Source organism: Strongylocentrotus purpuratus, unplaced genomic scaffold (genome assembly GCF_000002235.5).
Source record: "Strongylocentrotus purpuratus isolate Spur 01 unplaced genomic scaffold, Spur_5.0 spur5_scaffold_7, whole genome shotgun sequence".
NCBI classification, from domain to species: domain Eukaryota; kingdom Metazoa; phylum Echinodermata; class Echinoidea; order Camarodonta; family Strongylocentrotidae; genus Strongylocentrotus; species Strongylocentrotus purpuratus.
Window position 1 is genome coordinate 23,073,864 of NW_022145613.1, and position 72,089 is coordinate 23,145,952.

Sequence of the window (72,089 nt, forward strand, 5' to 3'; positions counted from 1 at the left end):
ATTGTTTTCAGCTTAAGATTTCACCTATAGGAATCAACAACAAAAAGTTGAACACCATTTCCGTGGATGAGCCGTCTATGTACCTATTAAAATATTAGATTGAAAACCACCTTGAGATGCCAGGAAATAAATGAATCCCTTGAAAACTACGGGAGAGAGCTCTTGACTTGGTCTATTTTTAGTTGTTTTGATAGCGCGCCCACGTGACATGCGCGCGCAACGCGGTTTTTGTGAAATCACAATAACCATTATGACGTAACGTACTGTCATACAAAATATGCTTTCGCCTAGGAACCGACCGCTTGCGCATAAATTGTTTCTCGAAACTTTAACTTATTTTAATAATACAGATAAATCATTTGAGAAAATACCTGTACTTATAAACATAAATCCGAATGTTTACGCCGGAATTAAGATGACGTACTAATAATTTAAGTGCTGAAAACGTCCTTAAGATGTAAGTTAATTGATCCTGTATCTTGAAGGGTTTCGTTTATTTGTGAGATGCACACAGACATGATTGTTATGGATGCGTTTACACACGGAATGCATAAATTGTATGTATTTTGGAAGTTGTAGTGACTAAAGAAGATGGGGACCGCGGCATCCAAAAATCAAAGATCTACGGTCGTTTCAAATTGTCAGCAGCCGACCAGATTATTAAACCACCGAGCACAAGTTCGTCGAGCCAGTCGGCGGGAATCGGAAGAACCAGAATACGTTCTTCTGCCGGGAATAAAGAACGAGAAATTTTATGCCAATCTCCATACTCCGCTAAACTTGGAACTCCTCGGGGATGTGCCAACGTCGTCTTCAACCGCGCCTGGGTTAAATTCAAATGCTATCCTCGATGGCATACCGGCTAAAGATCGAGCAGGGATTGATACTTCCTCTTCCGAGTCAACATCGTCCATTTCGAGTACGAAGAGCGTCACGGAGGAACTGGACGCTCTCCGGACCGAACTAGATCAGGTGTTGGTGGGGCACTACTACGCGAACAACAAACCTGCAGGTGGTGTGCTCCGTACTGCAGAGATCGCTTCCCTTGAGAGGCATAACCAGCTGCAGCCTCTACCGCAAGACTACAAGCCTGTTATCAGGGACACGACCAAAGATGGCCATAGTGATAGCGACTGGGTACGGCCTGTTGACCTGGTGAGACAGGAGAGAGATCTCGCGGACAGGAAGCTGGAGAGAGAAGTGAGGTCCTTCGAACAGGATACAAAGGAAGAGGAGAAGAAAGAAGAAACACAATCGTCGGTAATTGTGTTTGACATGGAAGACGATCAGGTATCACTTTTGTTCCTCACTTTCCCCCTTTCATTTTCTTATTGTTCGTGCTTGTCTTAGCCTTTTTTTTAGCACTATGGGTAATTAGACAAAAGCGCTCATTGATCGTAATATCTAAACCCTTGGCCCCGGTGCATAAAAGTTACCATTTATGGTAACTACCATGGTAACAGGGCTCAACAGCCAATCAAAATCAAGGTTGGAAATTAGAGCAAGAGCGAGTCTAAGGTATTTTGTCCCAAACGTTAATGATATCACCAGAATAATAATTATAGTACACCCGATGGTTTTAGTTGATAGCGCTACTAGAGTTTCAATCACATCAAATAGAAAGGGAAAAGACACTTGCGAAGTTAATTTCCTATAGATTTCTTTATTTTTGATAACGTATATGGGACCACATTTCACCCAAATACCTTCGACATGTTTGAAATAACGAGTGTGATATATCAAGGGGCCATTTACATAGACCAAACAAAAAATCCTCTTTCGTATGCGTGAATGATGATTAAAATGATATATTAAATGTCTTGATAATTGTTTTAAGTGCAGTGGGCGCTTCATATTGCTTAACTGGAATATAAAAGATGAGGGTGAGAGAAGCAAGTTTATCATTATAGACATTTCACTCTCGAGATCTAAACAATGTTGATCTTCGTGACCATTATCATTTGGCAAGTAAATGAGAGAATATTGTTTGTATCATTATGATTTCAACGATAACATTGCTAGGAGCTAAACACTTTTAAATACATTATGTGGCAGTGTACTGAATTGGCGTGACACAAAATAATGCATGATTATGCCAATACATATGTTGGTAATATTCGATTTCAATTAAAAGTATACATGTACATGTAGAAAGAGTTCTGACTATTCGTGATATAGTAGCATGCTTTTGTAAGATTTCTTACATTGATTCAAGGTAGTCGAAGAGACAGCAGCATTATGGTGTATAAATGAAACTGTAGGCATAACTTATACGCAAATATAACTATTTTCAATCACTCAACGAATATCACAATGAATAACAAATATATTTTCTTTTTAATGATCATGTATTTATGAAATAATCATCCGTTTTCGTCTTGTCTTGAATAATGAGATAAAGACATTAAGGATACATAATATTGTGTTTTATTATTATCATTAGAAGAGATATTAGTAGTAGTATTAGTTGCAGTAGTAGAAGTAATGGTAAAAGTAACAGCATCAGCAGCCGCAGTAGTAGGAGTAGTAGTAATAGTAGTAGCAGCAGCAGCAGTAATAGTAGTAGTAGTAGTAGTATTAGTAGTAGTAGTAGTAGTAGTAGTATAGTAGTAGTAGTAATAGTAGTAGTAGTAGTAGTAGTAGTAGTAGTAGTAGTAGTAATAATAGTAGTAGTTATTGTTGTTGTGGTGATGGTGGTGGTTGTTGTTGTTGTATCTTTTTTTCTTTATTTTGAGGGGCTTTCGCTTTTGACACCGCCATTTAAAATATTGTTGATCTTAAGAATCACATTTATGATGGATAACTGTATTTTCCTTTGTTTTCACTTTCATTTAGGATCGGGGAGACTTTGACGTTCAAAAATTTCAAGCAGTCAACGTCCCGAAGCAAGAACCTATTACAGAAGGGGTAGACATCTTCAGTCAGACAACCTATAAGAACTATTCATCAACTAAGAAGAAACAGGTCATATCGGATGCCAGTAGTGTCAACCCAAGGTATGAAAATAATTGTTTTCATAAGAGTTAAACTAAATTGTTATACACTGCTGTTTATTAATTTCTGAAAAATTACTCTAGGTCGCATTTTGGGGTTAAAATTAATAAGGGCTACTTCTCTTTTCCTCCGATGATCTTTTCATTTTCTACCCCAAGTCTATATTTTTGCTATAAGAAGTGTAATATTTCAACAATTTCTTGCATTTAATGTAAATGTAAAGTTTACTAATTTCTTTTTATATTCCGTTGTTTGTATAACTTCTGATTTAGATATTTAAGACTGAATATAAATGTATGACAACGCCTTAAGCCTTGTACGTGCTTATGATTTATTGCGTCATCAGAATAAATACTGTCCTCTCTGAGGGCCCTGCAATTATATTATTACCCCGGCTTTAGCCGAGCTACCAAGAAAATGCGGCGCTGAATCATTAAAAAAAATTATACCTACGGGGTACCCATTTATTTCACCTTGGGGGGGGGGGGGTTTATTAAGTTGTGCGTACAGTTACGAATGACTTTACACAATGATTTGAATACGAAGAGCCAAATGGGAGGCCAAAAGTTTTTCTTGACATTTTAACACAGACTGTATTTCCAATAATCTTGATCAAGATCTAGCCAAAAATACACTTTGCATTTATATGTTTTGTTAATAATTATAAGGTTAATGTACATCTGCATATTTCAACTTAACCTTATGCAATTAAAAGGATTTGAGAATCCCATTTAGCTCTTCATATTCAAGTCATTCGTAAAGGCATGCGTAACCTACGCACAGCTTTATGTCATACCCCCCCCCCCCTCCCCCTGGGTGGAAAGTGGCACATGTAGATGTAGATGAATATCTTGCCTAATATAGATATCTTGCCGCAGCGGGACTCGAACCCTTACGCGAATGTTTGGTAACAGTTAAACTTAATATCTTGGCTAACGATGTCATCATTTTTTCCACAGGATCTCGGAAATTGCGGAGACATCAACAAAACAAATTTACGACCCATCGGAAGAGGAACTACTCAGGAGTATAGAGCAGGATTTAATCTGAACATCAGAATGCCGAGACGGCGCATTATTCACACCATCCCAAGCACAGATAATGTTTATTCTAGCCATAGAAATGGAAGAACTGAAATTATTTTATTATGTTACATTGTTGTTTTAAAATTTGTAACAGTGATAGGTGATGCTGACCTTTATCATTAAAGAAATTTATTTTTCCTAAATTCAGTCACAAATTCAAGCATAAAGAATGTGTGTAATATATTTGAGGTGTAAATACAGGCTCGTGAAAGAAAAATAAGTATTGAAAAAAAACATTGTTCTGTTACCTTGTTATTTATTCTGCCTGTCATGAAAATTGTAGACTACAATACGAATGATTCAACGTCGATCGGCCACATGGGCTCTAACCCGAACCAGACTGTACTCAGCAAAAAGTTTGGTCCAAAAAGTTTCATTTTTGAACGATCTCTTCACTCATGCGTAACATTTAGAAATTATTCTACATGATTTTGATATTACTTTCAGTTCAATTTAAGAGTCCTTGTATTTATAGAAAAAGGTACATGGACGTCCGTTTAAAAACAAAACAGTAACAAACCAAAATACAATAGAGGAGGTCTCAATTTCTCTCAAATTAGACCATAGTACAGTCACCATCTAACTCGAATAGAAATGTTGCGTAATAATTGGCAGGTGGCGTTCAATGGATGGATTCTAACTTTTCAATACACGGACTCCGGTATACAAGACTTAGTCCGAAAAATCATACACTCACATACATGTAGCAAACACTAGAATGTTAATTTACCATTCCAAGAATCTAGAATCAAACTTAAAATATTATCTCATTCTTTTTTTTCTTCTTTCCAAATCTGTGCATATTTCTGAAATGAAAATTTGCTATTGATTTCCCGAATATTTGCCACATGCTCGACCGACACAGCAACATTAAATGTATGCAAGATGGTTTCGGTCATAACCATCAAGTGCATGGATGTACTTTTCTCCACGGTTTTTTGTTATTGTTAAGAAATCGCCACATTTATCTATTCGATGCACCAATCTTGAACTAATTCGATGTTTTATAAAATGAAAGGTAAGAACGATGAAGACGCGAAAAAAGGGGGGGATTTGGGCAAAAACTTACAGTTAATTTTTACCATTCAAAGACCCGTTTCTCATGACAACTAGATGCAGTTCTCCTTGACTGCTTGACTGGGCTTACGATTTTCTTCAAAATGTTTTTATGGTCTAGCCTCTTCCACATATGATAATGACAAATACAAAAATAAAACAAATAGTACACACTTCGGATATAATAAATATGATCATAATCATTTATTTACATTTAATACACGATATATTCCCACTTACTATCGGGAAACCAAAATACAAATACATGATAAAATATTATCAGTTATTACAATCGCTTCAGGATATCAAAATATCTAACCTAGATACCATGGTATTCCGAAGTTACCAAATGTATCAACAGTTTTCTACAATATTTGTAATCAAAGTATTAAACTATTTATTTCCCAATGACAAATACACCTGTATAATTAAATGAATATATATAAAAAAAAAATAATAATACAAAATACATGAACAAAAGTAGCAAGAAGATAATATAAGTAGCGTATGTAAGGAATTCAGCGTCAGGAGCAAATACTGAATCTTTGATTTTTTAATTTTTTTTTTAAATTGCGCCCCCTTCGAGTACTGCCTATGATACGTAACCCATTGAACTATGACCTAGTTATCCAACTGAATATTATAGACCTATTTCTGATAAAGATTAGCAACGGAAACGAGTTTCAATTCAGGGTTCTCTTTACAGTGAGTGAAACATTCGTAAACGCTTTAAAACAGAGAAAAGCAGACACGGACAAACCTTGGTTTTCGTACGTCATAACTATGACGCGTTTTTACGCGTTTTTTTTAAAAACCTGGTTTGTAAAAACGCGTCGAAACGCGTCTTATGACGAACATATACCTCGGTTTGTCGACAAACCTCCTTTGTGAATTCGGGCCAAAGACTTTCGAAAAATCAACCTAGGTCAATTTCGGTAGGTCTTGTACATCACAATTTGAAATGTGCGAACATTTCGATAACATAATCAAGACATGATTTTGTAAGTAAGTTACAAAAAAAAAGGTTTAGGCCTAGCTAATGCCCTCCATTTGGTTTTTTGAAAGTCTTCGAGATCGCGTCAGACGTACAAATATGTGACTGTGAAGGACTATCGCCATTTTACAAATTCCTATTCCTTATTCTAACAATTTTTAATAAAATAATGAGTATTCTTTAATGGGTGTACGGTGGTCACATTCGGAAAGGGCAGAAAATTATACGTCTGATACATCTAATTATCTTTACGAATGGATCACACTCATGCTTGAATCAACCTGTTAGACAATAATTGATTAAAATAGACACAGGAAGACGTATCCTTGAATTTCACTGTATCATGATTAGTGGTAACGTCATTTCCAAGAAACAGGAGAAACTTTTCCTATTGGCCGTTACTTGACATTCGAACACTTCAACATTTTTCCCTCACAATTTATTCCAGAACTCATGAAAACTTAACTAGTAAATGGTTATTTTCACCCTAATCTTTAACACATCCCATGACAATCTCAGCCAATACTATACCGTGTGAGTCAAAAAAAGTTTACACCTATAGAAAATTGCTAATTATTTTAAAATTCATCTATGAACAGTAAATTCCCATAAATCTTATGAAAGAATGATTTTAAAATTCATCTATGAACAGTAAATTTTCATACATCTTATGAAAGAATGTTTTGTCCCAAATCCTTTGGTATCATTTTTGTGTGGTATGTGTTCACGCTTGGATGAACAGGAGGCATTGTTTGCAAAAATGCAAACATCGACTTGCGCCAAAGTGATGCCTACAACATGTATTATGTTGGGATTAGCGGAGTGAGAGAATAATAATAATAACAATAATAATAATAATAGTGGCTACTTGTATAGCGCACAGGTCCACCTTTCGGTGCTCATGGCGCTTAGAGAAAAGGACATGTAACAGACATAAGAAAGAAAAAACACAATAAACCGAAAAACGAATTTCGAAATTCTCCTAGACATGGTAAATTAAAATATTACAATATTTACAACGAAATGAACAAATAAGTTTTCAGTTGTAATTTGAATGTATCAAATGAAATGCATGGCATTTATGCTTTTTGCAGAAGCAAAGTCACACACGTACACACACACGCGCACAAATGTTCGTTGATATTTGACATCGATATTTGATATGTGTGGCATGATTAATTTTGTTAGGGATGTTATTTGGATCTGCAAAGACCAAATTAATTACCAAATTCCAACAGTGTTATTCAAGCATCACATAAGCAACTTTGGCGCAAGTCGATTTTTGCTCTCTCGCAAAAAGTGCCTCTTGTTTATCCAAGCGCGAACACATACCACACAAAAATGACACCAAAGGATTTGGGACAAAATACTCTTTCATAAGATGTATAAATAATTTACTGTTCATAGATGATTTTTAAAATAATTATCAATTTTATAGGTGTAAACTTTTTTTTGACTCATACTGTACAGAGTTCAATCAGAGCACATAGAGTTTTTCCACTGTTAGCAAAAGCACCATCACTTCCATCATCACCACCATCATGCACCATCACTTCCATTATCGTCACCGTCGTGCACCGAACACTACCATCACGATCATGCACCATCATCACAATCATGCCATGCACCGTCGTCATCATCATGCACCAAACATTACCACCATCATCACCATTATGCACCGAAAATTACCATTATCATCACAATCATGCACTAAACATTACCACCATCATCACCATTATGCACCGCATATTACCATTATCATCACCATCATAGACCAAAAACTACCATACTTCTCACCATCATTCACCCAAAACTACCGTATTCATCACCATCATGCACCAAACACTACCATCATCATCACCATCATTCACCCAAAACTACCGTATTCATCACCATCATGCACCAAACACTACCATCATCATCACCATCATTCACCCAAAACTACCGTATTTATCACCATCATACACCAAACACTATCATCACCATCATGCATCGAACATTACCATCATCACCACCATCATGCACCAAACACTACCATTATCCTCACCATCATGCCCCCAAAACTACCATCATCATTATCATCATACACCGGACACTACCATTATCATCACCATCATACACTGAACACTACCATAATCATTACGAACATACACCGAACATTACCATTATCAAGGTCAATAGGTCATCGTGTATCAAACACTACCATTATCATTACCATCATGTGCCGGACACTGCCATCATCATCACCATCATGCACAATACACTACCGTCATCGTCACCATCATACACCAAACACTACCATTATCATCATCATCATACACCTAACATTGCCATTATCATCATCATCGTGCATCAAACACTACCATTATCATTACCATCATGTGCCGGACACTACCATCATCATCACCATCATACACCGAACACTACCATTATCATCATCATCATACACCTAACATTGCCATTATCATCATCATCGTGCATCAAACACTACCATTATCATTACCATCATGTGCCGGACACTACCATCATCATCACCATCATACACCGAACACTACCATTATCATCATCATCATACACCTAACATTGCCATTATCATCATCATCGTGCATCAAACACTACCATTATCATCATCATCATACACCTAACATTGCCATTATTATCATCATCGTGCATCAAACACTACCATTATCATTACCATCATGTGCCGGACACTGCCATCATCATCACCATCATGCACAATACACTACCATCACCATCACCATCATGCACCGAACATTACCATTATCATCATCATGCACCATCATTGTCCCCGTTACCACCATCACTATCGCCGTTACCATTATCTTCTCCACTATCAACACAACTACCAGGAGCACAACACCATTACCACCAACACGGTCACACCAACACCATCACCATAATTATCATCACCATCACCATCATCGTAATCATTAACACCATAATCATCATCAACATCATCATCGTCCCCTTCATCGTCACCTGTCAGTATCATCATTAGGCATACGAATCTTGGGTGGGGAGGAAGGAGGGGTGAGAGGGCTTTTTGTTTAAAGAGGTATATACCAATGGGTGACTGATGCTTTCTTCTCGAACACTTGCGTCTTTTTTAACCATGCATTGTTCAATTAGTATCGAATGCTTTGTGGCAAAAGGGGTAGGGAAAATTTATATTTATATCTTCATTATTATCCTCATCGTCATCATCATCACAATCATCATCATCATCATCATCATCATCACGATCATATTATCAAGTCTTTATCGCTATAATCATATTCTCGGAACATTTGGCACCACTGCCACCGTCACCACGCAGTAAGATTGTATGTATCAACGCATCAATCATCAACATAATCATTGACATCATCAAAATTAACTACATCAACACCATCACTGTCATCAGCATATTATCATCAATTTCATCATAACCATCATCATCATCATCATTACCATCATCATCGTCATCATCGTCGTCGTCGCCATCATCATTAACACCATCACCACATCACCACCTGAATCATCAACATCATCAATTGTATAACCGACATCCATATCATACAGCCATAATAACCAGACTCAGCATCATTTTGACATTATATTGTGTTCAATATCCTTTTATCTCTTCCACTATCATTATCATTATCATCACCGTTTTAACACAAACCAACATTCATCATCATCACCCCATCACGATGAAAGTACATGAAGTTGTCAACAATCCTGTAACCAAGCAGTTCCATAATCACCATGACCATCATAATAATTACCTTCACCATCATCAGCTGCAATAGGAGAAGCATCTCATTCTTTCCAGATTTAATTTGTTTTTCATCTTCATCATCATAATAATCATCATTGTATCATAATCATCGTTATATCATCATCATGTCATTATCTTTATCATCATCGTCATCATTGTCATCATCATCATCATCCTCATCTTCATCATCAACAACAACAACAGCATTATCGTCACTACGTTTTCATCATCATCAGAAACAGCAGCATTATCGCTATTGTATCATTACTATCATCTTTACCGCCACCATTATGCATCAGCATCACTCCTAATTCGTGTCGTAAACTATCGCTGAAACTTCATGTTATTAATTCCCAACATTTATCATTACCTTTCTTTTTTTTTACTAAATATTATTTTACCATCGCCTTTTGAGAGTTTTTATGCCATTTCTAGTTCATCGATTTTGTTGTTAGCTAATATGTGTACAGAAATCGCAGTCAGTGGCGGATTATGGGAGGGGGTGTAGGCACCGGAGGATTTTCATTTTGAACAGAATTGTACCCCCAATGCCAGGGAATCCTGGATCCTTCACTGAACAAAGATCCAAAATATATTTAGACAGGAGAAGAAGTTTTATATTATAAAAAAAAATTACATTCATTCACAGATCTGCCTAAATAAGATTATCTTCTTGAATTCGGTAAAGCTAAAAAAAAAACTGTTATATCCCGTTTATACACTCAGCCAGAATGTTGAAAGTAAAACATTTTGTAATGTACATACAATGCCCACTGCTTACTGATCGGTGTATATATATTGAGCAGTTACCCTGCTGCTCTCGAGGTAGATGGATAGCGTTTAGCATAGTAAGACTAAACTAATCATCAACAAATATGACATTCATCACAAATACATTTGCAATACAATTCAGTGTCGTCTGCCAAAATGACAGCAATAAATGTTCGACAAACAAACAAACATCCATAATCGTTGACGGTGACGTAGCATGGGCTCAATCATGGGGGTGGGGGCACCAGTCTTTCGTATATTTCGACCTTTTTCTTTTATATAGTCACAGCACCCTTTTAATAACTATCTTCATTGGTTTTTCTTCTCTGTACACTACACATCAAGGACGCAGATCGGCGGATCACCCCAAAGCATTTCCCGATCATCGTTTGATGCACCTCTTACAACATATTTCATTCCAAACTTATCATGTTATCCCCACATTACTGATCCACATAGTATAACCTTTGAAGAGCGTTTTCGAGCTATCGACCTTCCTCATATTATTATCTCACGTTCTTTTCCCATTTGCTTCATCTCTCCTCTTGTTGTCACCTCTTTTTTGCGTCTCCATTCGACTGAGGAGGGGCGCGTGCCCTCCGTGCCCCCCTCATCTACGCCACTGATGGTTGGTGTAATGATGATGTCCATACTGTGTTGGAGTAATCCTCATCTGTGGTGAGATGGACCGGCTTGTTCTCGCGCTTCTTCGCATCTTTCCGTGCTGAGGTCGCTGCTACACTCTCCTTTGGTTGCATCGGATGAGGGTATGACGCAGCTCTCCAACTCCTTGATTCGATTATTCTTCTGCACGAGATAAATAGATAGAGAGAGAGAGAGAGGGGAGAGAGAGAGAGGGAGATAGTGAGTGTGTGTGTGTGTGTGTGCGTGTGTGTGTGTGTGTGTGTGTGTGTGTTTGTGTGTTTGCGTGTTTGTTTGTGTGTTTGTAAAGAGATTGAAAGAGGAGGATGAGGGATTCTGGCTCGGCATCGCTGTGTTGAATATGACCGCAGGATGGCCCATATTTCCTCCCTCCTTCTTTCTTTCTTCTCATTTTCCCCTCACATTCTCTATTTCCACTCAAATCCTTTTACTCTTCTCCCCCAACATTTTCTATTTCTCCATTAAATCAATCTATTCTACTGGATTTGTAAATTTTCGATCAAGTCACGAAACATCGAACTTTACCCGATTCGGGCTCTTAATGTTTACTCATCTTTCTTCGCATTCATCATTTTCTCTCTTCCAAATTCATTTTTTTTAAATCCCAACCTTCACAATCTTTATTTCTCTCTCTTTCTCTCTCTCTCTCTCTCTCTCCCTCTTTCTCTCTCTTTCTCTCTCTCTCTTTCTCTCTCTCTGAAACCCACATTATTTAGTCGATCTTGTACGTTTTCTATCCGTCATATCCGTATCCTGTCATGAACTTCATCTGTCTTGTTTACATCCAATTTTTTCCTTTCTCGTCCCTTTCTAAATTTCTCCACTTCGTCCCTCTTCTCCCTCTTTCTCGTTCTCTTTTTCCTTCTTAAACCTACCTTATCTGCTCAGTCTTGAACGTTTTCTACCCAGTCACTTCCTACGAACATCCGATTTTTCACATCTGCTTCGACTCTTAGCATTATTATTGTTTTTTGTTCTACTTCCTTCACACCCGTTCTCTTCTTCTCTCTTCCTCCTCAAAATTCCATTTTAATTCCTCAATTTCTCTCTTTCCCTCTAACTCTCTCTTTCTCTCTCTCTCTCTCTCTTCCTTATCTCTGGAACTAATATCTAGCCGATCCCGTCTTTAAAGACTGTATTTTCCTGTCTGATTCCAGCTTGTCATGTTTTTCATCTTTTTTTTTACATTCAGTCTCTTCCATTTCCACTCTCTCGTCCTATAACCCCCCCCCCCCCGTCCCCTTCTTTCTTCCTACATCCCGCATAGCACACTCCTCCTTTGTCCTTCTCTATTTCTCTCTCTTTCTCTCTCTTTCTCTCTCTCTCTCTCTCTCTCTCTCTCTTCTAAAACCTACCTTATCCAGTCGGTCTTGTAGGTTTTCTATCCGGTCACTTAACATCCGTATTTTCTTATCCGGTGCAGGCTCTGTAATACTTTGTTGATTATGACTGTTACCCATCGTTGAAAACATAGTTCCTTTAGGTTCCACTTCATTACGAACCCGAAGCTTTGCGAAAAGAAAGAAAGGAAGAAAACGAGAAGACGATTAAGTCAGACGCATTTATTTTGACAGCGATCGACCTGTAAATTAACTGATTACAAACAATGCTGTTCAATAATTGAAAAAGATACTCAATTTGGACGCTTTTACGATCGCACTACACAAATTACATGACAAACTTTTACCACTGGTTGAAACTCATGACTTGATGAGTAGTGAATACGATGCCATAGATTTCCGAAAATCAACTGAAAACAATATCAATATCCTCGTCCATCAACTTTGTAAAATAGGCAAACATTACAATGCCGTACTATTAAATCAAACATGATTTTTATTCTACAGCCAAGGTATTTCGATACCACTGAGTCGCTTCGGTGGTATTCTTCTTTCACTGTGCTATGCAATAATAGCAAACCTCAACAATGAACACGGTTATATGTGAGTATTGTATTTCTACCGCATAAGTGAGTGTCATAATTTATTCCAGAATATCATTCCTGATTCTTTAAACTTAGCAAAAATAAGAGAAAATATTGAAATATTTGATTAGTATTATGTTACTTAATCACTAGCTTACGACGGGATGCAACATACACAACTTGAGGTGCCTCTACGATTTTTAAAGCAATTTTGATAAGTTGTCCCTGGACATGAAAATGACAAAATTTATTAATTTTAAGAACATAAAAAGGAAATTTACTTTAGGCACAAAGACCATGCACAGTGTGAGCGTGGTGGCGAAGAAGACAAAGTTTGCAATGATTGCGTAGTGGGCGTTGACATCGTCTAATACCAGGGAGACCGGTACTCCAACGAAAGACAGGACCACCACATTATAGACACTCATACCTGAAAAATGTATACGATAGAAGAATAAGTCGGCAAATTACTACACGTTTTATACCATCCACCAGGGGTGTACGAGGCACTGGGTGTGTGTGGGGGTGGGGGGGGGGGGGTGGCTAGGTTTACAGTGTATATATTTGGGATAACGTTGTGATTTTGTCTTTACAAATTCGGACCGGAGACGTCAGTTCCCCCCTCCCCCTCCCCCCCCCCCACCAGAAAATAATTGTGCCGGTACTCTCAGATTGTTACCAAAAGAAAAGACTTGTATAAATTTGTGATTACCTTCCCAATCATCTTTTCATATTAAAAAAAAGGCTTTAAGCACTGTCTTCATGGTTGTATATTATACTTCAGTTGAAACAGAACTGCAAAATAATATCTTTTATTCCTTCTCCTAAAAAAAGAAAAAAATGCAGGGGCAATGATCCAGATGTTAGCAAAAGGGTAGTCACCACCCCCAATAATCACCCGAATTATGTTCCAATTGGATACTTGGATAACTATAATTTGCAGATTTTTTGCGGGGGTTGGGAGGAATTAGAACCCCCTATACAACAACTGACTGTGCCCCATATTTGGTGACTAGTCCCCTAATACTCCTTGGTTTATCGACCTATTCTGAATCCTAGAACTTACCGATATACTTGGAATCGTTGAGAGCTGGTACAGTGACCTTCCTAGTCTCCCAGGCTAAGAAAGCCCCGAAGACCAGTAGAAGCCCGTTGAGTACGAGTAGACTACCATTCCAATATACCACGTAGTGTGACGTACATGTCCGCCGAAGCAACACTAACACTACATCCTCATCTTGGTTCTAAAAGGAAGGAAAAATGTATTTAAAAGACAGTGAGGACATGAATTCAATACTGTTTATTATTTGTAGAACCTTAGGATAGTTTGTAGTCCAGAATCTGGCTGGTTGTTCATATATTCCCTACAATTAATATAAGCCGCCGAAGATAGCGTTATGAACAATGATACGATCACCAGCTCATTGTCAAGCGTCCTGGTTTAATAATTACGCCATCTTCGGCTGATAGGAAGTAAGTAGGGGGTTGTAGCCATGGTGTGGTGAAGAGATCAAAATTACATACCCCTGATTCTGAACAAGAAAGTAATGTTGAATACGAATTGAAAATAAACGTACATGTATGTCTAGCAAAACACAGTTATTCGAATATTTTGTGTTCAATGTTGATAGGTTAATGTGAATAACGAATGTGGGAGAAAGAACAAAAAACGAAGGAGATAGAAGCTAGGAAGAGGGGGTAGTGAGAGATAGGAAGAGGGGGAAGTGAGAGATAGGAAGATGACTATTGCCAGAGAAAAGGGGAAGGGTGTATTAAGGTGGGAGAGGGATTGAGGATGGAATTAAAAGAGAGATGGAAAGAGAGGGTACAAAGAAGCAAGGGATAGAGTATAAACAGCACGAGAGAAATTTGGAAAGAGAGAGAGAGAAAGAGAGAGAGAGAGAGAATCAGAGAGACAGAGACAGAGAGAAAGATAAAGGAGAAGGGATAAGGACATAACAAGAGAGAGGAGGAGAGACAGAAATATTATTAGGGTATAAAGGAAGAGAAAGAGAGAAAGAGATGGAAGAGGGGATAAGGAAATAACAACAGACAGGAGGAAAGACAGAAATTTGATTGGGGATAAAGAGAGAGAGAGGGAGAGATGGAGAAAGATAGAGAGAGAAAGAGAAAGAGTGAAAGGTAGAGAGAGAGAGAATGAGAGAGAGAGAGAGATAGAGAGAGAGAGAGAGAGAGAGAGAGAGAGAGAAATAGTTTAACTCACCTGTCTACTGGTCTGAACGTCTAGGAAGATCGGATCGAAGATTTCTCGAAAACCGAAGACGATGATATCGAGTATGATGAGGACCATGACCACGCCGTATAACTGATAGTCTTTGATCATCTTATAATGAGAACAACAAACACATTTTTCTTAAATAAAAATCCACTTATATATTTTCCTACATCAAATGAAATGCAAAGCTATTTCTTATCATACGATCTTCCAACTGCAGAAAAAACTCTCCAAATCTGCACAATGTTAAAATGAAACTTATATCGCAGCAAGTTTAAAAACCGCGGCAGTCAAAGAAAAATAGGAGTTCAGTTAAGCTTTTCCATTCTTTGAAACACCAATTTGCTGGGATTTTTTAGGAGGTGGTTTGTTTTATATAGCGTTTCACTATTAAAGAAATGAAATGCCTTAAAAGGTTTAAGTCGATACATTTCTTAACATTATTAATAACACTAACATGTAAAGGAAAGTTGTAAAGTTCATTTATCTGACTCCAAATGAATATACCTTCCCTGAGCAGCACCTCGTGTGACCCCATCTGACAAGGTCAATGTCACGCTTAATGGAATATAAGCTTGATAGACAATGTTTTTTCTTTTGACATTAATTTCATGGCCGAATTTGAAAACAATAACTCTAGACCGTATTACGACCTATTCTTGTCTTCGTTTGTACCAAGGAGATACCTCCCTCATTCTACTCACCGTTCTCATCGCAGTTTTGGTGGTAAAGATGCGATGAACCCGCCATGTTTTTGTAAACATTGCACCAAAGGCCATTGAGAATCCGATAGCTAGACTCCATAAGTTAGACTGTCAGAAAGAAAGAATAAAATATGATGAATGGAATGACAACATCAAAACACACAAACAAATAAGCTTTCAATGGGTCCGTGGAATGAAATATTACTACAAAAAGATATATGTGGGCTAATTTGTATTACATTAACTTCATACTAATAGCCAAGGATCTAGGAGGAACAGTTTCAAAATACACCTCCACCACCGATACATCTCGATTGAATTATTATCCTTTGTTGTTCAACTAGTGTGATGTAATAATCAATACTTTTTTTCATCGTATGCTAACAGATAGTAGTGATGGACCAAGTGACCACAAAAAATGAGACATTAAATGTTTGTTTGTAATAGTCATTCATGGTAAACCTGTAAGCTGGAAAATGGTTTTGTTTGATAGCTTTGATTTTACTCGATATTCTTCTGCGCATCCACCAATGTACCGATAGTTGTCAGTCGTCTCCAAGGGACTTGGCAATGAGGATTACTGCCTTAGCAAATGGCAATAATGCATCGACTTGGGTTCGAATCCGTGACCTCCCGGTTACAAGACCACTGCTCTACCACTTTTAGGAGACGAAATACAGTCAAACCTGTCTTAGTAGCCACCTCTCTATAAAGATCACCTGTCTAAAGTGGTCACCCATATTGCTTCCCTCGAGAAAGAAATGTGTGTTGAAAAACCGATCTAGAAGGCCACCTGTCTACAGTGACCACTTTTTGTGTTTCCTTCAGGTGGCCTCCATTCACTGGTTTAACTATATCATATAAAGTAGCTACTCACCCTACACATCCATACGAATGTGACGTCATCGATATCGATGGAGTCTACCCCAGGGAAGATGATGGAGAGGTATGCAAGTATCCCTCCTCCGAGGATCAGATTATTCATCTTAGGGCTAGACATCTTGATGTACCTGCATGGGAGAAACAAAAACTTCATGATGGTTTTCTTGTGTACTTTATACCAGACAAATATTATTGGGATCCAATTTACCAGTGTTTTTTTTACCCGGGGTAGCCACATTATATTGGGAATCTCGCCCAAAACAAGCCTAGCTTTTCTGATATTCCCCTTTTGCCCCTCTCAGTTAAATCAAGCAATATAACATATTTTGTCTTATTCCCAAACTTAAACGTACTCTCAGTGTAAACTTATTTCGATTCGTACATACTTATCAGTATTTTGTTACTTGTATAATTCATTTGTTTTATTATATATTGTAATACTGTATGGTTTATATTTGTCATTTTAATTTGTGGGTATTTGAGGGGAAAATAAATCAAATCAAATCAAATCAAATTAATAGTATTATTGCTCTTTATTTGGTCAAGAGTAATTATGGTTAAAATCGTAATTCTAATTTGGTTAACCTTTTTAATGTTAGGGTTAATTGGGACTGGGTAAACTGTTGGGGTTAAGAAGTCCGAACTAAGAACTAGATGTAATACTAGTAGTGCAAAAATGATAGTTAAATGACAGCTGATTCGAAAAACGTGGAACAATACTCCCCTTTCCATTAAAGAAATAACTTATAATGATAAGTCTCGCCACTTACAAAAGTTTCTTATAACACTCTTCTTCCCTCATAATTATATGTATAATATTGAGGGTCCTCTTGCATAAAAAAGTTGCGTTTAAACGCGGCTACTTGGTTAGCTAAACGCAAGTCCAATTTACACAATCGTGATTGATTGAAAACCAATTTACGTTTATGCAAGAGACCCAAGGGAGGGGTCGTACTCAAACTCTCACCTCTTTGCTCTGTATTTGATATTGAAGGCAAGGAAAGCGACGGCCATGATGATCCCAGCCAAGGCCAGAGCCGTCATCACGATGAAGATCGCGAAGGAGATGTTCACACGAGTTTCTCGCTCGATGATTGAGTCGAGTGGTGGTCGTCCACCTGTTCATTCACGGAGAGAGAGAAAGAGAGAGAGAGATAGGTAAGACAACATATAAACTGATAGATAATGATGATCAAAAACAATTTATTGGAGAGGCGTACTGATGTATAAATGGTTCATACACTTGACTATCAATCGAAGGGTTGAGGGTTCGAATCCCAGCCTGGCACAAACGTACTTCGGCAAGACACTAATCTTCGTTTGCCACTCTCCACCCAGGTGTAAGTGGGTACCTGGCAATTGTTGGTGTAATAATAATTGCAGGGCTCTCAAGAGGAAAATGACTGATGATGATGGGGCTTCCCTGGGTAACAGAATTACTGCTATTATATATCTATTTTTAAAATAATAATAATAATAATACAGGTGTAATTATGTGTATTATTATTATTATTATAAAATGAAAAAGAGGTTGATTGCCTAGTTAAACCGACGAGACCGACTCAAGACCGACTCAAGACCGACATTAATAATGGGGTGAGACAAGATTGGGAAGGAGACAATAACAAGAGAGCGGGAACAATATTTTAAAGGGAAAACATACAAAATATGAAAAGGGATTTTGAGAGAAATTTATTAAGATAAAGATGTCATAAAAGATGAAAAAAGAGAATGACATATACAGACATATGTAGTTATTCCACATAGAGAGAAAGAGAGAGAGAGAGAGAGAGAGAGAGAGAGGTGAGATAAAGACAGAGATATAAAGAGAGGGAATTTAGAGATGGGAAGTATAAAGAAAAAGAGACGGAGATCGAGAGAGGGGAGGGGGATCGGCGAGATCGGCAATCCATCTAACATTAATCAGATTTAATAGTTATTGACTGTAAAGTAATATATACAGAATACCTCATTTCCTGGTGCATATCAATTCATTGTGGCCTACCGAGATTGATTATTCACAAATTTGAACGACTATGCCTGGCAGTGGTTTGTATGTCTGAAAACAAATGGTGCTCATCAGGACAAACTGCTACATAACATACACCATTCTCGCGAACCTAGGGGGATAATTTACCTTCTACCAAGAGCGGGTCAAAATTTGTTTCAAAAGGTTGGAGGGGGGGGGGGGGCAACATTTATTCTTATTCTCATTATTCTCTTATTATTTTTTAGAAGGAACATGATCATGGTTGTTTTCAAAACTAATAGAAAAAGAAAAAAAGAAACGACCCCATGGGGCAGGGGGGGGGGGGAGAGGCTGACGACCTTCCTTTTATGTTACAGTATGCTATATTTCATGATATTCTTACGTTTGAAGGGCCACCCTTAATCTGCCATAGCCCTTTATTATGCCCTTCTTTGTCCAGTGTCTCTTTCTCCCATCCCTGATTCCCCCTTAAAGAAGGATATGCAGTTTTTAAATCTTTTGATCAGGAGAAACACAAGGGATACATTTTTGTGGTAACAAAATAGACAACGATCATTAATAGGAAAGATCTTTAAGATGGATAACTTTGGTTTTCCTCTTCTTCGAGAAAATGTAAGTCGCCAAACTTGCTTGCAGAAAATCATGGTAATATCCCATGTTTAAACTATTAAAAAAAGGATATTAACAACTCCATGCAGGCTATATATATTAAGCATATGTTACCTTGCTTTTATGTTAAAAATGATGTTTTAATGGTATTATTGCAAGATGTATGGGTTGAAGTATATGTATGTACAAACCATGTTTATATGCTTTCTTTTTCTTGCATTACTTTATAGATGTATGCCCACACTTTTTACAGACATCATAAGTGTTTACTATTATTATAAAGGTGAAGGCGTGGTTGACCTACAGTATCCATCCTTTTGTAACCATGGCAACCTCTTACCTTGCCAGATGATGGGGTTTTCTTGACTCCATGTCAACTCATCTCCAGGGTTTCTGGATGGATCGTAGATACCAACACGTACTTCGGTATTTCCTGTTTAAAATAGCACAATATTTATTTCATTACCATGGCAACCAAACAAGGTTATGAATACAAGTAAATAGTAATGCTTGACTCTTTTCCTGTCTTACATGAAAGAAGAGTTAGCGTGGTACTCTTCTGACAGACGCATACACAACACAAACAAACCCACTGAAAACGTGAGAATTGAGTGGCTTGTATATGATATCTAGCTTTTAGAGACTGACATGTACATACAATGTCCCTTGCACAGCAAATTAATGTGGGTTTTAAGGGGCATCGCTGGAGGGATTTGGGGGTATTGAAAGTTGTATCATCCCAGGTAAAAAAAAATTATACATTTTGGCAGAAATTCCATCAAGAATCGTTTTGATTTTGTTTAATGGGTAAAAAGAATGTGAATTCAATTTAGGGATGGGGATGGATGAGTTGGCAAAACAAGCGCACATGCATAATTATAGTGTCAATCACCTTGAAATAATTCGACAAACAATAACTTGATACTTGTACTCGGCTGAAATTGCAAATAATAATTCATATGTTAATCACACATTAATTTGCAAAGCCGATTTCTGAAATGCCATAACTTTCGTTTTACTACATAATTATAAGCCATGTTGCCGTTCTGAACACAGGGGATGATTTAGCTCACCTATCTGCCTCTCAACCTGCATCAGACCTTTTCTGTCACCAGCGGCAGTGAATTGGACTGGCCCAGACACCCCTTCGAAGTTGGTTTTGTTCATGATGTTGTAGAATATGTCCGCTATTTCGTCATCATCATAGCTGAAGTCGGCGATCGATTTCGGCGGATCTTTGATATAAAAGGTATCAGGAAAGGATATTCAATGTAAAGGAGGTTAAGTTCTGTTTTAAGTGAACAAATAATGTGAGCATTTTTTATTATTTTTGTTCAAGTCTGGAAGAGTAATCATAGCAGTAATGTCACGTGGAAATGAGTGCTCTTCATAATGAAATGCCTTCATATCTCAAATTTGAACTTTTAATGCCACAACTGTGTGCGGCCCCATATACATATACTTTGTGCAGTGCTTTTTACTGTTTGTAATTTTCAGAAAAATTGATTCATTTAATTGATACTAAAATCTTACATTAAATAATGATTCTTCTTCATTGCATCAATCAACAATTAGACTCATGCATGATTATAGAGTCTTTTTAAGACTTTTGTATTGCTTATATTGGGGACCGTACCATAGGGGTAGGTTTTGATAGGGTAAGGGTGAGAGCCTAAATTACTATTGAACAAATTCTTCCCTCAATTTTAGAAATGCCTTTTTAATTACATTTTCAAGATCCTTCCGGAGCTTTTCTAACTAACAAAATAAAAAGGATGATTTGTTCCCTTTTATTGTAATTTTCTGCCCCTCTTACAAAACTATATTGTTCGATTTGGGCTGTCTATTCATTCCTGCGGTTTACTCCGATGAGCGCAAGACGAAAGCATCAGTATGTCTCTTGTCAATACTATCATATCGAGGGTTCAGTGACACAAAGACGTAACTCCATATTTTGCCAAAATGAGTATTTGATATCAAAATGCCCAGAAAAATGTGGGCTTTCCAGGAAATACAAAGACTTAACTTCACCCAACACCCTAGTGAAGTCAATGGCTAGTGAAACATTGACTTGTTTCCATAATGCCCAAGTGCTCAGTGACACATAAATCAATTTTTCTGAAAATGGCCAAAATGGAGTTACGTCTTTGTGTCACTGACCCCTCGATATGGTGGATTTGTTTTCTTACCCATTCTCTGAAGCATCTCTTCAGCTTCCTGTAGCATGAGAGCTATGGTCCAGACACTGTCATACCCATAAGGAGCCTCCTGGTAACCTGAGAGACTTTCAGGGTTACCTCCGACATACTCGTTATACTCCTCCCAAAACTGCTCCGTGGTCTAAGAGATGATAGGAAATGATATGATATTCATATTGATGATGGTTAATAATGATACTCCTGTTAATGATATTGCTAATGTTACTAATACCTATACATCTAATTTAACTACTACTATACTACTACTACTACTATACTACTACTACTACTACATCTTCTTTTTCTGCTATTCTTTCTTTCTCTTACTCTCCTCTTCTTCCTCCTTGTCCTCACTCTCAGGAGAGTGTCTACAACTCCTTTCTCCGTCTTACTCCTACCCTTCCTTCTCATTCTTTCTCCTCTTTCTCTCTAGACCCCCTTTTTCTGATCTTCCTCTTCCTCGAAATTCTTCCAGCTATTGCACCTCCTCCTTATCCCTCACCCCTCTCATCGCGTATGCCTCCATCCCATCTTTCCTATCCATCTCCTCCTCCCCTCTTCTCTTATACTCACTGGCGTAGACAAGTGGTTGTCTATTGTTCCCGGGAGATAACCTATTCATCTATTGTTCCCGGGAGATAACCTATTCATCACCCTTCACTTATCATAAATAATTCCTTGAATGTTTACGTCACTACCTTACCTTTACTCTTCCCCTCATCCACCTCCCCTCCTCCTCCTCCCCTCCTCCTCCTCCTCCCCTCCTCCTTCTCCCCCTCCTCCTTCTCCCCCTCCCCTCCTCCTCCCCTCCTCCTCCCCCTGCTCCTCCTCCTCCCCTTCCTCCTCCTCCCCTTTCAACCCCTTCACTTCCTCCTACCTTTCCCGACACGCCTGGATGTTGCGCTAGACTGAGAGGTAACGCATCTGTGGTGAAGTACCCTCGTACAGCCTCATCCATCTGCTCCGAGGTGCAATCGTGAGGATGAGCTGGATCCCTTACCCTCCACCACTCATTGCTATACCAACCTAAATATAGTATGTAAAGCGAGAAACTCATGAATACAAGTAAATAAAATACTAGAATGAGGTAATTATCTCTCTTTTGTCTCCCTCGTTTTATCTATTGTATAATTTAGTGCTGATCAATACTATCTTACACAAACAACTGTTTTCACCTTTTAAAGACCTTTAATAGCTATTTCCATCTTCTTTGTCTTGTGTTTTATCCCTTTTCATCTCTCTCCTACCTTTAATAATGACCGCTGACTCTTACCTGTGATGATCCACACGTATTTTTCTCCGTACAATCCATCTTTGTAAGCCTGGCAGAATACCTGTCGCGCTCGGTTCTCATAAAAGTTACCGATGATGATACGTGCTCCTTGTTTCTGTGCAAGGTAATGAAAGAAAACAAATCTTCGGAATCTTAGAGTCGCACCTTTCGGGGTAACACATGTTCTGGGAAATACTCAGTCTACATGGGGAATATTATTATCCAATGTATGGTTCAAATTTAAAGTCATACACTATTGTGCTAATTGTTGGTGAGGGCCCATCGATTTTATTCTTACTCTGACTTGTGTGTGCGTTATAAGCTATTGTTAACCACTACGACTAGCTGCACGACCATCATTATAACCGCCATCATCACTATCAACGTGCCCTCAACCGCCATCACCATCACTACCACTATCACACCACGACCGCCATCAATGCCATCAATCCACATCGCCACGCTCATCCAGCAACCCCCCCCCCCCCATGAGGTTGGTAACTAGCATAAAAGCTTTCGAATGCGATGATCACCACCCCCACCATCATTCTCACCACTTTCATAGTCCCCACCACATTCACCACGACTACCACTCCATCCTCATCATCATCGCTACCACAAACATCATTACAGCAATCACCATTATCACCACCTTCGTCACTATCTCAATCACCATCACCATTATCACCACCACCACCACCATCACCATCACCATCACCATCATCATTATCATCATCACCACCATCATCATCATCATCACCACCATCATCACCATCACCATCATCATCATCATCATCACCATCATCATCACCATCACCATCACCATCACCATCACCATCACCATCACCATCACCATCACCATCACCATCACCCTCACCATCACCATCATCATCATCATCATCACCATCATCACCATCATCATCATCATCACCATCACCATCACCATCACCACCATTACCACCACCATTACCATCACCATCACCACCACCATCACCACCACCACCACCACCACCACTACCACACCTTCATCACTATCACCACCACCACCACCACCACCATCACCAACAGCATCACCACCACCACCACCACCACAACAACAACCACAAACACCACCATCATCCAGCAAACTCACCTTAAGGTTTGTGACTTGAAGGGAGGGGTCTTCAGAGAAGCTTTCTGATGCGATGATCTCAATTCCTTGCAAGCGAGCACCAGTCAGGAAATCCGCGGTCGGCTAGAAACATACAAAAACAAATACACATTGAAAATACTATGTCCCATTTGCAGCCAACATCAAATACTGTAGAACTTTGCAGGAATTATGAATATGTCACGTATGTCCTTATAATAATGTTAACATTATGCAAGGAAACCCGTTTACTTTCTTTACTTCACTGTCAGACACTTTTGCGTGAGAAAATTGCTTCTTTTTGTCTTCTTTGGTAATAGCAATAAAAAGAGTTGTAAAGGGTACATAAGCATTTGTCTACCTCAATAACCTAATTCTTGTAATGTGCAAAATTAATCTGATTGAATCTTTGCGCAGCACAAAACGTGCGACCATTCTGTACAAGGGTCATAAAATCAGACTATTACTTTAATAATTGCAATCACTAAAGACGATTCGATAACTAATGCTCGTTATTTTCCCACGTAAAGACATTTTCAAGACCTATCGTTTTGAATGAAGTTCTTAATTACGAAAAATTTTCAAACGCCATTGGAATTTATAACCTTTTCATTTTTTGGCATGCAAATGGGATGGTACCTTCAACTACCATTCTATTTGTTCATGTTCAATGAAGCCAAAACGCCTCTTCAAGCTATCACGCATTACCGAGCCAATGTTGGATAAAACTAATGTTCTTGTTACTCCCCCCCCCCCCAACAAAAAGCGAACAGCTTTCGCATGGTGATAGACTCCAAGAATTACGAAATTTGATTTATAAAAAAGAGTTGTCGACTCGAGAGAGAACAACACTTTAAAGTGCTCACACGTGCCGATGGGAATGTAAAAAATAGGGCAAACTACAATAACATATCCGTTTGGAGGTACGAGTCCATGTACGTGAAGAGAGCAAGCATTCCACGAGTAATTCAAGTAGATATGAAATGATGCTCTGAGTAAATATGGAGCGCATAAAGTTTATGAAATGATTTTGATGACTCGGCATTATTGTTTTTAACATGATTAAATAAATGTTGTGAAAAGACCACTTTGGCCCCATTTGGGCCTTTCTAATTTTCCCCAAAGAGCAGACAGTACGATGATCTATATATTCCTGCTCATTGTATAACAATAAACAACAGACAAACAAGGACCTTCTATTTTCTAAAACCCAGCAGATATGCAGTGATGATTCTATCTGCATTTAATGAAGCATACTTGATCATCTCTGGCCAGTATATCGAATATGCATGTCGGTGATATTTGGTTAACTCGTTGGATAGACGCTCTGCTGGCCCGAGTAATATAATAATGGAATTTGTAAGGACTCAGTAAGTAAGTTGGATGTAGCCGTTATGAAATGTTTCTTGTACGATATTCCATCCATTATACTTAAAGGTGCATCACTAATGTCGTAATGACAGAAAAAAGGATGAATATGAATTGAATTTTAGCAAATAAGTTATACTAATAATAATTTAGGGCCAACAGGGGGCAGGGCCGTCGACGAACCAAATTGAATGGGGAAGGTGATGTTGGACCAAGTCGACTAACAATTTTCAAATTTGTCGACAAGGAAAAAACAGTTGTCGGATTTTCACATTTCAAACATATGTTCAACTTTTTTCCTTAAGACATTCTTGATGAAAAGAACACATGTGCCGACAGCATTTCTTTTAGGGGGAGAGGGGTGGTGTCCATGGGTGTCGATACTTACGTAATACCTATTGTTCAGGGGGGATGAATGAATAGATCATCCCCCCTGATGAATAGGTATCAGTGACAGATCGACACCCATGGTGGTGTCGCCCCGACCGGGAAATTAGATAACACCATGGTGTACAAAGTTACACACATGGAAATGCAAGCTCTTGTATTTACTTTTTGTTGAACACAAGACACATATTTCCTGCTCACTAATTACCCTTACTTGAGTTTACACTTATGGTTCATTACGGTTAGGTGGAGGGGGGGGGGGGGTCTTTTCATGTACCGGTAACCAAACCTCGTCGTGTATGTAGGTAAGTGCATCGAAAGAAGAAACTGCACAAAATGTATTGTCTTTGGACTAGCAAATTACACTACGGAATTGAATTGTTAACATTTAAGTATAGGAAACAAAGTATACGTGTGCATTCCGGCAATACTTCGCCAACATTAAAAATGTTTATTCTCTTCGTTGTGACTTTTTTCATCTAAGAATCAATTACGAAAGACGACCCGTGTGTCAACGAACCTCGTTGTCATGATTATCTTTACTAGTCGAGGATGGAGTAGGCCTCGGAAGTCGTGTATCAATAATGAACAAGTTTAATAATGTTTCGTTTACAAGTAATCATTGTATACAAAAGTCGGAATAGAAGGGGAAACAAATCGTCATATGCAATTGCCTGCCGGAAGGAGAACCTAATATTTTGAGAGCTTTCGAATCCGTATACAAATCAAACTTCATTTGTCATGATGATACAGTGATATACAGCGAATTTATATTCAATATTTACATCTGGATTTACAAAAGGGGCGGATTTGATTATTTATGGGCTTGGTAAAATGATATCGGAATGCGACTTAAACTCATCTAACTAAGCTGAACCTGGCTTAACCCTAAAAGATTTTTTTTTTTTTTTTTTTTTTTTTGGGGGGGGGGGGGGGAGGGTGACATCCGCCGGAAACTTTCTGATCACTTCGCAATTGCGTTAACCCTTTGCCATGCATGTTAATGATACTTTTCTTTCAAGTTATATTTTTGGGAGGGGGCACCACGATCACCTGGCACATCTTGCCCCAGTCACAATGACAATTGTTTTTAACCTTGATCTAGTAAATTAAATCACAACAGCGCTACTTAATGTGCGGAAGCTGTGATAGAGAAATGGTATCGACTTTTAAGATCGATGAATAATTAGTGCAACGATATGACATCATTGATTTTCCTTCAAAAGAGACCTTTCACCGTAGATAATAGCTATAGACAGAGAGAGCGAGCAATGCGAGATGACCATGACTAGGCAAATAAACAAGTTCAAATGGATGGTATATCGATGATATGTATTGGCGTTTTGCGAGTAAGAACAAAAAGAAGTAGGTACATGTACATTTTAATTGATGATCAAATTAATAACTGATGAATGAGTACATGACATTTTGAAAGCCCTCTATCATTTGTTCACATGATCGTCGTAAAAGTGAAAACATGTGATTTGTTTCGTATTTCAATTCGTGTATCTAGGCAACTCAGATAGTGTTGGGCGTATGCGAGGGAAAGCGTAAGGCTATGGGCCTGCAGCCTCAAAAAAATTCTATAAAAATAACGCTGTAAATCAATGCACAACTGATTACTAAAAAATAAAAGGTCCCCAAAATTCTCATTAGCTCGCTAAAGCAATCTGAAGAAACAAGAAAGGTAGTTTCTTATCTGCTAAGAAACGACAGCTTACTCCATTACTCCCCGGGGGAACCATGTCCATACGATAAGCACATGCCAAATAAATAGTATCAAAATGTGTTTTGAAATTTTTTCTTTCCAAGATTGATCGGACTCTGAAAATTGAAGCGACACTCAATTGTATATCAAGATATTGTATTTCAAACATGCCTAAAAGAATACCCACTTCAACAGACTTTTAATAACTGACTTAATGGGGAAATGAAAAATGACGCCATATAAATGCAGTGAATCATAAGCATTATCGCCCTTTTAAAGTAGACGCCGTAGAACATTAATGATTCGCATCCTCCATGTTATTTTATACCTTTTTCAAGTTTTAAGCTTCATCATTTATCAGAAGACCGTTTAAAAGACCTAGAATGAGTGACATTATGGGCTCGTAATCCTGAACAGAATGTCAAAAACACCACAGAAAATTAATGATTATCTTATAGATGGGAAGGGGGGGGGGGTAATGTTATGTTTGTCCTGATATAACCTCAAACTCGTAAAGGAAAGAAGATGTGGCATGCCTGAAAAATTATTTGGGTAAGGTGAATTCAAGGAACCAAACTCATGTTCAATAATATTAACAAACAAAGAATAATGATTTGTCTATCTACCATCAAGGGACATATCACGTTATGTTTTCCATTCAAATGATGGACAGTATCGGAAATTGAACCACAACTCAATTAATTTTCTCTTTCTTAAGATACACATGATGGTAGATCACAAAGTTCGCACTTACATTTTTTTTTTGAGAGAGAGGGAGAAAGATAGAGATAGAGAGAAAGAGAGAGAAAGAGAGAGAAAGAGAGAGAGAGACAGAGAGAAAGAGCGAGAGAGAGAGAGAAAGAGCGAGAGAGAGAGAAAGAGAGAGAGAGAGAGAGAGAGAGAGAAAGAGAGAGGGATGTGTCTTGAATATTTCTCTTGTAAGGCCAAATAAAACAAAAACATTATTAGCGTCCCGATTTTTTGAAAAATAGGAAGGAGGCGGCCCCTTTTTTTAAATCTTTTTTTCAAAATGGCCGCTCAAAATAGCCGCTTGGTACATTTTCCCTGACAGTCGGGCTATTTTTCGAGATTAATTTGTATATCAAGATATATTACTTTAAACATGTCTTAAAGATTTATCCATTTCAAGATACACAATATGGGGAAAATGAGAAATGACGCATTAATTGCTGTGAATCATGACCATCAATAGTCTCTTAATGAAGACACCGTAGAACATTACTCATTCACATCATACATGTCGTTGTATATCTTTTTCAAGTTTGACTTCAATAATTTCAGAAGACGGTTTAATGAACTACAATGAGTGACATTATGGGCTCGTAGATCCTGAAAAGAAATGTCATAACACTACCACAAGTAATGATTAGCTTATCGATGGGAAGGGGGGGGGGCGCAATAATGTTATATTTATCATAATATAACCTCAAACTCGTGAAGGGGGAATATATGCATGTCTAAAACATTAGTATGGGCAAGGTAACATCAAGCAACGAAATTCATATTCAATAAAAAAAAAAAAAAGAATAGGAATATGTCTACTGTGGATATGAAGGTTATAGAAGGAGGAATCAAAGAATAACTTAAGAAAAGGTTAAAGAAGGAAGAAACAAAGAATATCAGGATAAAAGGTTATAGAAGGAAGTAAAACAGGATAAAATAAGAAAAGGTTTGAAGAAAGAAACAACGAATATCATAAGAAAAGGTTATATAATGAAATAAAACAGGATAACATAAGAAAAGGTTATAGAAGGAAGAAACGAAGAAAAACATCAGAAAAGGTTATTTAGAAGAAACAAAGGATAACATAAGAGAAGGTTATAGAAGTAAGAAACAAAGAAAATCATAAGAAAAGGTTATAGAAGTAAGAAACAAAGAAAAACATAAGACAAGGTTGTCGAAGGAAGTGAATCTACTGTGTTTGAAAGATGACCCTGATCTATTTTGTCCTCTTAAAGCTTTGAAGCTTATCAATAAAAAACGATTATCGATTAGGTTTTAATAGACCAACTAGATGCACCGAGAAAAATACATTTCTATCAAAGTCGTGCCTTTGAATAACGTCGTGTATTGTCTGCATGGCCGTGAACAAGATTGATTGGGAAATAATTATGTATCGCAATAAACCATAAAATGTGATATTGATCATGTTGTTTAGGTGCAAGGTAAGTAGATGGGTAAGCGAATGAGAGAGAGTGAGAGAGAGAGAAAGAGAGAGAGAGAGAGGGAGAGACAGAGAGAGACAGAGAGACATAGACAGAGAGAGACAGAGAGAGAGACAAACAGAGAGAGAGAGAGAGAGAGAGAGAGAGGCAGACAGACAGACATATTAATGACTTTAAAATATATCAATGTCAATCAAATGAAAGTATTGATATTTCTGAATGAAAGATTCTCAACGGGATAAAGATTCCAAATGCCGATTAATAAAATTGATTACTGACTAGGTTTTAATAGATCAACAAAATACCGAGAAAAAAAATACATTTCACCCAAATTCACGTCCTCGATTAATCCTATTTATTACCTGGAAAGAGATTGGTTTGATATCATGTAACACCTCAAACCATTAAATGCGATATTGATTATGTGCACACTGAGTAGATGGGTAAGATAGCGAGAAATATTGATGTCTTTGAAATCGACAAACGTCAATAATCTGACAGTATTGGAGTTTCTGGGCCCCGTCTTATACAAGTTGCGATTGATCCAAATCAATCGCAAGTCCTCCAATCAATCGCGAGTTGGGCAGTCTCCTATCTTCCATGTACAAAGTTGCGATTGATATCAATCGTAAATAAATTGCGATTAATATCAAATCTTAATGAGATAGGGCCCTGAATTGAATATCCTCAATTGGATAGCATAAGGTAAAACAAAGGAAAGATAGATACCCGACCATTAAGAAGAAAAGTACTTAAAAATAGGCTAGTAAAACAGGCTTGTGCTTATGCGATCGTCCTGTTGCAATATATCTCAATAAATTAATGAAAGAATGATTAGATAAGTAATAAAGTAAGTAAGTAAGTAAGTAAGCCTGCAAGTAAGTAAGTGAGTGATTGAGTGATTGAGTGAGTATTTGAACAAGTAAGTAAGTAAGTAAACAAGTAAGTCAGTTATAAAGTGAATGAGTGAGTGAGTAAGTAAATATGTAATAATAATAATAATAATAGTTCGTCCTTATACAGTGCGTCCCAGAAAAAAAGAAACCGAGAAGTATCGATGTTCTATCATAACTTTATCACAACTATAATTAATAAATGATACATATTTGGAAAGCTTAGAGTCTCCTCTTTCATGTGATGCTACTCAGATAATGTGATTAAGTTATGGTAAATCATCGATACTTCTCGGTTTCGTTTTTTCTGGGACGCACTGTATAGCGCATTTCAGGACCGCAGGCCCTCTCAATGCGCTTTACAGATATATATTATTACCCGGGTCATCGGATTCATGCTTACTCGCACACAAATGTATGCACATTCTCCACTCCCTGGGGAGCATTCCAGCACGTCGCCATTTTACAAGCGCCACTTGCTTATCTAACCACATTAACTTTCGCATCCTACCGGGTACCCATTTAACACCTGGGTGGAGAGTGGCAAATGTAGATCAATGTCTTGCCAAAGGACATTAGTAAGTAAGAGAGTAAGTGGTTGAGTAAGTAAACAAGTGGGCAATTAAGTAAGAAAATAAAGTAAGTTACTAACTAACTTGATATATAATTTTTGTATAAGCTTACTTGAAATATTTGTAAAACAAGAGACAGGTGTTTAATCCCCATGAAGTAAAACAAAAGAAAAAGCAAAACTCCCCTTTTTGCAGTTTCGATATGTAATTTGAGGTCAACTATGCCTTTTCACTCTGGTTTGCTAACCATCACACACATTCTAAGCTCTAAGCACAACTTACACTTTACTATATTTCATATGAATTATAGATACATCTCATGATTTTTGATACGCCACTATCTCTGTTGAAGAGAGAGAGAGAGAGAGAGAGAGAGAGAAGGGGGAGAGAGAGAGAGAGAGGGGGAGGGGGAAGGGAGAGAGTGAGAGAGAGAGAAAAAAAAGGGGGGGGGGTGTGATCTAGATTTCGCAACGGAAAGATATACTCAATTAAATTGCATTGGTCTGGTTATCGCATTAGATTAGAACTGTGACCTTCATGATCTTCCCAGCATACACAAGGATTTTACTACGATGGAAGTATCAATTGTGGAGCAAGCAGGGCAATGAAAAATGAAGGGGGATATAAACAATTTTTTGAAAAAACTATTGCAATACAAAATAACGATTATTGTGACTATTTGTATAGCGTCAATTAGATTGCGGAAATTCTCAAGGAAAATACATTTAGATACGTGTTCAATATGACCTGAGTAGTGTTTTTATGTAAAATTGGACAAATCCACGTAGTGGAAAATACCCTTCTTGCTCAGACCCCTGTATAATAAATTGTCACTGATCGGGGCATATTAATAGTTGGTAGAGCTCTGCAGGTTTAGACATGATGAAAAGTATTATATAAAATCAAATCAAATTAAATCGGATAAAATTGAATTATTGGAAAACCTTAAGATCATCCACACACAATAAACATGTAGGCTAGCAGGTCAATGCCACTCGTGTCGAAGAGATAATAATATTGGTTGCCGTTTAAATTAATAAAAGAAATCCGGCTAATACTCTCTGTGGGTTTCTACGTTAGAGAGTATTGCGTATCGTCATGTGTTAGCCTCTGAGTTAAAAACACAACCAAAACAACAACGAAATACTGATAATAATGTACTTTGATGTCGAGTGGCGACCTATGGCAATTAAAGTGAGGTAACACGAACTTGACAACAAAAAGCCACATAAATAATTTTGATTACATGGATATTCAATACGTCACTTACCAGTGAGAACAGTTCGATGGTTTGGTGCAAAGTGGCGACCTTACGCCAGTTGAAATGATGTAACATGGCGAACTTGACGACATTGAAGACCGTCTCAGGAGGGAACATCCTGAAGAACTTTGGAAAGAGGTCCCGTTCTGATAACTTGGGAGAGGCTGATGAGTACGACAACTGGACGGCAAAGAGGGAACCGCAAAATAGTTTTGTTAACAAAAAATACTTGGTATAAATGTTTAACAATAGGGGCGTTCACAACTGAGATTTAAAAATCGATCTTAATTGCATCGCGATCCAAATCGCACTATTTATAATGTGTGAACGGGACTATAATTTTTTTTCATCGTTTTAAATATTATTTGGAAAACTGCTAGGCAACTATTGCTTTGTAATATAAGGGTAATTGTTCAATTCACACTCTAAACAAAAAACATTATTTCTGATAACTCACAAGGTGCCTAATGTGGTTTTGCTTATTCAGTATGCAATTTCTAACAAGTTCAACATTTTGCTGGTCTTTGAGCAGGCCAAGCAACAAACAACAAAATATTTTGTTCTTCTTAAATGTGATGCAATGCCTGTATCAGTAACTAGAAGACATTGCACCATTTGCTGCTTCCTCTTACTGAAGTTTAATTTACTCAAACCGGATTGTTAAAAATATAACTAAAAAGATGTTACATTATGAAATGGTGACAACAACAAACAAAAACAATTACAGGGTTATATACAACATGAAAAGTAGAAATTAGGAAATTAATAGGGAGATTCTATTAATGGAAAAGAATAATAAAAATATATATACCCACATGTAATGGGTAAATAGTTGGTTCACGTCTAAAGAAGTTGATACAAATGTAAATATGATACATACATGTACAGTTGAAATTATCATAGCATATCAATTCTATTGTTCCATCATTTTAAATGTATTTAGTCCCTGTGTTTATTGCACCAAATCCCCTGAACATCTAATATCAAGACGCAATTCATTCCAAGTGTGCGCGCGCGCGCGCGCGCGTGTGTGTGTGTGTGTGTGTAATTGTTTTTTTGTTTTTTTACAGACGTGTATCAATTAGATATGATTATTTACGTCTGGGGATCGACCTTTAACGTCACCAGCCGAAAGACAGCAAGTATTAATTGCCGCATTTATAACCGTATTTCTATAAAATTCAGACTTACATAAGTCCTTTCTTGTGTGTGGGTGTTAATACTTCGCCTGGTTAACCTTTTCCCCTTTTGTTATAGGCTAGATGAGCGCGTGCCCTCGAAACTCAACATAATGTACAAACGAGAGAGAAATAAAGGAAAAGCTGGAACGAACATGAAAATAACATGAAAGACCCTCCTTCCAATACCTTCACCTAATCGGTGACATATTAAATTCATCTTTCATGCACCGAGAAAAACCGGTGCCGCCCCGATTATGGTAGCGCCCCCTCCCCCTCACAATCAGATCCCACGCTTCGCCACTGTACTAGAAAGCAATCAGTTAGATTTTCAATCACTAAATCAAAGGTCTACCTTTCATAAACTGAACTATATAGGCTCAAGAAATATCGACATGTTAATATCTCTTCTCGAAAACATGTAATAATGACGAGCGGTCCTTCATGTATATCAATTTCGTAACCAGGTCAGCCAAACGTTTTTTTGACAAATCTGGAACAGGTTTATTGTGAGTATATAAAGGAATATAAAAACAAGGTTTGACGTAAAAAGAAAATTATTTAAAAAATAGAAATAGAACAAAAATAAAAAATGCGGGGTGGGGAAGGGGGTTGATGTAGCGCACTTACGCTTGAATGTCGTTATTATTTATTTGTTTAATGTATACAAACCTTTAAAGGGCATGCTTTTCATACCCTATTTGGAGCAGGTAAGTTACCCTGTGTATATCTCTAGTGTATTTATTTACTTATTCATTTTCTTTTGTAGGTGTGTTTGTGTGGATTTGTGTTGTGTTTGTGGGAGGGGGTGGGGTGACGGTAGCGCGCTTCTGCATAGTTCTGCTCGAATGAAGCAGTATAATAAAAGGTGTTATTAGATAATCCTTGCCCCCTCTGGTCTGTGGTATATATACTGTCATGTATATACTTCATCGATCTCTTAGATCTAGATATACAAATTATGACTGATAGATCTGTGTCAGTTTATTGATAATCTAATAAGGGTTTGATACCCTCAACGCATTGGAGCGCGAGTAGTCATGGTCATCAATGCGACTGGGCAAGGCTATAACGAACCATGCATTGCCTTTCAATCTACTTTCAAAGATAGGAAGATACAGGGGACAAGGAGACGTGTACCCCCCACCCTACCCCCACAGAAAACATAAACAAAATAACAATTATGAACTCGTAAGGAAAGATTGATGATGCCTCCCTATCAGACAGTTGGAAGGGCCGTCAGAATTTTTTTAGCAGGTTTGCGGTAAAAATGAGTTTGCGAAAAATGTGAGAATCCGGTTTTGGGGGTCAGCGATTTTAAGAAAAAAACGTACGCTCCTGAAAGTGTGATACAATTTTTGTTCCGCTTGTCAGAAGAATTTCTGAATCTCAAGGAAACCTTGGACCCCCCCCCCCCCCCTTCGTTAAAATAAACCTGGATCCGCCCGACATATCCGCTCCACTTTAGAGAGCATGTCGTCTATGTGATGGTTTTCTGCAAATTGTTTTATAGACGAGGGGGAAAAATAAGTATATTTCCCCAGGGAAATGAAATGGCAATGATTAACTTTACACCATCTATTGGAAGAGCTCATTACCCTCGAATATAGGGCCTATTGCTTGTATTGTTACTGTATATGAAGACAAAGCACACACCCACATTTCGTCATCCCTTTTCATGCATTGACCTGAAAGGTTTTAATAATTGAATGGCCGAGAATGTCATATTGTGTATAAACAATTCCCCCCCCCCTACGAGCTAAAATGGCATTTTCGTGCACCTTCCTTGCTGTTTCGATCTACATAACAACAATAATAATTAAATGAACGAGAATGTGATACTGTGTATAAGCAATTTTTCTCCCTCCATTAATAATTTTTTACGAGCTAAAATGGCATGTTCATGGCCCTTCCTTGCTATTTTAATCTACATAAGAGCACCATTCATCATTCCCAAACATAAAGAAGAAAAAGAAAAATAAGAGAGACAATATGGTAAGAGGTCGCAAAATTCATATAATTGAAACCAAGCTACTGATTTCATTATAAAACAAGAGTAACCATAATCATAACAATCATTTCAGCTTGAAGTTGATACAGTACTTATTATTACTCCGGTGTTACTTCTCAATGTGTGAGCTATCGTTTTCATCAATTTTGCGTTCGTATTGCAATATTCTGGAGAAAACCTATCAACATGTCTGTTTTGAATGTAATATAATAAAAGGATTCTGGGAAAAATGTGCTGATAAATTCAATTTACCAATTCTTAAGAAACTGCCTTGGAAAGAAATTCATATAGGAAGAAATGGGACTAATATGAAAAAAGAGCACTTACTAAACCACATTCTGATTTTTATTAAATCGATGATTTTTAGTAGCAGAGAGGACGGAGAGCCTCTAAATGTAAATGAAGTAAAAGATAAATTTAGGAAATAAAATAGGAAATAGGAAAAAAACTTGCAATAAAAAGGGATAATCTTTCCATTCACTTAAAAATGGGAGGCCTTTGAAGGTTCTGTGTGATATAAATACACTTGAAAGCAGCAATTTCCCAGCCCTATATCCGAGCAGTCTTCTTTGCATTGTATTTGTGTTTGTTTGTTTGATTGATTGTTTTGTTTTGTTTTGTTTTTTATATTTTTTATTCTATCTTTCTCTCTCTCTCTGGGGGAGTTATTCTTTTTTCAAAAGTAGCACTTAAAAAAATATATTGACAGATTATATTATTTCATGTACAAGCATTAACTTATTTTTTTAATTTTTTTTGTTTTGTAAGAAGAAATAATGAACCTGAAATGACTTTATCATTATCATTATTACTATTATTGTTTTAAACGAATAAGGATATGTATGAACGAGTTGTTTTGTTTAGCAAATGATGTTAATTAAGAATTATACTTTTGTATTGTATTCTGATTATTCTGAATGTGATGTAAAGTCAGAATGGTGTAAATTGCATGATGTTGATTATATGCACTGCTTCTGGTATTGAGGAAATAAAAAAACATCTTATACAAAACTGTTTAAAAAATGAAAGAAATCTTGAAGAATTTGTGTGTGGTAAATAGAACAATTTATTTCTCGTTCTAGATTTACTTTAAATCATACCATCTGAAAAAAGAGAAAATTAGGAAAGTAAAAGGAAGATGTTTAAACTTAAATGTAGTTGCATATCCTTATCACTCAAACAACATACCTTCTTTTTTCTTTTGCTAAAGAATAGGTGAACTCCACATTGATGCTACGGTAGCTGACGACATTGTTTGTTTTATTTTAATTTTTAATTTTTTAATATGTTTTATTTGGGGGTGGGTGGGGTGGGGTGGGGTGGGGGGATGAACATCACAAGCACAAAAGGAATTAATATGCAACAATAAAAGCCGCATTTTAAAAGTAGGGACAATCATCAGTCCAGCTAAGTCTTCAACCATCTTGTATTAAATTCCGGTCATTCAGTATTTTCCTATTTTACATTGAAATGTTGGGGAAATAAACCTTATCATATCATATCATATCATCAAATCACAGACACATTAGTAGAAAATAAGGTTCCTATTTTTCTCAAATCAAGGAAAGTTAGAACCTGTAAAACTTTCGTTTTAAAAATGCAAGCAAGAATTCAAAACTTATCTTCCTTATAAACACAACTTAATGCCTACCTTTTTGCTGAACGAGAGCTGCATTTCCGAGAATCTGATTTCCTTCTCGAACACAGCGAATTTCTCAATTTATCCTTCCGTCAAATTATTCATTACACTGCCATTTTCGAAACGCAAACCCATTACCCTATGGATTATATTCTAATAGTTTTATCTGTGAATCCTAACATCTAATTTTCAAGTGAAGCCTTGCAAAAATTCACAGCTCAACTATTGCTGTTTTCGAATTCAAACTCGTTGTCTTTTTGTATTATTATTATTGTACCAGTTGAAGGCCCTTTTTCTGATAAATGAAATTTTATTCAACACAGATACAACTGAATAAAAAAAGGTGATGGAAAATACCTAATCCTCACTAATAACTATCTGCCATGATGAAACAGGAATCATCAGTAGATTATAGCTGATATTGTAAACACGAACCAGCACTCAGTTGAAGGATCAAACCGGAGAATGTCACACGCAATCGAAATGTATGTCATTGATGTCTTTTGAATTGTCATTTTCTCTATCCCGATGTTTTCACGACGATGGAAAATTAATTTCGTTTATCCCCATAGTTACTCATCACAATGAATTGCATCGAAATACTCGCTCCTTTTAATGAAAATCTAATCATGCCTTTCCATTTCAAACCTAAAAAACCCTCAGAGATTGTGTCGGCCTTATTCATATTTATCAATCTAGGTCAAAATCGGAAGAGGAGTCGCCACACTGCGCAAAACATCCGATATCCGGCTTATTTGATTAGTTACTGTATAGGTTAAGATCTCAAATGCTGGAATCTTCACTTACATTCTAATCTAATATAGACTCTTCCCATTTCCTCACTGTCCTTTTGTACCACTTGAAATATAAAAATTGCCAAAGTATCAGAGTTATACTTTGAATTGATTTCAACGCCGTGTCGTGCCCTTCTTGTATATACAATATATATTACTGTCAACTTGTCCAGTGTTATCCTACATACAGGCGGGTTTAGGGGGCGAAGCGAAACCGGCCCATACCCCCCTCCCATGCCCCCGCCCTCCTTTGAAACCCAACTGGTATACTTTTAGTACCTAAGTCCAAAATGTGCCCCCTCCCTTTGAGGTGATAATGTTTTATTCTTTTCAGCAAATTTTTAGGAATGTTGTGCCCCCGCTTGTGAAACATCCTGGATCCGCCCCAGAAACTACAGCTTTATATTAAAAAGTGGGTTGTTGTTTCCGTACATCGGCATCTTAACAAAATGATCAAACATCTTACAAATCGAATTTGAGCAGTGTGTCATTCTTTGTCCATGCTACGTGAAATCTACGACCGTTGTTGTTCATTTCTTCTCAACTAGCATGTCTTCTAGCTGATGATTTAAAAGATGTCAGGTGTTACCCTTTCCTTTCTAAAATGAGTTGTTATAAACACCAGATTCCATGATTTCACACGACCTGATTTTGTCAAAATCCCATATTGCCTCTATAAAAAGCTATATCCACAAGCATTCAAAGAACACTACCTACCTGAAGCAGGTTTCATAGGTATGATGCGTGAGCTGTTGGTTGGGTAACGATAGATATTGCCTCTGTAACAAACTTTATCCACAAGCACTCAAAAAACACTACTTACCTGAAGCAGGTTCTATAAGTGTGATGCTTGAGCTGTTGGTTGGGTAACGATAGATATTGCCTCTATAACAAACTTTATCCACAAGCACTCAAAAAACACTACTTACCTGAAGCAGGTTCTATAAGTGTGATGCTTGAGCTGTTGGTTGGGTAACGATAGATATTGCCTCTATAACAAACTATATCAACAAGCATTCAAAGAACACTACCTACCTGAAGCAGGTTCCATAGCTTGATCTTTTGGTTGGGTATTACGATAGATATTGCCTCTATAATAAACTATATCCACAAGCATTCGAAGAACACTACTTACCTGAAGCAGGTTCCATAGATGTGATGCTTGTGCCGTTGGCTGGGTAACGATGGAACATCCTGCACCTAGGACCATGATCTTTGTCGTAGACGTGTTGTAGAGTTCTTTATACATTACATCCGTTCCTTTCCCGCCGTTACACTGCATAGAGAGAAACAAAAAAAAATAGACAATTTTTTATACAAGTCATACAAGTGTTGGTCGAATAAGATTGGGCTTTGAATGCTCTAATGCATAATCCACTTATAATTAGAAACAACTCAAAATGTTGGGTAAACTATTGTTTGTGTAGCCGCATATACCCATTCTTGAGTTTTTTTGCGTTTCACTTTGAACGTGTGGTTTCCAGCAGCAACCACATTTTAGTGGTATACATGTACTATTAAACAACCAATATATATATATATTTTTGTTTGCCTAATAGATTAATAATCATTTAAATAAAGATGGTAACAAACATGGATACATGTTGGTAGGAAAATTAATAAAAATAATTAGGATGATTCTAAAAAATGATTGTGATGCTAGTAAATGAAAATAGGAAGAAATGGTATAGACGTGTTGTGGTCTAGTGGATAAGCCACCAGACTGTATATCGTCATGGTTCGCCGTGGCACTAATTTACTTTGGAAAGACATTAATCTGCATTTTGCCACACTCGACCCTGGTGAGGTAAAAGAAGACCTGGTAGGAATTAATTACTTTAAATGCTAGAGCGCCATACTGGCAGCCATGCTAAAGCCGGAGTATTGTGTAGCACCAGCAGTGTAAAGTTTGACAGATACTATGAGCGCTAAAGAACCCACTATTATTATTGAGGAGGGGAATACTGGGAAAATGTTTAGCTCTTGCAGATTAATAGCTCCGGAAGACGCTGTATAAATTATTTAAATACAGATGATAACAAACATGGAATATAAGAGAAAAGAATGTCATCCGCAGATTAAATACAAACAATATGATAGAAATGTCCTCAAAATAATATTAATAATGTTCGGTAGGTACGATGGACTAGAGTTAAAAAAATAAATAAAAACAGTTTGCGATAAAGCGCTAGATCGCTTTTCCCCTTCTACAACCTTCCTTGTAATCCAATGAAGGCACTAAATCAAGCCAAATGAGCCACGAGAGAAGTGTGATTTTTTTTCATTCGATTCATGTTCATACACAATAAATGCAAGATCAAAACCCCATAACAGTCGCAATTCATTGAATTATAATCCTTCACTGACTCATACCCATCAATGAACAAAGATCCAACCAACCACCACCAAACACAATTTAGAATGCAATGAATAGCTACACATTTTTTGCCACGTTCCAAATGTCATGGTTCTTGTAGAGTGATTACAGGTATAATCACAGGAGAATGCGGTTTAATGGGTAAAATACCAAGGGAGAGAGCAGACGTGACAAGACTACTGCAAATAGGAAATGAATCCTTTGTCACTGCCCAAGGTCGTCGAGAACTTATCAATAAGATACAAGAAATTTATTTTACCTCGACCATTTGAATCTAAAAACTGATTTTCGAGAGGGAGGGGGGTTTACATCATTCTAAAATAAAATTACCATTTTTCGTCTCTTTCGGATGTACTCCAAATGAGACCTTCTTGATTTCTCAGGATCTTCTTCATTTTTTTTCTCCATGTTCTTTTTACTTGTCTTTTTACATCTTCGACGCCCTCCCATTTTCATCTTTGTAGGCAACGAGTTCATGCAGTTCCATCGTGTTCCAAACCGTTACAGATGTACTTGAGAGGTAAACTAGACAACCAAGCTAATGTTGAAATCAAGATACTTCCTCGAGTGGGTGTGAGATGAGGGGCAACTCTAGAAGGGCAGACCTCTTGTCCTCTGGAGTCTGCAACTGTATCTTTGTGAAAGATGGCAAGCAGTTCAAGAAGGATGCAATCTAAGATTCAAGTATTGCTTGCTTTCTCGGGGGGAACAACCGTTTGTTTCGGCCTTTTAAAGGTTTGAAATGGATGTGCATCGATCGTCTTTTCAAACCTAATTTCTGACATTTGGGTTTTGTACCATTGTTTTAAACGCTATGGAAATTCATGGGCATTTGAACATGGTAAATCAAGATAAGAAAGAAGTGCACCCTGACACTAGTGGATGGGGTTGCGGGTTGGGGGGAGGTCGCATGCCCAAGTCCCCCAAATCTCACATATCTTAAGTAAACATCATGTGAAAAGAAAAAATGAAAAAATATGTGCCCCTGGTACTTTGAAAAGGAATCATAATGTAAGTGGGGAGTGGGGATTTCTTCATGGGGTTATGTGTTATACTCGACCGTTCTTGAGTTCGCGGAGTGACCTTGGATGGTGCGAAAGAGCCTCATAGAGACGTGGAAGGGTGATCACTCAATACAGAGCTTTGCTCAAGCTGATCTGAGAAACGTTAGAGTGTTTGGAATATAACCTTCTTTTCAATCCAATCGTGCAGAACCGATGATGAAATGGGATCCTTTTGTGAATACTTGTATTATTATCCTGTCATTCCATCCATTCTGTGAACGATGTATCAAGTAGTTTCAAAGTGGGATCCACCAACAAAAAGAGCAACGTATGGAAAAAAAGGGGGGCGCCTACAAAGAGTAACCAAAGCAGAAATTACAATTTGTGGACATTGGTATATACCCTTACCATGTAGTACATTATTAGGGATGATTTTCATTTTTTTTCTTGACGTTGTCCAAGAAACATCCTTCAGCACACTCTTTGCAGTCGTGGGTGATTATCTGAAGATTAATTTGCGAGCGGCTACTCCCTGTTATCGTGATGGTAGAAATAGGGTACCTGTTGCTACACAAAGCTGCTCCGATTCTTTACAACTAGATATTGCGCTCCATAATATGACAGCAAAAGGAATAAAGAAAATGAGGCACTTATCAGAAGAGAAAAGGGCAATTATTAGAAAGGAAAATGGCACTTGTCAAAACAAAAGGGGGGAATGATCATACCTACAAGTACAACGGGCACTAATTAGAGATACAAGTACAATCGGGGCAAGAGGAGTTATGCAATTATTACAAAGAAAAGGGGCACTTATCGTATTTTACTAGGGGCACTTACATGTATGAAAAGTGAAAAGGGGCACGATTAAAATCATAAGGGTCATTTATCAGAGATGAAAATTTGGCTTTTATTGGAAAGGGAAAGGGGCACTTCTTACAAAAAAATGGGACACTGGTTAGAAGGGAAAAGGGGTATTTATGACAAAGGAAAAGGGGCTCTTTTGAAAGTAAACACGGACCTCACACATTAGAAGTGGGGGCACTTATGACTTTTGGGTAACTTGATTCTCCTTTCCACCTCCCAACTAATTCATATGATAAAGAGGCAGCGAAGATTATTCATTCCTTCGTATTCCTTTCAACATTTACAATAGGGCCGTTACCTGTAATGTAATCGATCAAGATGCTCTTTGATAATGCAATGTTAGGCTGATTAATGTGCTGACATGGATGGTCAGGGTTACGTGTCATCTCTTAACCATGCATTGAATACTCTGCTAGGCTGTCACTCTGCGTCCACTTTGGTTTAATTATCATTCCGTTTCTACTCATTCTCGTGGGTGTTTACTTGGTGCATGTCTGTATGTGTACCTTCATCAAATTGATTGGAGAGTGATGATGTCCCGGTGATTACCGTATTTCGCTCAGTTCCAGATCAGGGAGTGGGCGGGGATAGCGGCACTGCCCTCTTGCTTATTAAAAGTACACAGTAAGTAAACGATGACAATGTGCCTTCAAACTGTGCCCCGGCAGTAAGCTGAGACCCTAAAAACCACTAAGAAAAGAGATGTGATAACACACCCCTTTCCCTCCCTCACCGCCACCGCACATAGAATCCTTGCTCTGTCAGTGATCCTTTTGAAAGGTTACTTGACTTGCCTTGAATGTTTGAAACGCAGTCGAAAGCGCAACAGTTTAACGATTTATTAGGCCTATTTTAGAATATTTTAGTAGGATCGATGGCAGAAACAGTGCCCCTGGCGTGCTTGTTTCTTTGCCATTATGTATACAATCCCCTAACTACATAACACATGTAGTTAAAATTCTTTCATCCTGATTGACTGAGAACTCACTCGTGCAGCTGAGTCGAGTTACGCTATAAAAAAAAAATAGTATATCATAATTAATAATATATGAACTTAGAGGAAATCGAGGATTTGCTGAAGGAGTTTGGGGTTCTCCCTCAAAAGGCTTGTATATATATTTTAAGGGGGAGGGGATGGGGATGGATTCCACCGATAAACTTTAATATTTGTCCCGCCCCAAGTTTCATCGACTCCAATATCTAACGTATCTTCTGCTACTTTAATGAAAGAATTATCAAGCGAACATCGTCGAATCATTTTCCCACAATGTAGCGAGGCTGAAATAGATGTCATATCATTTATCACTACAATAATTATTCGCCACATTGCAGTTGAGATTTTCGAGGGTGTAATACCATACCTTGCCGGCGTTGAGATGGCCCGAAACCGATTCTTTATAGACTTCAAACAACATGTCGACATGATAACTTATGTATCAGTAATAACTCCATATTCTTCTTAGTATTGAGTCTTTGACTAATTTCTTAATATCCTTGTGATGTCGGCTACATACGAAGCGTCTTTATTTTGTCTGGCGTGGAACTGTTTTAGCGACTGGGCCTCGTCATTATTGGAAGGGGGGGGGTGACATTATAGAAAAGTAATAATGTCAATATGAACAATGAGCATATTGCGTTGAATTCATGACGTATGGGAAAACTGCACTGAAATGATTGATTGGATTGATAAGACCAGGTAATAGGGACTTTTAGATTTGCGTGGACTGATACGTGTGACGTCCATTCAAGGCAGTGCATAAAAAGGACGTCGATCGTAGCAATCCACGTTGTCGTTGTGCAAATCTAAAAGTCCCTACTAACGCGATCGAACAAGACGCCGCGTGTGTAACGGGAATAGAATACAAAACTATTACAAAGGAAAGTGTCTTCATTTGTTCCTGATTCGTGCCGTTTAGATCTCTCAAGTGATTTTCTGATATTCTATAGAAGGGTCGCATATATACATGTGAGTTCTGGCCTTCATGATTACCAAGCAAGCCAGTTTAGTCCTCTTTCGGTCAAACTCTGAACCATATGATGGTCACGTTCACATACATGCCTACTAATAAAATGGTCAAATCTGCATCTACACGTCGATATACTTCTCGTGACATTGATGACTACACCAGTAATTACAAATACAATAAAACGGATGATAGAGAAATAACAAAAAAGGAAAACAACTTCCCAAGGGGCAACAACGAGGTGTTTCCCACAATCAAATACGTTACTCATGCCATTGCTCTTTCAGAGTCATTCATTCAAAAATGTTTTGACATTTATATGTTTACCCATTAGTTGTTAGCAAATGGCTTTGATCAGATAGTTATAAGCAAACCAGACCACCACATTTAAAAGCCTTTGTCTGCTTTCCCTTTGCAAGCACCCAAACACATCGAGATAACATCAAAGATGGAGATCAATCAAGTGAAAAAATTCCCCACTCACTTGATTGAAGATCATTATAACCAACTTACATTTTAATTTGAAGGCAGACATCGCTTGATGGTACTTTGAGGCATTTTCAGTATCGTAGTAAACAAGTCAAAAGTACAGTGTTTGATTTTTACCCAGTACTGAATTGATATTCAATATTATTTACAGATTCCTATAAAACATCCATCACTATATTTTATAACTCCCGTATACTTTGATAAGTTTTCTGTGTCGGACATATTTACATCAGCATATTTTCATTTTTATTTTCACCGTTATCACCATCATCAACATCTTCACCATAATTATTTTTTGTATTCATTTTTGTTATCATTAACACCCCCCTTCCCTTCCTTTCCCCGGGTTATCACGCTATCAAGCAATCGCTTTTTGTATTGAATAGCCATTGTTTTTCTGCAACTTTCTTAATGAATAATTCTTGGTATTGCGTTATCAGTTAAATTTGGTTTTAATGTCGTCATTTATTATTATTATTTTGTAAATGTTGTATCGCTGAAATGTAATTTGATTTGTATGTTGCAGAAGAAAGAAAATTCAATACATTTCAATTAAATTGACGTAATAATCCTGACTCATTCGATGCATGAGCGCAGGTTGTTGCGAAGAATTGAAACTGGGGACCAGAGAGAGCGAACAACAAAATATGATATAACGAAATTATAAATGTTGCAACATGTGTAACTGTTGTAAAATCATTACGTGAAAAAAGGAAAGAAATCGAATCGAGTCATCGAGATGGACATTGCAGGATTGACTCCGACTGGCCACCGACTTGATATCAGAATGATGAATTCGATCTCTCAGCTCATCAAAAGTTCAATAACAAAACAATCAAATGGACTGGCCTACTTCGATTCTCATCTCCATTCCAAGATACAATCTTAGCCAAGAATCAATCTAAGTCATTCTGAAAATGAGACACATTTTCTGCTTGTTTCATATCTTCCGTAGATCTTTATGTAATTGGAAGTTCGGCCTTCAGAGCTCGTTATTAATTTCGGCCGCTATGCGCTGATTGTTAAAAAAAAAAATCTTGTCCATCATAATAATTGGCTACCTTTCCGCTACCTAATAATTATTTTGAATACGTGTATCTATGCCGCGATTACGCAATCAGGCCTCTCGCACTTCTTAATATACCCTTCAAATATCTCATTCTTATTTCTCTCTGTTTTTGTTTATGTTTGTTTGTTTCTTTCTTTCCTCTTTTCTCAAAATGACCTCTACGTTTTTTTTTGACGATGTTTGATAGTTTGTATCTATTAAAAAAAGGAGATTATGTTCTTCATTGACGTGTTCTACTTTTTTAAACAGGGGCTTATAACGTAACGTTAGCTTTTGAATCCCCCTAGATATTTCATTTTCGACATATACTAACTTAAAGAGAGGGTTGATGACTGCCAAAGTGAAAAACAATCTGTAAGCTTCCTCATTGGTTACTTTGAAAGAACGTCATAGTGGGAAGGCCTTTGGGAAAGGATTACCCATCAAATGCCCTCATATTTCAAATTACGAGAAAATAGCTGCATTGTTTTGACCAAACATTCATGCCACATGATAGTCCTCCTATACGGCCCGAATTCTTACCCGTATTCAAAGTTTCCCTATCTTCTACAGATAATACAGACCTACAACAACAAGAAGGCACGAATTTAAACGCTGAACTTTGTATAGTTCACACCAAGTTGAATCTCGACTACTCTTTTTTCAAGACATTTACATTAAACGTTTGTAGATCATTTAAATCTCTTCATAAGTCCCAATCACCCATTTCAGTGTGGGGTGTATGTGCTTTCGAAGTGAGAGTATTAGTAAAACTCTTATCCTTTTGATGATTTCAAAACTTCACATATTGTACCTATGGTACACAATCAGCCTTTCTTAATTGCTCTCAGGCGGTTTCTATTTCATTGCAACGTCACTTAACTGACAAAAACCCAACTTCATCTTTAAACATTTATAACCAGAGGCAGTATTTTCCGAATAAAAAAAAACGTGAACATCGACATAATTACATTCTGAACAGCACATCATAACACGCCAGACATTGGTTAATATTTTGGGAGGTCATTGGAACAATAGAACAATAAATAGCTCATGCCTTGTGATAAATCTTCTCTAATGCCGTGATTTCACTTTATGTAATGACGAATATTGGACAAAGGATAATGCTGACTGAAGTATAGCATCTATGCATCTATATCAATCTAGGAACGATCCCACTATTAACTAGCCTTGACTTTGTGGACGTTGTGTTCATGTGACATTTTTCCCAACTTTTATTTTGGAAAAGTTTATGTTTCACAATCAAATACAAATCTGTACCTAATCTTTTTGGGCGCGCCCCAACAATGATTCAGTCAAAAAATGCCTTTTATTATATTTGTAAGTTTTTTTCATTTTTATGTTTTTTAAATATTTGTTTATATATCCGTAATGACATTATTCATCTATTTTAACCAAGAATTCATCCATCAACTGTTGATTCACAAAACATGAAAAGAAAGTATTACAAATCGGAATCTACATGTTTCACTCGGATCACTTTTTATAGCAAATACAAACAAGTTTGCGATTTGAACAGCGCAAACAAGTGATTTGGAAGGACAACCATGGCGTCAAAATAAGTCCACTGAAAAAAAGAAATCAAGCTACCCTTAATTTGGAGAAGAAATAAAACAAAAAACAATCAAACGAACAAAACAGGAATTGGGAATAGCTCTCAATTATGATTAACAACCATATTACTCTCATTGGAAATTACATTTATGGGATCGTATGAACGCCCTCGTCCATTGTCCATTCGCGATTTAATAGCTTAGATTGAGGGCTCGGGATAAAGTGATAACTATCAGTGCATTAGATTGCCTTTAATTCCTCTCATCAATCAAACTAATACAACACTCGCCTACATAGTCAAACAATAGCCTTGGGTCTCTGCTCATGTAAGCGTGGTATCTATTTGCTTTATTTGTCAGAAGAGGGATATCAATTTGAGCACAATCGGGTTTTAATATTTGATTCATAGTTGCTATATATGGCAGGGGTAAATATATTATTCATTGGTTTCTAATCATCTAATTTTGCCGCTTTGCTTTGTTGTGCTATCTTTATTTTCAACCCATATGATAATCAGAAATTGATTCTCTCTTTGTTCATGGCACCTTTTTGTAATATTCTTATGCCACCCCCCCCCCCTCTTTCCCTGCCATCGCTCCCATCCCCATTGATGCTCTTTCCGCCTCTGTCTCTGTATCACAAGCAATAATTATCATCTAAATTATGCCTAATCTCCATGTAAAAGGAGAAATCAGTAGCTCTTGATTGATAATAATCACCTCTACATCCGTGTGATCGTAAATCCATGTAAATAAAATAATATCTTACGAGAATCTATCACTAAACAATAAATGCTTGTTGTATGACCAGTTCTCGACATCAGTCATCTTTCTTTTACTTTCATCCTCCTTTTTCTTCTTTTCCCGCCTTTTTAAAACTTTTCCACTGGATAAAAAAAAGTACTTCCATGCCCATTTGGTTACACCACTACTTCAGGGAGATTTCATCTTTCATCCCAAACCATTGGAATCTTCGCGTTAATTAAATTACTATTATGAGAGTCACGCTTGAAGGTGGACATCATTTTATTAGGGCTAATTGATGAATAGGTAGTGTTGTATAAAAATGCGAGCATTGGGGGAATTTAGGTGATTCGTCAACTAAGAAAAGCTTACCTCTTGTGTCACAGGCGATTGAATAGTAATGTTCGCATTAGTTTCTATTATGTTCCGATGTTGCCTAGAGAAATGGAACTATTTCGCTACAAAACTCCAGAATCCTTTGTGATTCAAAACAATTTGAATACTTGAGCTAAATAATTTGTTTACTGTGAAAGTCACGTTTGATGGTCCACAATATTACATCTCTCGGCTACATACTTGATGAATTAATATTATTTAAAAGTGCAAGCATTTTGGGAAATAATTAATGCAATACGTCACAGGAAAGCTTCCTTGTTGCAGGCGATTGAATGAGAAATGTTTGTTTTAATGTTAATTGATTCCTGGTGTTACGTAGAAAATGTGAGCTATCGCTCCAACACTTCCCTTGAGAATAATCGCATTCCTAACGATTTGAGTTCCAGCGTTAAATAACTAACCATTATGGCAGTCACGTTTGATGGCGGGCAGCATTTCATCTTTGGGCTCTACTTGATGCATTAGTATTGTTGTCAAGATGCGAGCATGTATTAAGAAATATGTTACAAGAAAGCTTCGTTGTTACAGGCGACTGAATTACTGTTTATTAATTTCTTGTGTAACCTAGAGAAATTCAAACTCCGCATCCTCTTCTACAAACTGTTCTGTATGAGAAAAAAAACAACAGAATCCTCTTCTCGTTCGCTTTTCTTTTATATCACACGTTTACGAGAATTTTCCTTTTCAATCAACTGACGCGCTCCCTTTAAAGGATATATATTAAGCAAAATAATATTAATCGACTACGAGGGTAATGGTGCAAACTATCATCACCGAGGCGATGATAGTTTGTATCCATTGCCCGAGTAAAGGAGGTTAATATTTGTTTTATATCCCACATCGGCAATAAGGTCTATTTAAAGTGAATTTTACATAATAATAAGAAGTGATTCTGCAGACAGTTTAGCTTTAGCTAGATTTTACAAAGCGCAACATGCATACGTGTAATACAGTCGATGCGCGCTCATTTGACATTGACATTGACTTTGACATTTCGCGAAACCTACTTTGCTATGCGTATTCAATGGGCAAGTGGGGGCAAGTGGGGTAGCAGCAAAAAATTACTTTACAATAAGTACTATCTCAGGTAGATAGTACCTATCTATACCCTTTTCGCGCTCTGTACAGTCGCAATGCAAACAACTATACATGAGGGATATAAATATATTTATCAATGACATCGGAAGAATAACAAATCACATGTATAAAGTCATGAAGAGCCGCATAAAATCGTTTATAAAGGGAAGGAAAACACTCAAAACACCAAACTGACCTTGATGAATACACATTTCTAGGAAGGCGCCAAAACGAGTATGTTCAAATAAGTTAGCATGACATGATTGGGTCTTCTTCTTTAAAGACAATCTAATTTCTTTTTGTGTGGTAATGATTCTACATGTACATCACATGTCTTTCTTAGCTTTTAAGAGGCAGAAAGAGTCATTTCGTTTGGTTCTACTCAATTTGAAAAGCAAATTCATCTCTCCCGATTCTAAAACGTGCCTACAACGGAAATGTTGACAGTCAGTTTGTTGTTACTGGTAAAGAGCATTTCTCAAAACGTCTTGATACAGGCCTTTTTTGTATCTGATAACGATATTTCGTCCTTTGGATTTTAATTGCATGATTGACTGAAGATTCGGACAAGCTTTAAAATCACGCGACAGAGCGTTGAAAGAAGCAAATTAAATAGATTTCCAATCCGATTCGCTTTATGCATCGGTCAATCTGACCGGTATAATTAAGAAAAAAGGACCTTAAGATTGTCATGATATCAAAGTTAGCATGGAATTATCATTACAAGCAAAATTAAAAAATTAAAAAAATTAATTACAAGCTAAGGTCAGTCTAACAAAGATTAGATTGATATTATGAGATAACGCGCTATAAGGGAATTGACAGCCAAGCGAAATGACAGGGAAATTAGATTTTATATCCAGGTATATAATTGGAAAATTGTTTCATTACGTTGTTATTACCGTAAAATATAGCCGGTACAGGGAGAAAATTGATTGACACTCATTATGCAGAGGACACACACCCGATAATGTTCATGCGAGCGATGTTAATATAATTATCAGTATTACGCCAAAGTCAATCGATAAATAAATTGACTATAAATTAAATTCATCCACTGTGATTTGATATACTTCTGCGGTTTGTATCAAAAACCTCTCAGGGGGCTTTGGACGGTACTTTGCTAGTTCTGAACGGCAAGACTAGTTTTAGTGGTGTAGAGCTTTCTGTATAATTCTAAAAAAGAGAGATGCTATAGATCTAGGATAATCTGCCACAGTCCAAGGTTGATACTATAGCCATGCCATCGGCATCATGGTCCAAAATGGTCGGAGAGGGGTCGCATTTTGAAAAAAGTAGGTTTATATCTTTCATGCAAGTAAAAAGGATGTTAACTGTCATAACATAATTACGTTGCGCTGAATAGACACTTACCTGTATAGACGCACACGCATCCAGTGTGCCCCCAAATTAGCCAGACTTCTTGTTGAGTAATCTGCCGCGTAGCGTAGCAGAGCACCTATTGATTTCGTCAGAATCTATTTTTTTCTCCTTTCTTTCTGTATGAATTTAGATCGCTTCATATATCATAAATTACATGATTGAAATGTGCTATATGCATGATTCTTGTTCCTAACGAGGAGATTTTTTTTTCATTACTGATGCGTGACGTCATCTAGGTGCCATTTTGTAAATTTCTATTTATGACCATATTTCCGTCATACATTGTCATTTCTGACTGATATTTGATATGCATATACTTAACGCCATGGGTACAATTTTGGTCACATGTTTGTGTGCGTATCATGGCGGACGCGTATGCTTGCGTCAAACTTTAAAATTGGTCAAAATATACACGTTTCAGACCTTTTTGAACATTTAACAAATTCGCGCGCGCGTTTTTGCGTCTGCCGTCCGTATTGAATGTAGTAATTCCTTTTGTTTGCACTTGTATTGTGTTACTGATATTATTCTCACCCATTTGATATCACTTTTAGCCATTATTGACTTCAATTTAGGCCATTATATAGACGTTCGTTAAACCTCAAAATTGACGCACGCGCGCATAATTATGCATTAATTGCCCAAAGTTGTATAAAAAAAAGTACCTATTTCGAATCCGCTTTCACAATCCAAAATGCCATTGTGGTTTCTACTTGTACGTGCTTTATCCCATTATAATGCACTGGAAATGTATAAAAACGTTTGAGTAATGACGGCTGCCCCAGATTTTAGGAAATGGTTTCAATAATATAACTTTAAATGAAAGGTAGCATAATACCCATGCACTTCCAAAAGTAAAATTTCGCGCCATCCCTACCCTCTCCCCTTCCACGTCCACCACCACTACCAGAGTTCGTCGACTTCCGTATCTGCTAGGACAAAGACAACCTTCATAATATTATTGTAAGTTTTCTCATGTAAATGAGCAGATAATAGAATTGTTTCGAAAGGTAATGACAACATTTGCTTTCTTGTTTCGAATAGTCATTAAGTGTACTTTAGTGAAAGTACATATAGTTAAAAACATTAGGATTGCGAAATGCACTTTCAGCTTCTATTTCCTGATATGATATTCTTTACCGGATTACGCCAAGATCAATAACTCTGCTAGGACAAAGACGATTTTTATATTATTCATCCAAATGTTCTCATGTAAAAGAGCAGATAATACAATTGTATCGAAAGGTAATGACAACATTTGATTTCTTGTTCGAATAGTCATTAAGTGTACTTTAGTGAAAGTACATATAGTTAAAAACATTAGGATTGCGAAATGCACTTTCAGCTTCTATTTCCTGATATGATATTCTTCACAAAATAGCGCCAAGATCAATATCTGTAGCATCTGTTGTGAAAGATATTAAATTCCTTGCGATTATTGAGATAGATTTTTACTGTGGTCTTAATATATATATAGTAATTTGTGATGATTTGGTATATTCCTCGAAAGAGGATAATTGAGCTCATAGACGTTCGTTAAACCTCAAAAATGACACACGCATGCAGCCATATGCGAAAACTGCTTAAAGTGGTTTTAAAAAAAGTACCTATTTTGAACTCGCCATAACTCTTCAGAATGGCTGGTTACCCCGAATTTTTCTTTCACGCTCTGATAGAATATGAACTGAACATGCGATTTCTTGTTTGAGTAATGATGGCTGCCCCAGATAAGGGGAAAATGGCTTAAATAATACAACTTTAAATTAAAAATAGCATAATACCCATACAATTCCAAAAGTAAAATTTCGCGCAATCCCTACCCTTTACCCACCACCACCACGACCTTTTTTTTTATTTCTGGATCTGCTGGGACAAAGACTACCTTCATATTTACTCTTCTAAGTTTCCTCATGTTAATGAGCAGGCAATGGAGTTGTATCGAAAGGTAATGACAATCTTCGATTTCTTGTTTCAAATAGTCATTAAGTGTACTTTAGTGAAAGTACATATAGTTAAAAACATTAGGATTGCGAAATGCACTTTCAGCTTCTATTTCCTGATATGATATTCTTTACCGGATTACGCCAAGGTCAATATCTCTGCTAGGACAAAGACGATTTTTATATTATTCATCCAAATGTTCTCATGTAAAAGAGCAGATAATACAATTGTATCGAAAGGTAATGATAACCCTGTATTTCTTATTTCGAATAGTCATCAAGTGAACTTTAGTGATAGTTAATTTGGTAAAGAACGTAAGGATTTCGAAATGCACTTTCAGCTTCTATTTCCTGATATGATATTCTTCAAAAAATAGCGCCAAGATTAATATCTGTAGCATCCGTTGGGAAAGATATTAATTTCCCTTCGGTTAAAGAGACTTTTACTGTAGTCTTCATATGTATACTAATTTCTGATGATTTGGTACATTCCTTGAAAGAGGATAATTTAGCTTATAGACGTTCGTTAAACCTCAGAATTATATGCGACAACTGCCAAAGGTGGTAAAAGAGTACTTATTTTGAACCCTCTAATACTCTTCAGAGTGGCCAGTTACACCTAATGTTTCTATCACGTTCTGATAGGAAAGGAATTGGAGATGCGATTTCATGTTTGAGTAATGGTTCCTAACAGCATTCTATAGCAGTCAGGTAAAATAAACACTACCACCAACAATGATAGCTGTCCCATTGTTTGGGGAAAGAGCTTAAATATTATACCTTTAAATTACAGATAGCATAATACCCATGCTAGAATATTTTGACGTCTTTATGAATATTATGGTATTTCGAGGGCAATTCTCTCTGCACAGCAGTGCTAGTATGAAATTTGTCAACATAGGAATACAAAGAACTGGAACCCGCACAAATTATCTTCACCTTTACCGCATCCTAAACCTCTTTTGAACCATTGATAATCAATAAACCATTCGACCATAGCTGCAAAAGGGCTTGCCTTACGTGTCAGGTGACTGAACACGTGTCATGAGGGTTATTGATTGTAAAGAAGAACAGTGCTTCACAAGAAACCAGGACCTAACAGATCGATACAGGAAAAGACGCAAATATTTCATGACTGATAATAGAACGAGAAGAAAGATAGAAATAAGACTGAGAAAAAATGAAAAGGAGATGTCGTACCAGAAAAATTGGTTAAAAAAGGTTATGTAGTGTCGATGGCGTAGAAGAGAGAGAAAAAGATTCTGAAGTCTTCAACACTATATATTACGTAAATATGTTTTTTAGGTTTGGGGGTTAGTGGCGTCATTAAAGGTTATTGCGTCGATGATAGTGCAGCAGCAGTTGAGAGAGAGAGAGAGAGTGTGTGTGTGTGTGCACAAATTCCAAATTGGGAAGATGATGATGTTAGTGGTGGCAAAGAAGAGAGAAGCGAGAGGTATGGTTGTCTTAAAACAGAGGGAAAGAAGTTATCAGTGAAGATGTGGTTATGATGATAATGGTAGTGGTAGTGATGGTGGTAGTGATAGTGGTGGTAGTGATAGTGGTGGTAGTGACTACGACGATGATAATGATGATGGTGGGGATGGTGGTGGTGATGATGATGATGATGATGCTGGGGATGATGGTGGCAGTGGTGATGATAATGATGACGATGATGATGGTGGTGATGATGGTGGTAGTGCTGGTGATGATGATGATGATGATGATGGTGGTGATGATGGTGGCAGTGGTGATGATAATGATGACGATGATGATGGTGGTGATGATGGTGGTAGTGCTGGTGATGATGATGATTTTTATTTATTTATTTATTTCACATCTTTAAAAAGGGTAGCCCGATCAGCATGAGCTGGTTTTCATCAGGGCCCTTTACAACATACATGGTTCAATAATAATGTCAATCAAAACAACAATAAATGCACATTATAATATGAGAGATAATTCGGACATGCAATAAAAAGGCGATACAGTACATTTCATAGTATACGAAGTTCAAATTAAGATAAGGTATGCTATAGATATTTATAAAATTGTTGCGAATATTTCAATGTTAAAAAAAGTTTACCGTCACCATTGAGTAATTATAAAATGTATACAATTAAATACTTTCCCAGTTTATAATTAAAACTATTGTAAACAAACAACAACAAAAACCCACAATTAAAATATATATATATATACATGTAGTTGACATTTGTACGCAATAACACATAGTATTAGGTTAAAGTTAAAACAAAGTATGGTATAAATATCAAAACAAATTATTGCAATATATTTCAATGTTAAAAAAGTTTGCCGTCACCATTACGTTATACCATATATACTATTAATACTTTCCCATTTAATACTTTACACTATTAATTATAAAAACAAATAGTTGACATATTATGCACATAAATATAATAACATGCATATGTTAGTATCATAATCAATTCATAACATGGTATTGCTTAAGTACATGAAATACAATTTCAAAGATTCCTTGATTGAGGTTTAAAAAAAAAAAAAAAAAAACATCAATGATAATGTTGTTTAGCATATTGATAAAATAAGTAAGCAAGATTCATTATTGGCGTGTGCTAATTAAAATAAAATGTTAAAGGAGATTGCAGCATTCATATTGCACGGCAATGAACAAGAGCGTTCCAGACTCAGTGTGATAAATTGCTTTTGAATACGTTCAGATTGGGGGAGAACCTGGTTTCTATGGGTAGATTATTCCAGAGTGTTATTGCAGAGTTTACAAAGGAGCGCTTAAAGAATTCTGTATTGCACCTATTGGATTCCAGCTTAAGTTGATGGGAATTACGTGTCATGCGTTGTGCTACATCATCATGTAAAATAAATTTGTTTGCCAATAAGGCAGGTGCAAGATGGTGAACACATTTAAATGCCATAATCCCCATTGCTCTTGAATACAATGCCTCAAGTGTTGACCAATTAAGTTGTAATAAAACCTCGTGTGAAGGAGTTGACCACGAACATCCAGATATAATATATGCTGCTCGTTTATGTAATTTATTTATAGTTTCATAATTATGCAGGGATCTATTTGTCCACACATTGCAGCAGTACATAGCATGAGGTAGAATATAGCCCCAGTATATCATACTCAGATAATGTTTATTGAACGTGCCTTTGAGTCTTCTTAGAATACCTAATTTCTGTTTCATTTGTAAAGCTACTTTTTCGACATGCTTCGAAAATAAGAGATTGCTGTCTACTATAACACCGAGGCATTTGTACTGTGTCACACATTCAATCGGTGTTGTCTTTATACGCACATTTAAATTATTTTCGTTTAGCGTCTGTAACTTTTGCTTCGACCCAATAACCATTACCTTTGTTTTAGTAGTATTCAATAGAAGTTTATTTTTTTGCGTCCACGAATACACTTCATCTAAAGCAAGATTTAGTTTCGTTTGGATCTCAGATAATGTTTTGCCTTGTACCGACATGGTCGCGTCATCTGCAAATAAAAACATGTCCGCACTATGAATACTAGTGGGCAAGTCATTAATAAATATCGAGAATAACAATGGCGCTAAGACAGAACCTTGGGGTACACCGTAATTAATTGTTCTCGTTGATGACTTTTTACCTTTAATAGACACAAACTGGCTCCTGCCTCCTAGATAGGACCGAAACCATTTTATGGCTCTATCCGTGCAACCAACGTTTTTTAACTTCATTAATAGAGTTGAGTGATTCACTGCATCGAATGCCTTCCTCATATCAATATACGCAACACCGTTTAAGTTGCCTTTGTCCACGTTTTGGGCCCATAAATCTACCATACAAAGCAGGGCAGTTTCGCATGAATGGTTGGGGCGGAAGCCAAACTGCCTTTCTGTTAATATCTTATTTACTTTTAAATATTCTTGAAATTCCGTGTTCACAGCTTTTTCCAGTATTTTGGATGGTATGGACAATAACGAAACTGGTCTATAATTTTCAACGCTGAGTTTACTTCCAGCTTTATAAATAGGTTGGACTCGTGCGATCTTCCATTCATCAAAAAAAATTCCCTGATCCAAAGATGAATTAAGTATATAAGTAAGGCTTTGTATTACATTTTGAGAATTGCATGCAAATTTTAGTAATTTTATTGAAACATCGTCTGGGCCGGTGGCTTTTTTAATTGGGATACGTTCGATTTCCTTCATAACAAATTCATCTGTTATAACTGGGAGATCAAACGAATTGACTGGAGGAACGGTATCAACAGTATCGCTGTGTACAGATGGTTCACTAGCTCTATCAATGGTGGAGTTGTTAACATCATTTTCAAAGTTAAGAGGATTAAACATAGTATCAACTGCGTCCACAAAGTAATTGTTAAAGTGATTGGCTATCTTCTCGGCATCAATTACTTCTTCACCATCTACTTCCAGTTTAAGGTTACTCTCTTTTTTAGATGATGATATGAGTTTCAAAGTTTTCCACATGGCGTTAGGAGTTCCGCCGTTCTCATGGAGTAGAGCATTTATATAATCATTTTTGGCATTTCTGATCATACACGTAATTTCGTTTCTTAATGACTTGTATTCTGACCAAAATTCAGAGCTATCGGGATTGCTAGGCTTAGTTGCCATTGTGTAAAGCCAATCACGCCTATTCATGGCCTCTATTAAATCGCCAGTAATCCACGGGCACAACTTGGATCTAATACGTTTACTCTTTACTGGTGCGTGCTTGTTGACGGCACTTATGAGCAAGTCAACCCAACATTGCCAAGCATGATTTGGATCCTTATCATTTAAAATCTCGTTGAAAGGCAAGTTCTGTAACATGGTGACAAAATTATCATTAGAAAAATGTCTAAAGCATCGATACTCAATAATATTATCATCATTCTTTTGCTTGGCCCTTGCATATCCAAAAACAGTGAATATTAGATAATGATCACTTATATGAGTCTTCACCACTCCCGTGTGTTGGTGTTCCTCTGGGATGGATGAAAATACGTGATCGATCAATGACTTTGTGTGGGGCGTAACACGGGTGGGTACACTAATGAGTTGATGTAATAGATTAGTATCCATTAATGACAAAAGGGCTCGGGAAAATGGAGTGCAGATTTCTGGTAATAAATCACAATTAAAATCACCAATAATTATGATTTCTCCTGCATTCTCACTGATCGAGTGAATTATTTCAGATAGCTTATCAAAAAACTCATTTGGTGAATTCGGAGGTCTATAGACAACTCCCAGATACAAAGGATGTGTTTGTTTTTGTTTAACTTTGACAAAAATTACTTCTAGTTCATTATCAAGTTGACTAATAACTTCGAAACTTATATTATTTTTTACATAGAGCGCTATGCCTCCTCCGTGTCTTGATCGATCTTTTCGAGTTACACAAAAATTATCTAATGATATATCTAAATCCGTAATTGTGGAATCACAATGTGTTTCTGAAATTGCAACAATGTCAAATGGATCGTTACCTAGAAGAATTTTCAGTTCATCCATTTTGTGTGGGAGAGAGTTTATATTTATATGACATATCTTTAAACCGGTTGAACAGAGTTCCGGAATCATGCCATCAACAAGTTCATAATATCCTTGTGTATTTGTCACATTGTGTCCTTCATTTAGTTCACTTTCATCCTTGGAAGCTGTAGTTTTTTCAATTTGCGTTTGTTTCTCATTGATGTTTATTACATTTGTAGCGTTTACATTAAGATCCTCCGCGTGAAGACTTAAATTATCGCTATCATCTATTGCTGAGCTTGACGATTCAGGAGCGTGCGGGCCGTCTGGAGACAGTCGAGCCAGTCTCGGGGGAAAACTCTCCCCTTCGGCTTTTTGCGGAATTTGCGATGTTGGCGTCTCCGAAAAGCTGAGTTATCATTCTCAGCAGCCATGGCGTGCGAGGAGCTTTCGGAGTCTTGCCGATTCGAGAATGGATCGGTCCTCATTGTATTCGGAGATCGCGGGCGCTGATTGGGCAGTGGGTCAGACGGCGGGCTACTTCTAGTGACGCTTGACTGATCTCGGAGACGAGTGATGAGGTTTCGCGCCATTACGCGTATTCCATGGTTGTTAAGATGCACGCCATCTGCCGCCAAATGTAGTCCAGGGATGATGTTATCGTTGACAATAAAAGGCCAACTACGCTGATTGGCCAGAAGTTTCAGCGCAGCGTTGATGTCGTCAACTTTCGCCGATTCTTCGTCAGTTTCGTAGGCGCGATGGATAATTGAAGACAGCGTTGCTGATTTAGACCGTGTCATCTTTGCTATCTGGTCCGCCAGTGAGATCAGTTTGGCTATTATTTCCTCTTTTCCGTCGTATGCGATGTTGTTAGTTCCCAGATGAATGATTATCTCGCCAGGTTGTAGATCCCCTGCGAGGTGGCATACGGTGTCGAACGCGTCCTCGATCCTGGCACCGGGGAGGGATTTAGATTGTACACATAAACGTCTCGACATCTTCGATGGATCAATGCGCTTTGTCATCGAGTCGCCAATTATCAGTACATCAACATTTTGCGGATCGCGGCTTGGGGTGGGGTATGCAGTGGGCAAGATTACATGTTTTGAAGATTGTTTTGAACGATGATTGTTTCTGTAATCTTGGATTTGTTGTTCTGCAGATGGACATACTGTTTTGGCATTGACGGAGTCTGTGGCTTGATCGTCCTCAATGTGAGACTCTGTAGAGTGATGATCACCATTGTTATCATGGCTACTGATTTTGGGGTCGGGGGCAGATGACACAAAGGAGTTAATAGCTCGTGTCAATGACCGCAATTGAACTTCATTGTTAACTTTATCCTGCGATAGACTCTCGAACTTTCTGCTGATGTCTTCAACCTTATTTGTAAGGTCGGTGATGTTTTGTTTCAGTGTCGAAAGTGTACTCGGGTTTACAGGAGATTTGTGACAATCTGCATTCTTAGGAGTGTCTTTAGATTGGTCTCCATTGTTATCTTTAGATTGGTCTGTTTTGTCTATCTGAGGCTCATTTGATGTTTTATCTGAGGTATCCTGGTTGCTTGATAGTCTATCTCTTTCATCGAGACGGGTTTCGAGTGAGAGTATTCTGTCTGGAATAGCGACACAGTCAGGACACAAAGCTTTGTCATTGTCACTTCCAGTCAGTTTAGAACACCAAATGCATTGTTTGCCTTTGTCACCATCACATCCGTCGACAATTGCATCAGCAAAACGGGTTTCATCGGTGGCCCCTGGGGTTCTAACATGGCGGCCAGATACATCACTATCGTCATTACACACATAAATATGATCGGGAGTTAAGTCAGATGTTAGCGCAAAATGTTTGCAAATGTCGACATGTAAATTTGGCAAAATGCGTGAAAGCGTTTGGGCAATGAAATCATATTCGTCAATATTGTCTTTCTTTAAACTGTTATATGATTGGCGGATGTGAAAAACGGCTGTGCACAGGCTAGTTTTGTTGACATATTTCGGTAATTTACAGCGAAAATTAGTCTCTCCAGGGATTCCCTGGGATGAGTTCAATTTAAGGGGTGCCATGTGTGGTTATATTTCTTTCGTCGAATGTATGTGGTTCTCCACAGTTTATATTGCATTTGTATGCGTTTGAATCAAGTATCTCAAACATGCAGAAGTCTGGTCTCAACCTCAGGCTGATGTATCAATAACACACACGTTGTTTGAAGTGTACATGGGACTAGGAGAGTTCGATACATGATATAAGTCACAGAGTACATACCCAAACAACATCGCTTTTTCTTGATAAAAGTTGACAACGGTCCATAAAACTTTACACTTTCACTTCCAATATGATACAATTCCTTTCGAACTTTCGAATATAATGATCCAAATCCAGTCTTCCATCAAATATTCCATATAATATATATCCAGTAATGATGCACATGTCTCCACGTTATGTATGATGATGATGATGATAATGAGAATGGGAATGGAGATAGGTTGGCAATGAGTGTGGTTGTAAATTTGAATAAGGTAAAACAAATGAGGCGATGTTGATAGTGAAGCTGATGATGATGGTGGTAGTTATAGTCTTTGACATTGAGGTAGTGATGATGAGGCGACGAAAAGTTAGTTTTGAACGGTAATAAAATGTAACCTTGTCGTATCAAAATATAGAAACACGTTACGATCCTTCATTGACATGAGCGCTATACAAGAACCCACTATTATTATTATTATCATTCGTAGAATGACAACCGTCATATCAATGTCAAATTGTATTGAATGTCAATGTTAAAGTGATGCAAATATGGTCATGAAATGCAAAAATAGATATAGTTAATCAGTGCACCATTATACAACAAGACCGAAAATCATCTAACAGAACATACATTTTGTGGGTAAGAAAGTGTCAGTACTCGGAAAGGTTATCGTTTCTGACAATGGGACAACTCCGCAAATGTAGATTTGAACAGGAAAGTTGTATTGTTTATAGAGACAATTATTGGAAAGAAAATCTTTCTCGATTCGAAAAATATATTTACAACATTTATACACCAATTTTTGGTAGTACGTTGTGATACACTAATATGCAACTTCGAAGAGCAACGGATACATCAATGTGAATACATTTCTAATGTCTAAAATCTTACACAGATAAAAACAGAAAATTTAAAACACGATAATAATGTCCTATAACACAACACTGTGAGACCCAGCCACACATTTCTAATGTCTAAAATCTTACACAGATAAAAACAGAAAATTTAAAACACGAAAATAATGTCCTATAACACAACACTGTGAGACCCAGCTCTTTCCATCTTTACTACATAATTAAGCCTGTATCCAGTCCCGTATTTTACGACCAAAATCCTTCAGAAGAAGGATGAACATCCGAATTAAAGCTGTGAGAAAGAGTATAACCCTCCGATGGTGATTCTTCTATTAGGCGGGATCAATGGCGGGTCCCGGTTAAACAAAACTAGAGGGGGGGGGCGGTACAAGAATTCTCTACGTCCGAGATATCAAACAGGCTTGCTTATGAGAGTTTTATTCATTAAACCATCAGGAACATAATCATCAAACGATAATAATAATTTGACAATGTTAGCACATAAAGAACAAATAAATATATATAATGTTTGTCTAAAGACGGAAGGGAGCACACTCATAAGATTATGCGGTGACTATGAAAGTTGATCAGATGATAAGAGGGGTTGCACAGCCAATGCACACCCTCTACTCCGCTCTTGGTTCCGTCACTAGACGAAAAAATTGCGGGTGATCCATCCCGCTTTCTGCGCAATAATGCAATAATTATAAAGGGAGACTTTGATATTAATAGGTCGCGATGCACATGACCGGTATGTCTAGACCTGTCATGGAAGAACGCTGTTTCATCCATCATAAAGTGATCGTAAAAGTACTGGGAGCTGGCCCTGGAGTAATGGTACGATTGGGGGTATGTCACCCGTCGTCCTCTTCGCCATGTGTCTCACTTCGGACTCAAGCCCAGATTCGTCTCGTCTTGTTTCAACAATCAATCAATAATTGAGAATAGACCCAATTCCTATCTAGGGCAGTCCCATATGACCCTTACTAACCAAAATATATCTTCTACTTTCACCCCAAAATGGAGAGTTGCCACCCTGTTCACTTTGGAACAAGCACTCTCATCCCTCAAAGGGATGGGGGTACCCCATGGCTGGCTTCGGACGGTGTACCTTTGAAAATAATACTCCCCCGTCGATGATAAAAACTTTCATGAATGTACCTTCAGTTTCTTTAACTCGGTGGATTACTCACGATTGATTTCAGGATGATATGTACTTTTGCTCAGAAAAACAGAGCACAAAACCTGGCTTTTTTACGGATGGGTGCATATGAGGGAGGATTGCCAAAATATCGACCATAAAAGAAATGTATACATAAGATAATGGGAGTAAATAACCCGTGGCACTAAAGTCACATGAACAAGTATAGCATCTGCGTTGCTATGATCATATTATGGAATATTTAGCTTTTATATAGCGCTTAATACAATGTCTCTAAGCGCTTTACAAATATACTGTAACCCCGGTCATTGGATTCAGTGCCTGCCCGCACACACACTGTGTGCACAATCTCCACTCCCTGGGGATCATTCCAGCCAGGCGTTACTTGACGCTCAAAAACTGTTTGACCAACAATGACGGTCGCATCCCACCGGGTACCATTTACCATTTACTGGATGGAGGGTGGCAAGTGCAGGTTAATATCTTGCCAAAGGATATTCCTGCCGTGTCGGGATTCGAACCCTCAACCTTTACATCTCCAGTCAAGCGCCTTAAACCACTCGACCGACCAATTCAGCGGTCGACTTGTTGCATGTCACACTAAATGATTTGTTGGTATCATCATGTTTATTAATTGTCTTTTTTAATGACATTATATTGAGGGGTCTTATATAACCCTACAACTTGTCGATGGCGAACAGGTACTTCCATATCTACCGAAGATCAGACACCAGAAACCATCGGAAGAAGCATTGATTAAGCATGCTGATGGAGAAAGTGTACCATTTATGCCAAAGTAACTATTTGATCTCTGCTTTTTTCGTCAACCATGTAAAGTGCATTTATCTTTTTTGCTAACGTTGTTTTCATGATTAATTATTCGTTGATTTTCACTTTCCTTAATTGTATTTTGTTAATTTGCATACTTGTCAATTCTTCATGCTTGTATTGATTTACAAGTCATTAATTGTGGGCCGGGGGTGCCTGTTTCAGGCTCCCCTCTCCACACAAATACTGTATTCCCCCTTCCATCCCACACCCTAAGCGCACAAATACATTATACTCGCTACAAACAACGTAACATATAACATACCGTAGCCCAGTGAAACGTTGTAGAAACGCTTTATGACTATAATAGCAGGGCTGTCGCTTTAAGGGGGTGGTAGGATGGGGGTGACGTCCTTCGCAACTGCATGAAATTTTGTCTTATTGGCAAATTAGAAATAGGGAAGTATGGCGACTTTTTGTCTTTCATCTTCCTTTCTTTTCTCATTTAATGAAAACAACATTTCTTTCTGGTCTCTTTCTGGCAATTTTGTTGACATGATCCCAACATTCGTCCATTCAAAATATTCCAGCACCACCCTTGGCTCCGAGCCATATCGAAGGAGAGTTAGAGCACGAAGCGAAGATTGGATCACTCGAGGCAGAACAGATGCACACTCAAAAAGGAACGCGGTGAATTTGAGAAAGACGTTAAAGTTCAGAAGAAAGGAATGAATTCCGGATCATGTCTTAAAGCCGTGACGACGCACTCAGCGACGCAGAATCGCATGTGAATAACTGGCGCAATCATATACTCACCGAATAGAATCGGGCATGCATATATAATAGACTATAGAGTATGATAAGGTTATTGATATCTTACAAACCAGTATGGTGGTATAAATAAAGAAAATAATTAAATTGCTTGCTGGCTCTCTATTTCCAGACAAATGTCGTGATTTGGTTGTTAATCACTCAAAATTTGAAGAGATAAAAAATAGTTCGGGACAAAGAATGTTTAGCACAAGTCAAGAAGTTAAACATCATGCTGTACGGGTCGGTTATATTACATAATGGTCCGACCACAATACTGTCCCGTAGTCATCACCCTGCATTTAAATGAATTCCTTAGTTGAATCCTGTACCAAACTTATACCTAATCCTAGTTTCAAACCTAACCTAAAACCTAAACGCAAACTTAACCCTAACTTTGATTGTAATCTTAAGCGAAATGAAGCCTGTTGCAATAATTGTCGCAGGGGCAACATATGTTTAGTCACCTGTCGTGGCAGACTAAAGGTACCTCGTTATAAGTATTTTCCATAATTTTATACAATATGTAAATTAATAACTTCTGCTGGAGTATATTTATTCATGTATTATGTCTCCTTTATACAAGGTAGTCTCGTCGGTGCATAAAAAAAATGTTTTGCAAGAGAGCCCTGTATTATATTAAAATACAATTTGGAACAATAACTAAATTAATAAATATTAAAAAAATGTCAAGACATAATAAAACAAAACAAGAGCAGAAATATAGACTGATAATGAAAACAGATATTTGATTACCATACACATTTAAGCTAAAATTTACAGATAAAATACCACAACGGGACATATATTTATTTTGTGATCAGTTTTCATTCACAATCCCTTCCCTACTAGTATACCAGCATATCATGTTTGGTCATAAATGAGTATGTATCGAACCCACTCACCATACACACACACACCCACACATGCACACATATCATTTCTACATTGGCTTCACTTCATTCTACGTATTTTCAGGATCTAAAAAAATATGTTAATATTTGGTAGGGGGCTCTGTGCCGTTATTATGCTTATGCTTATACTGTACCATGTGTACAGAACTTTAAGCCATTTTCTCATTACCCGACTCTCTCTCGTTATGTGTATTTTCAGGACAGAAATGCATATCCCATCTTTGCTAAGAGGCTTTGCATTGTGCTTTGTATTCGACTTTTGTTTTCAAAACAAGGGAAGTTGAAGTAATTCGAATCCATACGATGTATAAAGGTATCGCCAAATTCCTGATAAAACTATAAGCATGTAGCTTATCTCTACTCATCTTTTTCTGATTATCTGATTTATATCCATTATATCCATTTAGATACATGTAAGCCTGTAGCGGAACTGCATTTTCAAAAAGAAACTGGCTATGATTATTCTGATTGTTGTATTGCAGGGAAAAGGGTTATTCATTGTGTTTTATATAAACCAGCAAAATGTGAATAACCTTGTAGAGTAAATCAAGTCGATAACACACTCGTGGATCTACAACCATTTCCTACTTGTTGACCAGAAATAGACAATCTATCTGTCTTTAAACTTTTGACGATGCCTTTCGTCCAAATTCGCTAAGTGCAGCTTCACTGAAATATGCGGACAATCTATAGTCTGCGTCACCATCTGAATGAAAGACGTTATATTGTTCCTAATGCATTTGAACGGTCAATGAAGTAATCGAGGGTCAAAACTATTTCCTGAAGCGGCGATATTATTAAGCCGTTTATCCCACTAAAAGAGATATCAAACCTATAAGTCCACTATTAATCATATCTGGCAGAACAATATCTAACGATTTCGTTCTAATATGCTTTTAATATAAAAGAATATTTCTCTCTTTGTATGACTATTCGTCTCTACTAATCTCTATTATCTGATAAATGACTTATGAGTTTGAAGGGTCGCTGTTGAAATTGGACAAACAGCACATCATTATGTCCAAGCTATATACATCAAAACGTGTCACTATAATCCATCTTTGATCGATCACTATAATCGCCCTGATAAGCTCCTTTAAGTGCAATGAAAACGGCATGCCTAAAAAAAAGCAAGTAAAGAATATTTTTTCACGCTGAAAACTAATCGACATGTCGTGTCAATATGGTACATGAAACTGTTTATTTAGGAAGAATGGACTTAAATTGACATCTGCCAGCATTTATGTGAATACAAAAAAATCTCTTATTGTAGCGTTCAATTTTGAGTCAGCTTTGATCTCACTTCTATTTTGAAAGCATTGTATGTGAAGACTTCGCTCATGTAATTGGAGAGATACCGATTAAGTTACATTGTGACAGATACCGAGGGTAAGGGTCACAGGCGCTGGAGGGGCATACCCCCTCAATTCTATTAATCTATTTCCTCGATATGCAAGAATAACGTCCTTGTTTTATCTTTCCTCTCTTTTTTAATCAACTTCAATTTTTCGAGCATTGGTATTGGTAGATTTGATTTATTCAGGGTAAAAGACGAATACAATAATTATTGTGCCCTCTGAAGCAAATCCTGTTTTTCAGCGAGACCATGATTAAATAAAATTCGAATAAGCTGCCCCGTTTTTTCTTCTAGATCCTGGATCCGACTTACACTTATGACCATAAGGAAGTTACCTCTAATCAAATCAAATCAATTACCAGAGAAGGTCATTGGAAACATAGATGATGGATTGACAGAAACAATCTTCACAATTTGAAAGCACACTTTCATAAAGAGGAAATATATAAATTTATTATATAGAATTTATTGGATACATGTAACTTCTTTCCTCTCGGTTGTCGTGCTTCCTTTCAAAAGAATTAGGGCAATCTAATTAGGAGCATCGGTAGCATATAAAACATTTGTATATTTATTATTATGTATGTATACATTGAGCATTATACCCTTATTGATACCCTTACCCGTCCTTATCTTTCCTGGCATGTGGTTCCTCGGTCCTGACAGGTAATAGTTGCCCCTGCGTAAATCTATACGTTCAAATTCAAATTAAATGTAGGATCATTCTCAATTTACACGTATATTCCATTCAGCATGAAGGAGCTACAGCAATATTCCTAACCTATAGGGTAGAGGCCCCGACGTACCCCTTAATACCCCCATAAAACGATCAATGTCACTGCCATGACTGGCTAGCTCCTGATGTTTGTCATTCAGGCCATAGTGTCCCTTAACCCCCTCCCCCCCTCTCTCTCTCTCTCTCTCTCTCTCTCTCTCCAACGATCAACGCCACTGCCCTGGCTGGCCAGCTCCTGACGTTTGCCGTTATTGATGCAGTAATACCCCCCTTATATTCCCGAATCGAGCCCCCTCCGGAGTTACCACCAGTTCCTGACGTGTGCTATGAATGTGGTTTTAAACCCATATGAACTACACCTCCTTTACGATCAACGTCCATTTGCCTGGCTCGCCAGCTCCTCACGTTTGCCATTTCAGGCGACAAAGCCCCCTTTACCTCCCCCCCCCCCTCGGGGCACTGACAATCATCGCCACTCTGGCCTGGCCCGGCTGGCCAGTTCCTGACGTTTGCCATTAATCAAGGTGTAAGAGTGGGATGGGCAGCGGAGATTGATGCATCTGTAATTCATTTGCCATTCTTCTACTAGTCTTATTGACTGGATTCAACAAGCCTTGAAAGGCACTCTGCCTATCTATCTAGCTTGGCTGAGATGACAAGCCAATGATGCTTGTACTATACGTCATACGTGATGTTGGTCGATGCATCGAGGTGGTTGCACACAGCACCATTCCCGATGAGCAATGCACCGCTGTGTATTGTGTTTAAACCGAATGACTGACATGTAGAAACATCCAAAGAAGCCTAAGGCAAGTGTATGTGAAGATTTCCGGACAACTAGCATTAAGAGCCATGTATAACCAAGTTGCTCTTTAAGATCATTCTCAACAGAATACAAATTCAAATTGACAATGAAGTAGGTGAGGAACAGTTTGGTTTTAGACCTCAAAGTGGTACTAGAGAAGCAATATTCTTTACGAGAATGATGACAGAAAGGTGTATTGCAGTAAATAAAGAAATATATGTGTGCTTTATTGACTACTCTAAAGCATTCGACAAAATTCACCACGATAAATTGATTGAAATCTTACAACAAATTAATCTAGGTGGTACGAACATTCGTCTCATATCTAAACTTCACTGTGAGCAGACAGCTGCCATCAAAATTAGCAATGAAATTACAGGTTACACACAAATCAAAAGAGGAGTACGTCAGGGATGCGTAATGTCCCCATCTCTGTTCAACTCGTGCACAGAGTTGGTATTCAAGGAAATATCAGATATGAAAGGTGTTGGTATTGTGGGTGTAAATATCAATAATTTACGTTATGCTGATGACACTGTACTTTGCGCAGAGAATGAAGCAAATTTACAAAATGTATTGGATATTGTAAAAGTCAAAAGTGAAGAGTTTGGTCTATATAAGCATGAATGTCAAGAAAATGATTTTTAGTAGAACAGAGAATAAGCCTAGAATATGTTTTTAAAATCGATGGACATATCATTGATCAATTACATCTACTTAGGACAAAATATCACAGATGATGCCAGATGCAAAGCAGAAATAAAAAGAAGAATATAAATTACTCGGAATACATTTCTGGCAATGAAAGGATTATTCACAAATAGAAAGGTGAAATTTGCGCTAAGGTTGAGACTAGTAAACTGTTATGTATGCTTTTTCTTTTTGTATGGAGCAGAAACATGGACAATAAGCAAGGCCATGGCAAATAGAATAACATCTTTTGAAAATATCCTGGAAACGAATGAAAACTAACAAAGAGATATTGCACATTGAAAACAAACTGCACTAGTACTAGTAGTAGGATTAGTTAAGGAGAGAAAAACCAAATACTTTGGTCATGTTAAAAGGCACCAAAGCCTCTAAAAAGATGTATTGGAAGGAAGAGTGGAAGGAAGTAGACCTAGAGGGAGACCCAGAATCAACTGGGAAGAGAATGTCAAGAACTGTAGTGGATTAAAACTGCAAGAGTGCACCAGAATGGCAGAAGATAGAGTGAAATAGAGAGATGTTGCAATCAACCTCCGAACGGTAGATAGATAATACATACTTTTTGTAAACACTAATAATAATGATAATAATTTCGCTTTTATGTAGCGCTTTACAGAATATACTATCACCATTTCATTACACTACATGTACTTTATATGAAATAAATTAAATTTGAAATGCAATTCTTTTTGTCAAAGAAAGGACTTATGATGGCTTTGCAATGAACCCATTTGGAAGTTTACAGGTTGATGTAATTGCTTCTCTATTGAAATAAAAAATGTCATTGTGAATTTTGATCTGAAGCGCAATATGATTAACTTTACATTGTCAACAACTGAAATGGTAATCCCTATCGCACTTTAAAATGCTCAAAAGGTTACAATTTTACGATAATTATTTAGGAGTACACTTTTTTTAAATACCCGTTTAGGGTGTGAATTCGGGGAAAAACCACGCGAAATCCTCATTTAGGGTGTATTTTGGCTTCAGAAGAAATCCTCGTTTAGGGGGTGTCTGGAAAACCTGTGGTCAGGCATGCTGACTGTATTTCTATATGACTGAGACCCCCGGGAGTCAGATCGTATAGTCATAGGTGAATATGCATGTGACACCTGTTCTACACATTTTTACATGATAGCAGTGAAGGGATGTTCCTTTGTCTACCTGAGGAACTTATATTTTGTCCGCTTTCTTTGTCAGTCATATTCATAGTGAGTGTGTGGTCGGTTTAAATATAAACTTGGGTTCTGGTAAAAAAAGAAAATGAATTCTCACAGACTCAAACGAAACCTACACTGGATATTCAAGATTACAAAAAAATGTCATTTGCCAAACAGTTTTGGTAGAGAATGTATACTGGCTGAGTAACGAGCATAGAAATATGAGGAAATCAAGGTAAGTAGGCCCAACACCATATGTGTAGTCCCTGGTGTAGTCTCATATACATCTTTCTGTGTACAGTGCTTGTTACTTTACCAAGACTGGGCCAAATTTTATTATGATTTTGATGACTCCAAAACCTTGCAGTACACACCAATACTTACATGCTACATGATCAACTTTTTTTCTGATCCATTCCACACCTTTTCTTTCACAGTGCAATCACATGACCAGAACTCAACTTTATCTTTAACCACTCACTTGTTCAAAATTGCTTACCACTAGATCAACTTCCGTATTGTACGTTTTTATATTTGTGTGTATATTTATGTTCCCACTTATTCTCTCCAGTACGCCTTGAACACATTACTTGGAGTTGGAGCATTACAAATATTTAATGGCATTATCATCATTTTCTGCGAACAAGTAGAAGAAATAGGAGAAGGAGAAGGAGAAGATGATGAAGAAGAAGAAAGCAACAGCTCACGCGATTGATTTGTTATGGGTTTATATGAAACTGTTTCTGTCATTTCACCGATTCTCAGCAGCATACCGATAAAACGACCATTTCAATTTGTAGGTTACCTTCTCATTACGAAATTAAAATACGGTAAAATGACATGGTAACAGGGGACTTCATTCTCTAGGCAACAATTCCTATGGGTAGTCGAGATATAACACTGAAAACACATACTTCAAGAAAAGCATGTAGTGATGATAAAACATAAAACAATGAAAACGGTGCATGAGATGAGGATAAAGTACGTCTGGTTATTTGGTGCGTATTAGAATTATGGTAAACGTAAACAATGTGCTGGGTAATCAGTTAATATCTACGGATTTTATGGCGTCATGGATTAGCAAAATTAAACGCAAGTCTCAGATACGCGATTCTGATTGGTTGAAAATCAAGTTACGTTTACTTTTTTGAGTAGCGATTAAACGCAACTTTTTTATTCAAAAGGTCCGATATCCCGCTAAATCAATCAACAATTATGGCGCTGCGTGAGGATGTTTTTTTAATAATTTTTTGAAATGTTGCTTTCACTCTGGATCGGTAGCCAAAGTTTGTTGTTGAAATGTGCATTATTTTTGTTTTTCCACAGCATATTTTTCTTGATTTGAAGTAATGTTTTCGAGGCAGGGGTTCACAATGTCGTCAGGACGACAGAGATCAAGACTAATGGAAGCGTCTATTGAAGTCGTATTAGTATTAAAATGAATATGCGTTCCGTGTATTGTAAACGCATTCAGTGGAGAAGATAGATCATGATGTTTTGGTACTATGTATACATTATATCACTGTATTATACTAGTGTATTGTTCTGTGTGAAACGTTTCTGGAAGAAAATCAATATTACTTTTAGTTGATTGACATGAATGATTTAATCTTCACGTTTGTTTTTCGCCTACTTCGAACAGTATAAGAAACCGTATTAAAAAAACACGTAGTGTTGATGCAGAATGATTGACAAATACGATAATTTACAGTGTTTGCTTTTTAGTTACCCACGTTTTACCGTCACAGAACCTGTATGTCACTTTTCAGTTTGGAGGCAAAGGAATGGTAAGCAATTATTTAATCTAAATATAACTATAAGCTCGTCAAGGGACGTTACTTATTCAATTCTTTAAACCCTTTGCGGCAGCAACAATTGTTTTCCCCTTTTATGATAGGATATAATACTTCCTTTCTAATATAAAGGAGTATAAACATATTTCAAGAAAACGAGTAAAAA

At 37.3% G+C, this 72,089-nt stretch overlaps 2 protein-coding genes across 2 annotated transcripts; one reads left to right on the forward strand and one right to left on the reverse strand.

Annotated features, from left to right (window-relative positions):
• The first annotated feature begins 411 nt into the window (after nt 1–411).
• On the forward strand, nt 412–4,281 carry LOC105439076. Its single transcript, XM_011667610.2, has 3 exons — nt 412–1,290; nt 2,836–2,996; nt 3,954–4,281. Exons 1-3 carry the CDS (start codon nt 592–594, stop codon nt 4,042–4,044), a joined length of 951 nt encoding a protein of 316 aa, XP_011665912.1. The 5' UTR covers nt 412–591; the 3' UTR covers nt 4,045–4,281.
• Nucleotides 4,282–10,967: 6,686 nt separating this feature from the next.
• LOC577824 (gamma-aminobutyric acid type B receptor subunit 2) lies at nt 10,968–39,546 on the reverse strand. The gene is made up of 16 exons (XM_030975019.1): nt 39,422–39,546; nt 32,674–32,844; nt 24,293–24,394; nt 23,161–23,275; nt 22,765–22,913; nt 21,879–22,029; nt 20,763–20,924; nt 20,030–20,122; nt 18,058–18,208; nt 17,086–17,218; nt 16,209–16,316; nt 15,493–15,612; nt 14,335–14,512; nt 13,550–13,698; nt 12,700–12,852; nt 10,968–11,488 (listed from the first exon to the last, which is right to left on the reverse strand). Exons 1-16 carry the CDS (start codon nt 39,533–39,535, stop codon nt 11,351–11,353), a joined length of 2,187 nt encoding a protein of 728 aa, XP_030830879.1. The 5' UTR covers nt 39,536–39,546; the 3' UTR covers nt 10,968–11,350.
• Nucleotides 39,547–72,089: the final 32,543 nt, after the last annotated feature.

Excerpts from the sequence above, each read along its gene's own strand:
- LOC105439076 (XM_011667610.2), top strand. The coding sequence starts at position 592 with ATGGGGACCGCGGCATCCAAAAATCAAAGATCTACGGTCGTTTCAAAT. Across the intron at positions 1,291-2,835 it reads TTGACATGGAAGACGATCAG|GATCGGGGAGACTTTGACGT; the intron begins GTATCACTTTTG and ends ACTTTCATTTAG. Across the intron at positions 2,997-3,953 it reads GCCAGTAGTGTCAACCCAAG|GATCTCGGAAATTGCGGAGA; the intron begins GTATGAAAATAA and ends TTTTTTCCACAG.
- LOC577824 (XM_030975019.1), bottom strand. The coding sequence starts at position 39,535 with ATGTATAAAGAACTCTACAACACGTCTACGACAAAGATCATGGTCCTA. Across the intron at positions 18,209-20,029 it reads AAACCCCATCATCTGGCAAG|GTGGACGACCACCACTCGAC; the intron begins GTAAGAGGTTGC and ends GTGAATGAACAG. Across the intron at positions 14,513-15,492 it reads ACGTTCAGACCAGTAGACAG|AACCAAGATGAGGATGTAGT; the intron begins GTGAGTTAAACT and ends CCTTCCTTTTAG.